This window comes from Cajanus cajan, chromosome 3 (genome assembly GCF_000230855.2).
Source record: "Cajanus cajan strain Asha chromosome 3, NIPB_CcT2T_4, whole genome shotgun sequence".
NCBI lineage: Eukaryota > Viridiplantae > Streptophyta > Magnoliopsida > Fabales > Fabaceae > Cajanus > Cajanus cajan.
In genome coordinates this window covers 1,015,956-1,088,044 of record NC_138519.1, presented here as the reverse complement: position 1 = coordinate 1,088,044, position 72,089 = coordinate 1,015,956, and the positions used below count along the sequence as shown (strand labels likewise).

At 31.1% G+C, this 72,089-nt stretch overlaps 5 protein-coding genes and 1 long non-coding RNA gene across 8 annotated transcripts; 1 reads left to right on the top strand and 5 right to left on the bottom strand.

Annotated features, from left to right (window-relative positions):
- Nucleotides 1-4,382: 4,382 nt before the first annotated feature.
- Nucleotides 4,383-6,440, bottom strand: LOC109818001 (toll/interleukin-1 receptor-like protein). The gene is made up of 2 exons (XM_020383373.3): nucleotides 5,868-6,440; nucleotides 4,383-4,805 (listed from the first exon to the last, which is right to left on the bottom strand). Exons 1-2 carry the CDS (start codon nucleotides 6,347-6,349, stop codon nucleotides 4,595-4,597), a joined length of 693 nt encoding a protein of 230 aa, XP_020238962.1. The 5' UTR covers nucleotides 6,350-6,440; the 3' UTR covers nucleotides 4,383-4,594.
- Nucleotides 6,441-9,696: 3,256 nt separating this feature from the next.
- On the bottom strand, nucleotides 9,697-10,484 carry LOC145956489 (uncharacterized). The gene is made up of 2 exons (XR_014432754.1): nucleotides 10,099-10,484; nucleotides 9,697-9,956 (listed from the first exon to the last, which is right to left on the bottom strand). It is a non-coding gene; the product is annotated as an uncharacterized LOC145956489 (long non-coding RNA).
- Nucleotides 10,485-24,296: 13,812 nt separating this feature from the next.
- On the top strand, nucleotides 24,297-26,697 carry LOC109817996 (uncharacterized). Its single transcript, XM_020383367.3, has 2 exons — nucleotides 24,297-25,081; nucleotides 25,997-26,697. Exons 1-2 carry the CDS (start codon nucleotides 24,684-24,686, stop codon nucleotides 26,445-26,447), a joined length of 849 nt encoding a protein of 282 aa, XP_020238956.1. The 5' UTR covers nucleotides 24,297-24,683; the 3' UTR covers nucleotides 26,448-26,697.
- Nucleotides 26,698-28,611: 1,914 nt separating this feature from the next.
- Nucleotides 28,612-30,782, bottom strand: LOC109817997 (thioredoxin H1). Its single transcript, XM_020383368.3, has 3 exons — nucleotides 30,522-30,782; nucleotides 29,139-29,261; nucleotides 28,612-28,972 (listed from the first exon to the last, which is right to left on the bottom strand). Exons 1-3 carry the CDS (start codon nucleotides 30,681-30,683, stop codon nucleotides 28,841-28,843), a joined length of 417 nt encoding a protein of 138 aa, XP_020238957.1. The 5' UTR covers nucleotides 30,684-30,782; the 3' UTR covers nucleotides 28,612-28,840.
- Nucleotides 30,783-50,805: 20,023 nt separating this feature from the next.
- Nucleotides 50,806-52,678, bottom strand: LOC109817998 (thioredoxin H3). Of its 2 annotated transcripts, XM_020383369.3 has the most exons (4): nucleotides 52,472-52,678; nucleotides 52,253-52,375; nucleotides 51,754-51,885; nucleotides 50,806-51,030 (listed from the first exon to the last, which is right to left on the bottom strand). In XM_020383369.3, exons 1-3 carry the CDS (start codon nucleotides 52,607-52,609, stop codon nucleotides 51,754-51,756), a joined length of 393 nt encoding a protein of 130 aa, XP_020238958.1. In that variant the 5' UTR covers nucleotides 52,610-52,678; the 3' UTR covers nucleotides 50,806-51,030. The 2 variants fall into 2 exon arrangements, with proteins under 2 accessions (XP_020238958.1, XP_020238959.1); XM_020383370.3 differs by lacking the exon at nucleotides 50,806-51,030 and having other exon boundaries at nucleotides 51,577-51,885.
- Nucleotides 52,679-60,121: 7,443 nt separating this feature from the next.
- Nucleotides 60,122-71,433, bottom strand: LOC109817995 (AMP deaminase). 2 transcript variants are annotated; one of them, XM_020383365.3, is made up of 19 exons: nucleotides 70,894-71,433; nucleotides 70,261-70,421; nucleotides 69,624-69,828; nucleotides 69,191-69,348; nucleotides 68,959-69,010; nucleotides 68,722-68,849; nucleotides 68,456-68,635; nucleotides 68,233-68,300; nucleotides 67,976-68,118; nucleotides 67,789-67,850; nucleotides 67,570-67,683; nucleotides 66,103-66,243; nucleotides 62,108-62,260; nucleotides 61,852-61,905; nucleotides 61,659-61,769; nucleotides 61,338-61,511; nucleotides 61,144-61,224; nucleotides 60,612-60,710; nucleotides 60,122-60,494 (listed from the first exon to the last, which is right to left on the bottom strand). In XM_020383365.3, exons 1-19 carry the CDS (start codon nucleotides 71,324-71,326, stop codon nucleotides 60,426-60,428), a joined length of 2,586 nt encoding a protein of 861 aa, XP_020238954.1. In that variant the 5' UTR covers nucleotides 71,327-71,433; the 3' UTR covers nucleotides 60,122-60,425. The 2 variants fall into 2 exon arrangements, with proteins under 2 accessions (XP_020238954.1, XP_082926192.1); XM_083070066.1 differs by lacking the exon at nucleotides 70,894-71,433 and having other exon boundaries at nucleotides 69,624-69,784; nucleotides 70,261-70,400.
- Between the last annotated feature and the right edge of the window lie 656 nt (nucleotides 71,434-72,089).

Here is a 72,089-nt window from a genome sequence, read left to right as displayed (position 1 = left end):
AAGCCTAAACGACCAATTAGTACCGTATTACCTAATTTGGTAAACATCTGATAGGGCCCATCACGCTCAGGCCCATGTCAGATGCTATAAATAGGTCACACGTAACAAGGTATGTCACTGTTCATTTTTAACCTAGATACTCGTGCATATACTAACTTGAGCGTCGAAGTACCTTTTGCAGGTACCTCCCCCCACTTTTGAAGACATCGTTGGAGCTCTTATTCGGTCCCCTTTCACCAGGAAGAACAGGAGTGTGTCCTCAGACAGGTACATCAGGAGTGTGCCCTCAGACAGGTACAAGAGTAAAAAATTAATATAAGAATCGATCCACTCTAAAAATTATTTCATTACGTAACAGCCAGAATAATCAAATTATCGCATTTCGCATGCCAAAGCATAATTTTACATTTTCCGAAAACAATCCTTAATATGAAGACAATGAATGCTTCGGGACATTGAAGCCTTGAAGGGGAAAAAGATTATATTATTTTCGAGTTCTATTAATTTGTCATCTTTACATATATCCTGCAATTTGTTTATTTTTCTTATTTCAAAATAAGGTTTAAATTAGAATAAGGTGTGACTCCATATAAGAAGAGAGTGAACCAACAATTAACATTTTAAAGAATTTTTTAATAAAATTACATATTATAAATTTATATAAAAGAATATTGCAAATCTATATAAAAGAATATAAAGTGTGAATGAAGTCGGATTCACTATAATTTAACAAATCCAAGTTGGAGTAATATTATTTTTAAAATAGTGAAAACCGGAGAAAGTTGTCAATCATAAACATAACTTTGCAAAGATATGTTTTTTTTAGTAAACTCATGAACCTCAAATAATATGTTTTTATCATTTCAACTCTTTTTTCTAATATTAAATCATTTCATCATTGGGCTGTCACACAACTTGGTGCAATTTTTTTTGGAAATGTATATACATCGGGGCGACTTTTTTTTAATATTTTATTTAACTTTTCTAAGACATGGCTACGAGTGAATTTTAGGTAAATCGTAGTTGTCATCTACGACTCCAATAACATAAAATAAACACAAAAAATAGTTTGTAAGGTCAACAATTTTAGTAAATAGACCGTGCATTACATGTGTCGATTTTTATTGGTATGATTTATCATTACAATTTATGAAATAAATGCCGTTTAATTTTTTTTAGGGCAACTAATGTTTATTTTATATATTACAAAATTAAATGACACCAAGGAAAATAGGAGTAAACATAAATGAAGTTCAAATTTACTGTGTGGAAGACATCAATTAATAGAAGGAGAGACGTGGTGAAATTTAAATAGATTTGATTTACTCGTCATCACCAAGGTTGGTTGTTGTTGCATATGAAGATGTTGTTTCCTAATAATTCAATTTACATGCAAGTTAACTTTAAAAATTAAGCAAATTTTGATATAATAGTTAATAAAATGAGCCGGGTCTGGTGACTCAAGTTTTATGTCCAGATTAAATATGGATTTTTTTTTAGTTCGAATCAATAAAGCTTATGCTATAAACACGTTCGGACTGGGTTAGTACTCTAGTCGGACAACAAGTCCTTATTTAATTTTGTTAAGTGACTAATAAAAGTTTAATATATAATTAAAACATACATGTTAAATAAAATTTTATAAACTTATATCCAAACAATTAAATATTATATATATAGGTATTTCTTTGTCCTATAAACTTCACAATTGTCACATTATCAATTTTTAATTTTATTCTTAAATTCATAGTAGAATAAATTAATTATTTATATTTTATTTACTACATTGAAATAAATATGTTAATAAAAATAATTATCTAACTTGAATTTTAAAAAAGAAAATAAAAAACTAACAAAAAAGTTAAAAATGTCAAACTAACCCAAAAGTCTATAATTCGTATAGAGTTGAACTTGAACATTAATTTAGAAGATCAAATTAAATTCGATCATTTCTATCTCAATCGTTGTAATTAACTAATGATTCATATTGATCAACTCGCAAGAATAACTCATTTTGTCAACTCTAATATAATAAAATGTAAATGTTAACTTCTTATTTGGAAGAAATTTTCCCCATCTCAAGATAATATTCATTCAATTTGAAAGGTAAAAGTGAAACAAAGACAACATACTATTATGAATATGACTTATTATTAATACAATTGACCATAATTAGATATAAATTAATTTGAATTATATACATTTGTAATGAAATAAATACACTCATATTGGAATTGAATATAAGAATGATTACTTGTGGAACAGTTTGATTAGCAGCTGCGCCTGAAAAAATGTCATCAACAAAGTAAAAATGAAGAACATGATATAAGGAATTAAATTTAAAACTTTGTTGAAAACTTGACAACGACTATGGCCAAAACATTCTCAATAGTCTAATAATGTTTGGCATGGAGTGTCATATTTATTGCTTTTTTAGTAATAATATTGGTACCGAATATATACCGTGATTAGTTTTTTTTGGGGGATCGTAAGCACAATTAATTAAGATAATTTTTTTTTTGAACATAATTTATTTTATACTCAAGTTCAAGATTTGAATTCTAAACATTTTAGTTAAGTATACAAGTTATTACTATTTGTGTTAACTAATGTTGATAAATGTTACATTTATTAGAAACCAAATAAAGAATAATAATGTTAACTTAATAAGTCAATTTTGGAAAGTTTGAATTATAATTAGAAATGTAAAAAAAAATTGTACTGGTGAATATTCACAATTAATAGTACTCAATACACGTAAAAAAATGAACATTATTAATGAATATTTGCATGTAACGGATACAAATATCTTCTATATTCCTATATTAATGAGGTAAGGACAGATATTATAATATCCATATTGCAAATACCCGTTAATATTAAATTACTTAATTTATGTAATTTTTATTTAGGCTATATGTGTGTGTTAAGGAGTTTTATGTAATTTTCATTATGCAAGCTCTTTTTTATTTATGCAAGCTTTATTTTATACAGATTTTTATCCAACTTGTTTTAAGCAGATTTTTATCTAATTTGTTTTATGCAAATTTTATTTTATGTTGACTTTATGTAAATATATATACTAATTTTTTTTATTATCAAATAACTATGGATATTTATGAATATATATATATATATATATATATATATATATGCAAATATTAAAAAAATTTGGGAGTACCCCTTAATAAATACCCACACAGATATAAAGATGAGTACGAGTCATATTTTTTTATACGGGTAGGGTACAAGTAAACTCGCACTCAAGGATAATGCCCAAACTTATCTCGACTTTGATGGAGAATATTTAATTTGATAATTGAGCACATATACATGTTTAGACAATACTCAATTTATTAAATCAATTATGAGAATAAGAATGAGTATATATTTACCCACTCCTTACCTGTATCATTTTAAATTTCTAGAAACTTATTTTTTTTTTATGAATTACTTAGCATTTATGTAATTTTTACTCTGTTTTAAATTTATGGCAAATGAAACTTAATTAATATAATTTAATAATTGCTACTTTATGTTGAAATTATATTTTTTTATAGTTTTTTTGTAAAGATAAATTATTTAATTAATTTTTGGATAGATATGAGTATATCTAATACTTAATAAATACGAAATGAGACACAAATTTCATATTCGTCAAATATAAAAATAAAAATAAATATAAAATATGAGAATAGAGACAAGAATATTAAAATTCATACCTCCTGATCGTCATTCCTAATAATGGAGACATATTATTCGTGTTCACGTTCATATTAATTATAACTAATGATCCATTTCCTAAATAACTTCTCAATTTGTCCAACTCCTATAATGATCATGAATGTTTAATAATGTTCCATGTTCATTTAAATTAACAGTATTTCTCTTGTTTTAAACGTTGGTGTAGAAACACGGGAGTTTCCTCAATAACTTCTTAGACCAATCTTTAACAGCAATTAAAAGCCGATTATGAATTTTTTTTTAAATAAGTGGAAAAGAACTCGCGACTTGAATAAAAAAATAACATTATTGTGACCTTTAAATAATATATATATATATATATTAATTAATAATTATGTATATAAATATATAATTATAACTAAAGTCGTAAAATAACCTATGACTTGTATTTGTTTTATTATTTTTGGATAATTATTTTGTATATAAATCATAAATCGTGGCTGTGACACGACTCACTCTATTGTAAAATCAATCACCTTTAAATACTTGTGGAATAAAATTATCACTCACAGATAAAAAAAAAAAATAGCAAGCACCTTTCAAAGACTAAATAGATTCAAAACTCATACGAGTGGGTAAGGTTGCGCAACACTTGGAAGCTGGATGACAAAACGAAGACGTATTGTAATAACAAAAAATATAATGGAAAATTTGAAATTCTTTAAGATTAAGAGTACTTGTATGAAATGTTCTAGTTCTGAGAAGACTTAATAACATAGTAATTGAAGTGAAGAACGAAGTAGATCTGGCAACGATTAATAGATAATCAGAGACATACATAGTGAGTTTGAGTTTGATAATAAATTATTTGATGCATGGGGATTTGAAAAGACCATTCAGCCTGATTGCACTAGAGGCGAAGCAAACGGATACCTCTTTCTAACTTAAGTTTCTTGATATGATCTTGTGTTGCATAGCGACCTATATGATCAGAATATTCCGTTTGAAGCTCCACAAGTTGCTCGTACTTGCAAATTTGACGATCAAGGTCGCCAACGTACACGCGATTCAGTTTTTCCAACACGTCCATGCCAATTTCCTCCACTAATTCAGACTCCATGCTGTCATGTGCATACGTACAAAAACATAATGATGCAAAACTTCAACTGTAATATATACCAATATGCTTTATTTTGTTTCAATTTTACTGTATTGGAAGAAATTTTGTGTCATATGTTTTAGTTTACTATGCTGAGGAAGAAAAAATCGTGAATTTATAAGATTATAAAATAAAAATATTGATATATAAACTTGTTCCGGTTTGTCTAAAAAAATCTCACATTGCTTAGGGATTTATAAACATCCCTCTTTTACCCATCGAAATATCTTTTAAAATACAAAATCATAACGGTCCAATAAGTCTTAGAATAATGGATTTGAGTATAACTCAACCTTACAAAACCAACTTGTAAGGTGAGGGTTGCTTTTCACTTATATACTATTTAATTGTCTTATTTCTGGTTGATGTGAGACTTGAATTTTTCTCAATACATCCCCTCACGTCCAGCACTATTGGACTTGATATGTGGATAAATGGTAGATGACCCTTTTTAATGATCTAGAATTAACAGGACTTGAATTTTTTTTTTCTCAATACACCCCCTCATGCCCATGGTGCATGTAATGGTGGGTGACCCATTTTTAAGAATTTAGTATAACTCTGATACCATCCTAGAATAGTGGATTTGAACCTAACTCAACCTTACAAAATCGACTTTGTAAGGTTGAGTTAGATCCAAATCCATTATTCTAAGATGGTATCAGAGTTATCATAGATCCTTAAAAATGGGTCACCTACCATTAATACATGTATCATGGGCATGAAGGGGTGTATTGAGAAAAACTCAAGTCCCGCTAATCTTAGATCATTAAAAAGTGTCACCCACCATTTATTCACGTACCAAGCCCAATAGTACTGAACGTTAGGAAGTGTATTGAGAAAAATACAAGTCTCACATCAACTAGAAATTAGACAATTGAATAATATATAAGTGGAAAACCCTCACCTTACAAGTCATTTTTGTAGGGTTGAGTTAAGTTCAAATCTACTATTTTAAGAATAAGTATCAAAGCGAACAATATCTCGAATGTGATAAAAGAGTCATTTAGGCAATTGAATTTACCTGTTGGGTGAGCATTCCCAGCCAGAGTGATTAGCAACATGTGTCAAAGCCTTTCTCCATTTTTGCACCTTCTCCGTGTTACCTCCAAAACGTTGTTCGTGTTTTGCAAATGCATCTCCATAACTCCCTGTCTGATTTCGCACCATAGATGGATCTACATGGTAGAAAACAGGCACCACAATTTGCCCATTTCTTTCCTTACACTCCAATATTTTCACAACCTCGTCCAAGCACCACTTTGACGTGGCAAAGTTTTCTGAGAAAACAATGACCGAAAGATTCGCTTCCTCGATTGCTCTAAGAAGGGTCTGAGATATTTCATCACCTCTCCTAAGGTCGTGGTCTATGTAGGTTCTGATGCCGCACCTCTTTAACGCAGCATTAAGATGGCCAGTGAAAGTGTTACGCGTGTCCTCTCCTCGAAAGCTAACAAACACTTCATGCTCTTTATTTTGAGAATCATTGGAGGAGGAGTATGCCATTACAACCTTAATAATCAAATGGATTTGGGATTCGGACCTCAAGTTTCTTCTTGCGAATTTTGAACTTTGATGCCCCTGTGATGCATGGTTTGCTAGTATAAATAAATATATGATATAGTTTGACAAAATAAAAAATAAAATATTAGGCAATTGGTGGAAGCTAGCGTTGACATTCATTCGAATTGTATTTCATTCATTCGTTTTGTGGAAGAGGGAATTGAAGATGTATGAATTAGTTGTTATCTAGAACAGATATCCAGATAATTGGATTCAATCTTTTTTTTGTACAATTAATTAATGCAGTCAACTCTATTAAATTGGTCTCAAATACTTCTATCTATTAACATCCACACGGAATTCAACGATTCACCGAGCTAGCTACTTTCTTACTTCTTTTTTTAATTTTTTCCCCTCTGTTTCTTCGGTGGATTTTAATATTAATCTGCCTAGTTGCTTTTGATTGTCTTCTTATATCACGTATTTAAATTCAACTTGAAAGTGTAATATAATAAATTAAAATCATTTGAGCTGGAAGAATTATTATATACAAAGTATTGTGTTAAATGAATATATAATCTAAAATGTTTGTTGAATTATTATACCAAGCATTGACATTCGGAGTGTATTTCGTTGTCCTTTCGTGGAAGGGAGAATTGAAGATGAATTACTTGTTTGTCTATAACACATACACCGTAGGGAGCAGTGGAGCACTACTTACGTCAGACTTTCTACATTGAAATGATGTAAATTAACTCAATGTAAAAAGTGTCAAACATTCTATATTAGTTGCAAATCGCAACTCCTCGAGAGAAGTCAACTAGACTTAGAAAAAAATGAGGGTATCCAAGTTTTTATTAAATTGAGTTATTTTAGTAGTTTATATTTTCTTTTTATATATATATATATATATTTCATAAATATTTTAATTATTTTTTACCTTATATTTTAATAAAATCCTATAAGAATCTTTGTCCTTATATTGATTTTATTGAGAGTGTAATTATTAATTTATGAGAGATGTCACTAGTTAAGATCATGTTAGATTTACTGGATGTCGAAAACCCAAAATTTTTTTGGATCATGGGGTTGGACATCCACTTGTTCAAACAATTGGTTTGGACGCCTAAAACCAAGTCAAATAGGTCATCCAAGTGACCAACTTGTCACATGATTTTTGATAGTAATATTTCTATAATTTGTAGATTAGTAATCATTAGTTTGTTAGGTGTAATGATTTAGGTTTGATAGTTAGAATTAAGTTAATCTAACCCAGGTTATTTTTAATCTAAAATAAGCTTGACTTGTTCCATAAACTTCCATACATATAACTAGAGTTAGTTAGATTAAGTATAAGCTAACTAACCTTAGTCACACTTAACTAAGGTTAGTCTAGCTTGTACATATGTCAACCAAACTCTATATAAGCAAACTCTTTGTATATGATTAAACGCTTTTGGTTTTTAAAGCTTTTTTCATCCATGGAAAAAGATTAGACACAACAAGGAGACTAATGAAGGGAATCACCAACCATTTCTCCAATGATTTTCATCATCCACCATAAGTGTGAGGTAGCCCACATGGGATGCATGAAGTGGAGTCTGATGGATTTCACAAGTGTGGGATTTTTATAGTTAAGATCCCCCTATTTTGCCTTTCATGGAAAAAATTCATGCTAAGCTTGGGGCCTTTAAAGAAGAGATCCCCAAAGCTTTGCCTTTCATGCTAAACATGGCCAAGTAGATGCTTACTGTGGGACCTCCAAAGAGAAGATTGTCAAATTTTACCTTTCACACTAAGTGTGGCCAAGATTCACACTAAGTATGAGACATCTAAAGAGAAACTATAGAAGTATAATACATTGACGCTAATTAAGCTCCCCTAACTCACTAAGCTTGAGATAAATGTTATGGTATGACATTAAGTGTGGATAATATTGGAGTTAATCCTAGTAGTCAATCATTTATTTGTATACTAATTTTGATATATAAATATTTTATTATTTATATGAATATAAAGGCATTTCAAGAAATAATTATGTACCCCTGTCTAGTCCATCCTTTATATAAGAAAGAAATAACTAATTTATCAAAACCAATAAAAGTAGTTAAGATGGTTGAGTTACATTAATAATAATGTGATAGAATTAAATTTCATTTCGAAAATACCATTTCGAAAGTAGTATTAAATAACATTATAGCTAATTCAAGAGATAAATTTTTTCCACTAATTAGTGTAACTTGGATTGTTAATACATCAATAAATACATCCACTTACATAAGGATATAAAATAAAATTAGTTATTAGTACATCTTAAAGTAGGTATTTATTTCTTATAATTAGGACCAAAAAAGTATATCTATTTGTTTCTTATATAAAGGACCACAATAATTATTAATTTATTATGTAACATAGTAATGTCTTTAGAATATTTGATTTGCTTAAAGACATATCTAGTGTGACTTAATTGTGAGATTTTATTGAAAAAGATAATGTTTTTCTTAAAGTATTCATAGTCAAATATTATTGATATTATACCTTAGACTTGTATTTGCAGGTCTTTTTGTTTTCTTTTTCTTAAAAGAGGGGTTAGATGAAATATTTCATAATATTATTATTATGTACTTATTTTTTCTATTGTGATTAGACTTGTTGTCATACATTTTTTGAGTTGGTTTATCTTGCATATACCACATTCGCTTTAGCATACAGGTCTTTAATCTAGTAGTAGCACATTCTCTTCTATTGGTATATTATTTGATGATATGGGAGATGAGGTTAGAAAGTGACATTTGCTTATGTTTGTACTTCAGTTGTTGTTTATAGTCCATCCAGGATTTAGGCAGTCTCTCAATCAGGAGCTCTGATACAAACTCATCTAGTAGGATAGTGTTTTTATCCTTCAAATCTTTAAGTAGCTTGTACAATACTCATTGATTTGAACTTTGATGTCTTTATCTTCAATAATCGTCTACCAGTAGTAATTGTCAATAATGAACCTTTAATTTTCCTTATCACGTCCTTAACAATATATTTGAGGATGAGAGATTCCTAAATATCCTTGTAGAAACAATACACATCTAATAAATTATTAGATAATGCATTGAGCAAAATGTGACCACATTACCTTATTGGCTTGGTTCTAATCATTGATTTGCTTAGTAGTTGCCTTAGAATATAGTTTCAGAGCGGTAAAAATGAACATGACTCCCTGAATATCTTATAAGGTGTGGACACATTTCTACTAACAACGCAAGTTTGACAAGCAAATACTTAGATCTTTGAAATATCAAACAACGACTTGACATATATCAGAGTGATAATAGTAAGAGTTTGTTGGTCAAGTATCATGTTGTCAACTCTTAAACCCTTTAGATTATTATACAAACTATTGAGAACGCGATCAAAATTGACTTCTCAAGGTATTGTTCTAAAGGACTAATATGCAATCTCCTATGCAAGCTTCTCAAGTACATCAAAAACTTCTTAGTGATGTTCATGAGGCTATAGAACAAGCAAACTCTCAAAGTTGAAAACCCATAACAAGAACTAAAAAGATTGGCAAGATGGAGAAGAGAGAAGTTGTGCTCACTTGGTGTGTGTCTTTTCCCTACAACAAGAAAAATATTTATAAGAGAGAAAAGGATAGTTGATATCACACCATTAAATGACAAATAAAGAAAATTAAAGAGAAATAAATCTAAAAATTTGAGAATTTTCAATTTCGAAAAACTTCATGACTTCTGCAATACCTCAATTTTTACGACATGACATGAATATGATTAGGCATGACACGTTCTTGTGATTAAAGGAATACGATTTGCAGTAGTACTTACTTAACAGTGTAGGGTTTTCACATCTCTTACGAGTCAGAAAGCTCCCTTTTGAGCTAATTAAAGATGGTGAAAGTTTAAGAGCATAACCCAAAGTTGGATAAGTGGATATGTCACACCAAAGTGCTGATTAGGAATTGTCCATTAGCATTGAGTTGTAGTGGATATCTTTTGAGGCCAGGGGAAATGAATGCAATAGCTTTTGCTTTTCTTTATTTTCGCTTTTAACCTTTTTTATATGAACTTTAGGCAAAAACATTGAGCCGGGCCTTCTTATTTAAAGTAAAACTTGGAATATCTGTACTTTTAGTAAATTTATAGTTTTCATTATTTTTTAGGAAGGTAAATTTATGGTTGAGATGAAAGTTTTAGAATCCAATTAGTGGTCAATGTTTTTTATTTGCTAATCAATCTTTATACTATAAATATATATATATATATATATATATATATATATATATATATATATATATCAAACATTTTTAAAAATTGACAAAAGTACTTGCCAAGCCTTGTTCTTTCCGATTTCATGCAACTTTCTAGAGAGCCACACTAGTTGATGTGATTTGATCAACTTCACAGGATGGGGCTTTCAACTTCTGTCTTCTCTCCCTCTATTGATTTCCCGTTAAATTTTAAACCAATCCATCTTGGATTCTGTTAAAAAAATTATGAAAAATAAATTATTTTAATAATCTATTATATAAATAATTAATTATTGTTAAATCGATTATAATTATAATAAGATTTGTTTGGATAAATTTAATGAAAATTGATTTTAATATGTTTAATTATTTTAGTATATGGTGAAAATTAAGTTATGTTATCTAAATTAAATATTTGAAATTTAAGAAATTTAAATTAAATTATCTAATTAAAATTTAAAACATCTCTCCTTTTTAACTTTCTCATCTAAACACAACCTAATTAAGTTATATACAATATCAACTTAAATATAATTAGATTATAATATATATATATATAGGGATGACAAATATACCCGTACCCGCGGGTAATACCCGAACCCGTCCCGACTTTGACGGGGAATATCCGGTTTGACCGAGTACGGGTAAAACTCGATATATTAAATCGGGTACGGGTACGGGAATGGGTATGTACTTACCCGCCCCGTACCCGTACCCGTACCTGTCCCCGTTCCCATTTTTAATTTAATACCCACTTTCAATTTAATTATATTAAAGAATTTTAATATTTTTTTATGTGTGATTATTTATTATAATATGAGATAAAGAAATAACTTAATTATAATTCTAATATAATTAAAAAAATAATTTAAAAATATTATATTTTAAAAAAAATAAAAAATAAAAAATTTGACGGGTAAGGGTATACTCGATACCCGACGGGGACGGGGATGGGAATGAAAATCACATACCCGACGGGTACGGGTACGGGGAAGGGGATGATTTGGCTCGCGGGGATGGGGACGGGTATCATGAAACTCGTACCTGCCCCACCCCGTTGCCATCCCTATATATATATAAATAATTCAAAATAATTATTCATTTAATAATTTTACATTTTATTTTGAAAGGAAAAAAATAAAAATAGCATCAGACTAAATATGTCTAGTACCTATTGAGCTTAATTTTTATTTTTTATTGGCTTAGTCTAACTTGATTAGGGATGACAAAAATATCCGCACCCGCAGGTATTTGTGGATAAAATCCGCTACGAATAATAAATGGATAGGCTAATTGGGTACCCGCGCGCGGATAATGGGGACGGATAATTTTTTATCCGTTTATAAATGGGGCGGGGGCGGGTGTAACACCCCATTTTTTATTATTATTATTATGGGTATTTTCGTAAATTTATTAAAAGTTTAGGGGTATTTTTGGTTACCAGAACGGGCCGTTCCAAAGGTGGAACGGGCCGTTCCAAAGGATGTAAATATGTTATTCTGCGTTGCTTCAGAACGGGCTTGGAACGGGCCGTTCTCCAAGTAGAACGGGTCATTCTTCTTCGAGAACGGGACGTTCTCCTTGTAGAACAGGTCGTTCCAGAGGGAGAACAGGTCGTTCTGCTGAGTTTTAGAACGGGCCGTTCCAGTTGAAAAAATTACGTAGGTTTGAAGGGCCCAGAACGGGCCGTTCTGATTCTGGAACGGGCCGTAGTGGTAGGTGGGCGAAAAATCCTATAAATAGGCCTCAAATCCTCTCATTTCTTGACACCTCTCATTCTCACTCTCTCTTCTCTTCTGTTCTCTCTTCCTTTCCTCTTCTTCTCTCTGAAGACCAAGAGGAACTCAGAGGATGAGGTTCTGCCCCAGTTTTAGTTTCCGTTCCTGTTTAAGGAAAGAGAGGTGGAGGTTATGCCCTAGTTCCTATTTATCCAGGTACGGGGGAAAAGAGAATTATTTATATGTAGAGTTGGGTAGAGGAAGAACCCTAATTTTATAATTATTTCTGTTTGGAGAATTCTTGGTTTTATGTGATTCTATATGAACTTAGGATTATGAATGTATGATTTATTTGTAAAAATGATGCTCTGGGAGAGAGAACGAAATTATAGAAAAGTGCCTGTAATCTAGGTTTTGGAAAAATTGGAATATTTCTGTTTGAGAAATTGATGATCCTAGTAGATTTTGTATGTGTTGAGGATTAGAAATACATATTTAATTTGTAAGAATGATGATCTGAGAGGGAGAACGAAACTGTAGAAAAGTGCCTGTGAGTTAGGTTTTGGAACAATTGGGGGTTTCACTGTTGGTGTTAAAATTATATTAATTTATGAATGTTATTATTGTATTGATTGATAAGAATGAATGATGTTGATGTGAATTGCTTGAGGGGTGTGTAAACCCTTATTTTGTTGGGCTTATCTGTTGTGTATGTGAGGTGGAATTGTGTACGTGATGTGAATTTGAATTATGAGATGAGATGTTGTATGGATGTGATTATGATTGTGATTGTGGTGCCTCACATCAGTGACTAGGGATGGCACGGCCCCTGGGTAAGTGGTGCTACAGGGAGGGCGTGACCCTAGCATGGTGTGGGATGAGTAAGACAGTTAACACACACCACTTATGTCAATTATGGCAGCCCTGACATAGGGTTAATTGCAAGAGATTGTGTGGATTGTAATGTGATTGTGGTTCCTCACACTAAAGGATCAAGGATGATACGAACCCCGGTAGTTGATGCTTCAGGGACGAGCGTACTCCTGGATGATCAGGGATGATACGAACCCTGGGTAGTTGATATTTCAGGGACGAGCGTACTCCCGGATGATCAGGGATGATACGAACCCTGGGTAGGTGATGCTTCAGGGACGAGCGTACTCCTTAATGACTAGGGATGGCACGACCCCTAGGTAAGTGATGCTACAGGGAGGGCGTGACCCTGGTTTGGTGTGAGAGGCAATTAACCTGTATCACTTGTGTCAGATGTGGCGAGGTCTTGACATAGTGTTAATTGTAAGATTGGTGTGAGTTATGGATGTGGAAATGATATTGTTAATTGTAAGATTGACATGAATTATGGATATGGAAATTGTATAATTGGTGTGGATTATGATGGATTGAGATATGTATGTGAAATGAGATATGTTAAATGTGAATTGAGATGTGAAGATGATGAATGATTGATATATATATATATATATATATATATATATATATATATATTATTAAATAATGAATTATGATGAGATTATATTGTGATGTGTTTGTATGTACTTTGCATATAGATATTTTCTTTTCTCACCGTATAAACTGTGGATATTTTAGGTGAAGAAGATCCGGCTACGAGTGGCATCTAGAATGCCAACAGTTAAATTATGGGAATGCTCTGATAGTGTGACATCGGGGCAGATGATTTCTAGGACAGAATATTTATATGGATTTGGTATTGTAATAAATGATTTTAAAATTGTAAACTCTTAAATTTTTATCTTTCAAGTTTTATTTTTCAGTCATTTTCTTATATTGAAGAAAGAACAGTTTTGAAGTTTTATGTGAACCCTTTTACGAACCCTTTGAAAGTTTATTCTTCTTAATTAAATTATATTATATATGTGTTGGGGTAGTAAGGGTGTCACATTTAGTGGTATCAGAGCAGGTCGATCCAATCGACCGTGAGTTATGAGTCTACTATGTTTGTTTGGTAGATGAATGATGAAATGAATTGTGAAACTTATTGATATGTTAGTATAATGATTGATTATGTTTGTTGTTATTGTGTACTCTAAATGTTTTGCTTTAGGATGAAGATAATGATATGATGATGATGTTCTCTTATGTTGTTAGTGTCGTACCTATGAATTGTTTTCTCAGAATTTGACTGAAAGACATGATATAGCTTAGTTGATGATTACTCATTGGTTTTGATACTTCTTACTTATGTAAGAAGTAGTGGTTGAATAGTATCGCTCGTGTTGCGAGCACATGTGCCGGTAATAGTGGACGGAGCCTTGTGCAAGCCAACTAGAACTATTAGAACATTAGATGTGAATGATACATTGATTTGTCGAGTGTACTAAGTGTTTGCGATTGGTGGAGTTTCTGACATCTATAGTTGTAGCGGTTGAATCTAAGGTGGTTGTCTCCTTGGTGAGAGATTGAAATGACGGTAATTCCCTTGAGTGTTAGTACTGGCATGTTAACCATTTATGGTTTAGGTAGCATGTGAGTTGTTTTGGTTAGGATTGTAATGAGAGGCTTGAATGGAAATTGAGGTGTGAGTTTGGAAGAGTTGAGGTATTTTTGTGGCATTAGATATATTGATACACTATTGCTATTTGGTGTAGAAGATATTTTCGTTGTAGTTTTGTTGTGACAGTATGAGTATCGTATTGACAGAATTAGATTTTTGTGGTCTTCATGAAGAATGTGACTTTGGATATTATCTTTCCAATGGAACTTGAAAAAGATAAAACGGAGGTCTAGAACTTTAGTTATGACTGCTTTGGTGATCAGAAGTTTAGTTGTAAGCGCTGAATATACTTGAAGTGATTTTTGAATTTTTAGCTAAGAAGATGATATTTTTGAAATCTTATGTCTTCATAAGAGTGGTAGCTTATTCACTTAGCTTTCGTTTGAGGTAGGTCTGAAATCATTTGGATGAGTATAACTCTGTGTCAGGTAGATATATGTTGTCATGATGTTTTTGAGATTTTAGGCATAACAAGGATAAAAATGGATTTGGTGGTTTTGAGGTTTGGTCATTGAAAGGTTGATTAGAATGATATGATTGATTCATGTACATGATATATGGTGTAAACGATGATCATACATGCTTAGGGATGAAGGAGGTATTCTAATATGATTTGATATGCGAATATGTGACCTTATGGATCAATTAGTGGATGTTTGTGAGTTAATGAGATTAACCTTAGGATGTGATATCATCATATTAGAGTTAAGTATGAAGATAAAAGTTGTGCTTAAGTGAGAGATACCTGAGTCAATTAGTAAAATTAGGAGTTTTATTGGATAGTTTATAGGAAAATTTATTGAGTAAATTTTTAAGATAGTTGTTCATGGTTTAAACTGCTATCACTACGAGAATCGCTTTTGCCTTCTTTCCTCTGGTTATTAAGACGTTTCAGTTCACTAGGTTGTCTCTTGCCTACCCTTGGAATCAGTAGTAGTTCGAAAGGTTTATTTATATTTGGAATTCCTGGACCTATGATTATTTTTTTTAAACTACCAAAGCATTTTGTCGGTTACTTCTCTGAGTCACTTACTTTTACCTTTGACTGGATTGACTAGGAAAGAGTTTCCTTTGTATGGGATAACAAATGAGAAGGAAAGATTGACTAACGTTAATACTATTAGATTTTAGTATGTCTTTTGTGATATATAGTTATGCTTCTAAAGATAGGTTTAGGAGGAGTGTTGTGGCAAGAAGGAAAGGTAGTAGGCTATGATTTTAGGCAATTGAAAATTCATGAGAAGAATTTTCTTATCCATGACCTTGAGTTAACAACTTTAATATTTATACTAAGATTTGGAGACACTACGTATATGATTCTAAGCTTAGGTATTTATTGATCGTTAGAGCCTTAATTATCTGTTGACTGAAGGAGTTAATTAGATGACAAAAGAGATGGTTTAATTTCTATAGGATTAATATTTCAAACTTAGTTGTTAATTGAGTAAAGCTATTATGGTGACCGATGTTTTGTGTAGGAAACCTTTATATTTATCTTCCCTTATGATTAGAGAGATGAATCCTTTTGGCTCAAATTAGAGATTTAAGATTGACTTATAAGGTTTCCTTTAGTAGTGTGAGACTAATTATGACTTGAGTAATGAATGGATTGTTGAAGGAAATTGGAGAAGCATAATTTTGGTGACAAGATATGAGACTATGAGATAAGGAGATGAATAAGAGTTTGAATTGGGTATAGATGGAGTAGTAAAATTAGTGATCTGATATGTATATCTAGTTAACTTATGCTTAGGTGCTTGATCTTTATAGATGATCATAAAAGTAAAAACAATATTGTGGCAGATATCTTGATTATGATGATCACCAATTTATTATTATAATTTAAGGATTGAATTTGATTGCAGAATTTAGAAACTTATGCTTGATGTGTAAGATTACCCCTAGGAGCATTGAACTATTTATGTTGAAAGTAACTAGCGGATTAATGGATGAGATTAGAGGAACCAGGAGTTAAGATCCTTTGTTAGTAATCCAAGTGAGCAAGAGATTAGAAAGGACATAAAAGACCCTTGCGAGTGGAGGTTGATGGTGTTTTGGAGTTCAAGAATAAAATCTATATGCTTAGTAAACTCAAATTAAGAAAGATGATATTAGAAAAAGGACGTAAGAGTACTCTTAGCATTCATTTAAGAGCTACTACGATGTATCAGAGTGGCGCAACGGAAGTGTAGCGACCTAAGATGAAGAGAGGAGTAAAGCAATTGTATACTCGTGGTTAGTATGCTAGAAGTCTTTTGGAATTTTGTAGCACTTAGACGCCCCATTTTGGAAGTGAGATAGTAAGTGGATAGACCTTAGTGGTGAGTTTGTATGAGACGCTTAAGAGATAGATTTTATTTGGATTCTAGTGGATAGACTCACCAAGTTTACTTGTCTTATCCTTAGAAATCCTTTGATGAAATTGATAGAGTTGTATATCAGTAAGGTAGTGAGGTTGCATAAGGATTAGAAAGTAAGAAGCGAGGAGTCTACCATTACAAAAATTTCGGGGACGAAATTTCTTAAAGGAGGGGAGTATTGTAACACCCCAATTTTTTTATTATTATTATGGGTATTTTCATAAATTTATTAAAAGTTTAGGGGTATTTTTGGTTACCAGAACGGGCCGTTCCAAAGGTGAAACGGGCCGTTCCAAAGGATGTAAATATGTTATTCTGTGTTGCTTCAGAACGGGCTTGGAACGGGCCGTTCTCCAAGTAGAACGGGTCGTTCTGCTTGGAGAACGGGGCGTTCTCTTTGTAGAACAGGCCGTTCCAGAGGGAGAACAGGTCGTTCTGCTGAGTTTTAGAACGGGCCGTTCCGATTTTGGAACGGGCCGTTCCAGTTGAAAAATTTACGTAGGTTTGAAGGGCCCAGAACGGGCCGTTCTGATTTTGGAACGGGCCGTAGTGGTAGGTGGGCGAAAATCCTATAAATAGGCCTCAAATCCTCTCGTTTCTTGACACCTCTCATTCTCACTCTCTCTTCTCTTCTGTTCTCTCTTCCTTTTCTCTTCTTCTCTCTGAAGACCAAGAGGAACTCAGAGGATGAGGTTCTGTCCCAGTTTTAGTTTCCGTTCCTGTTTAAGGAAAGAGAGGTGGATGTTATGCCCTAGTTCCTATTTATCCAGGTACGGGAGAAAAGGGAATTATTTATATGTAGAGTTGGGTAGAGGAAGAACCCTAATTTTATAATTATTTCTGTTTGGAGAATTCTTGGTTTTATGTGATTTTATATGAATTTAGGATTATGAATGTATGATTTATTTGTAAAAATGATGCTCTAGGAGAGAGAACGAAATTATAGAAAAGTGCCTGTAATCTAGGTTTTGGGAAAATTGGAATATTTCTGTTTGAGAAATTGATGATCCTAGTAGATTTTGTATGTGTTGAGGATTAGAAATACATATTTAATTTGTAAGAATGATGATCTGAGAGGGAGAACGAAACTGTAGAAAAGTGCCTGTGAGTTAGGTTTTGGAACAATTGGGGGTTTCACTGTTGGTGTTAAAATTATATTAATTTATGAATGTTATTATTGTATTGATTGATAAGAACGAATGATGTTGATGTGAATTGCTTGAGGGGTGTGTAAACCCTTATTTTGTTGGGCTTATTTTGTTGGGCTTATCTGTTGTGTATGTGAGGTGGAATTGTGTATGTGATGTGAATTTGAATTATGAGATGAGATGAGATGTTGTATGGATGTGATTATTATTGTGATTGTGGTGCCTCACATCAGTGACTAGGGATGACACGGCCCCTGGGTAAGTGGTGCTACAGGGAGGGCGTGACCCTAGCATGGTGTGGGATGAGTAAGATAGTTAACACACACCACTTATGTCAATTATGGCAGCCCTGGCATAAGGTTAATTGCAAGAGATTGTGTGGATTGTAATGTGATTGTGGTTCCTCACACTAAAGGATCAAGGATGATACGAACCCTGGTAGTTGATGCTTTAGGGACGAGCGTACTCCTGGATGATCAGGGATGATACGAACCCTGTGTAGTTGATGTTTCAGGGACGAGCGTACTCCCGGATGATCAGGGATGATACGAACCCTGGGTAGGTGATGCTTCAGGGACGAGCGTACTCCTTAATGACTAGGGATGGCACGGCCCCTGGGTAAGTGATGCTACAGGGAGGGCGTGACCCTGGTTTGGTGTGAGAGGCAATTAACCTGTATCACTTGTGTCAGATGTGGCGAGGTCTTGGCATAGTGTTAATTGTAAGATTGGTGTGAGTTATGGATGTGGAAATGATATTGTTAATTGTAAGATTGACATGAATTATGGATATGGAAATGATGTTGTAAATTGTATAATTGGTGTGGATTATGATGGATTGAGATATGTATGTGAAATGAGATATGTTAAATGTGAATTGAGATGTGAAGATGATGAATGATTGATATATATATATATATATATATATATATATATTTTTTTATTATTAAATAATGAATTATGATGAGATTATATTGTGATGTGTTTGTATGTACTTTGCATATAGATATTTTCTTTTCTCACCGTATAAACTGTGGATATTTTAGGTGAAGAAGATCCGGCTACGAGTGACATCTAGAATGCCAACAGTTAAATTATGGGAATGCTCTGATAGTGTGATATCGGGGCAGATGATTTCTAGGACAGAATATTTATATGGATTTGGTATTGTAATAAATGATTTTAAAATTGTAAACTCTTAAATTTTATCTTTCAAGTTTTATTTTTCAGTCATTTTCTTATATTGAAGAAAGAACAGTTTTGAAGTTTTATGTGAACCCTTTTACGAACCCTTTGAAAGTTTATTCTTCTTAATTAAATTATATTATATATGTGTTGGGGTAGTAAGGGTGTCACAGCGGGTATGATGATATTCATACTCGCGGGTACCCGTTTAATATTATTTCTTAAATTTCCTAATTATCCTTGTACTACATAACCCTAAAATTACACTCTCATCTTATTTTCTTACAAAAGTGAGGTTGATGAAGTTACCGACATGTATTAAGCATGTTATAAAATTATGTTTGATGTAATTTGATTAATTTTCTAGCTTTGATTGGACTAATAAGATTTATGTATTTTAAGTTGTTTACTTTCATTTGGAATTATGAGATTGAATTATTGTAGCTTTATGATGAGACTTTAACTTACTTGTGAGATTGATGTATTTTATGTTATTGATTATCTTAAATTTTTATTATTATTTCAACAAAATTAACGTTAAATAAAAGTTCAAAATTAACATTGAATTTTTATTTTTAATATTTCAATGACATTAAAATATAAACTTAAAATTATTTGTAATATAATTTTTTTAATTTCTTAAAAATTTTATAAATATCCATGGATATCCGTGGGTATTCAAAAAATTCAGGATACCCACTTAATGGATACCCGCGCGAATATGAGGTGGGTATGAGGCCAATTTTCATTCAGCGGGGCAGGGGCGAGTTTACTATTACCCGCCCCCATGGGGCCCCATTGCCATCCCTAAACTTGATTGATGTGTTTGGCTATGTCAAATTGACGAATTTTTTTTGGACATAAAAGCAAGGAATTCAACCTAACTTGACCTAGCGGGACAACGGACTAACCCACCAATTGGAGTTAATTTCTACTAATTAATGAATATCATAAATTTGAACATTTTGTTCAAATTCAATATAATGAATGAGAAAATGTCAATGCATGAAAACTATATATAGAAAAGATAAGATTTTAAAAATGTTAAATTGTATTTTTAGTCTCTATTTTTATTAACTTGTAATTTTAGTTACTCTATTTTAAAATAAAAACATTTAGTTGATATGAGTTTGATAATACTGAATTTCGATCCCCTACCAAAATGACATTATCTATTAATTTTTAAGTTTTAACATTTATTCCTATTTAAGAGATATTATATATTTAGCAATATGAAATTTATAAATAAAAAACAAATAAAATATAAATATTTTTTTTAATAAAATAAATACCAACTACTCATAAAAATAAATATAAACGAAGATATTTTGTATGTTATTTTTGAATTTCTATTCTTATATGTTACATTATTAAATATTATGTCACTTAAATGATAATAAATTATTATACAATGTCAAAATTTAACAATTAATGAACATCAAAATGAATCATTGAAATTTCATATTTATTAAAATAGGAAACTAAATGTCTATAAAATCACATATAGAAAAAAAATAGAAGGGTCAAAAATGTAATTTAACTTTTTAAAAATCTGTTTAAAAAAATGAATTTAAATAAACACAAAATAAAATAGTTTATTTTATAAAATAAAACATTTTTTTAAAAAGAAAAGCTTAAATAGATCGTCCTAAAATGTTAACTAGGGACATACTAGTAATCTTCACATGGTAGTCTAGGTATATTGAGACTGAACGAGAGCTCCGAGTCAAGAGATAAGGGGAGAGATATATATAAAAGACACTCCGATGCTTAAGTCAGGATAAACACGAATATCTATAATAGTATTAAATCAACAATAGTTTTATCTCGTTTCATATGACTATTTATACCGACCATAATGGACTTGGATTCGGTGGGCCTTGTTCTCTGATTACCAATTAGGTAATGTGATTGCTAATGACGGATAATTCCTTAATCTCACATACTTTCTTCGTTAATCATGTAATCCACCATATAACAAAGTTTAATCATGTCTTCGTCTTGACACACTTGGCCTTCGAGTTTGTCGAGTTGATAGAGGTTATCGTTGAGGACAAGTACCGTGTTTCTCAATGATCAAGATAGTTGAGACAGCTGAAACATAATGGTACCCATATGAGTTGGTTAGATCACACATTATGGAGTCTTGGCTTCTCGGTAGTCGACGTGACCGAGTGAGTCGATAAGTGTGGAAGAACCTTAAGTATTATCAAGGTGTGATGGTTACGTATCTCGGTGACCAAGGTTTAGAGTCTCTACAGTCGATGTGACTAAGTGGACCAATATTAACATGTGGATTCAAAATATGCCTTAATGACCAAGATGACCAAATAGGTCATTGCATGATGACACATAAGATTTTACACGTGGTGTAACACATGACAATCCATTCTTTTCTAGTTTCTTAACTAATTTGTTAAATAGTGTGAATCGTTTTTTTATATTTCAATTTAAAAGAAATAATTATATTAGTTATTTTAGTTATGTCCTTTTGAATAAATTAATTAGCTTAATTTAAAATAATTTTAATTTCAATCTTCTACAAATTTGAATCAAAATATTTTTTATCAATTTGAATTTTTAAATTATGATAATTATAATGATCATAGTTTAATTAATATAATTATATTTATAAAATAAAATAAAAAAATAAATCAAGTACTGTCTTGTACTGTACTGTGTGTCTCCATGACAAATATGATACTAATACTAATACTAATAATTGATGAATTGTGTCATACTATTGTTTGTTTCTGTACCTAAGTACAATTATTTCTAATTTTCAAATGAAACAAACACACCCTTAAAAGAGATTGATAACAATGCAAACTTAGAATACATGATCTTTCCAAGTTGTTTCTCTTTGAGAAGATCCCCTTGGACTAACGTCCACATTCCGACGGAGACCCTCTTGTTTTGGAAGGAAACTCTTGGTAGAGAAATATACGTCATGATTGGTGGTGCTACGTCTCTTTCTTATCACTCCAGCTATTCGCAACCACCGACTCCATTGCACGTTTGCATTATAATACTTTTCTTTCTCATAGTATTTTTAGTTTATGATCTGGCCAATTTTTTTATATGATAAAGATCCAACATAAATTTTCTATTAAATAAATCATTCTTACCAAGAACTAAGTGTGTAATGACTATGTTACTATCTAATGTTTTTTGTTTTTTAAATTATTATTATATATTGTGACTTCAATTCCTCCCATAACCTAACTTCCAGATATTTCTCGCCTGTAATTCTCCATTTTTTTTTCTTAACTTGTCAACTTCATCAATGCGGTTAAATAAATGTTCAATGCATCAGAAAAAGAAGATGTTACATGTACTATTTAAAAAGATGTTTCCAGAGTGGCAGTGTAGAGCAAAACCGTGTCAACAAACGGGGTTTAAGTTAACCCTGCTTAGCTTAAGGTCAAAATTGATTTTTTATGATTCATGACGGTACACTCCTTTGGTGAATATAATTTGAACACAATGTAATGGTTCAAAATTAATTTTATTAAGTTCCCAATCAAATGGTACTTAAATTTCAAATCTGGATAACTAATTGTGCATCATTTCCATATCTTGGGAACAATTTTTCTCGAAAATATAATGTCAATGTCAACGTCAATATAATCCTGATCTCCTATTTTTGTACCTTTTTTACAAAGAATCTCTAGGTTAGTTGATGGAGATAAATTGTTGCTTCTGGTAGATATCATGATTATTAAAAGAAAAAATTAAGATCAATACAATGGTGAAAAAATGGTAATAATGTGCAGAATTTTAAATTTGAATTATGATATCATGGGTGTAATTTTAATGAAAGAAAAATAATTAAAAAAATACATTTTACAAAGTTAATCTTCATTATTTCAAATTTGTAGTTTTATTAATAAAAAAAGTGCATTATTAATAAAAAAAAGTGTAGTCTTTTTTATTTATTAATTAACTATACATTTAGTTATTTAAAAAAAAACTAGACATTTATAGCAAATTTAGATATACGTTATAATTTACATGCACACATCTCAATGCTCCCTTTATTGAGAAATAACAAATTGAGATTTTCAAATGAACCTGAATTTGGGTCTCCAAAACAAAAAATATAAATATGGTACAAAAGCTTTACAACACTTGTACCTCAACCAACAACCAATTAAACTAATTTCTTTTTGTAGACTTTTACACTGTGTTCGATAAAGATAAAAAGAAATAAAGAAAAAGAAAAGAAAAGGTGTAGAAAAATATAAAAGAATAAAATAAAAATAAGTTATTTGATAAGAGAAAAAAAAAGTAGAATGAAAGTCGATTATTTTTATCGTGGATAATTTTGTTTAAAAATAAATAAATAAATTATTAGTATTATTATTATTTAAATAAATAAATGTATATTTTATAAATAATTTTATTTAAACATAATAAATATTTTTATTATATTTAATTATTATAGATATATTGTTTAAAATAAATAAATAAATATAATATTCATACACCTAAAATTACACATTTAAGAGAATAAAATATCAAATTCACAAAAGAATGAAATTAAACTTACCAAATACACAAAATAACTATGAAGAACAAAAATACAATTAAAATTACCAAAAGAGTGAAAGATCAAATTTACAAAACAAAGAAATTGAAGTTCCCAAATACACAAAATAATGAAACTATGAAAACCAAAAATACAGTTAACCCTTCAAAATTTTCTCCATACTATTTGCCATTATATATTAGATCTTGTTGAACATTTTTGTCCACACGGTACAACTACTATTAGAACACTCACTAGCCACTATCTTCTCCCAAAAATTTCAAAAATCAAAATACAATATTGAGATTTTATCTCTTAGCCATCAGCACCCAAGTCAAGTGTCCAAGTCCAACCTTAAACTCTAATCTATCTCTCTGTTTCATTTCAGTGTTTCTCTCCCCTGTTATCTCTAAACTGAACGTGATTTCTGCCACTTTTGCGCGTCTGCATTTAGCATTTTCTTCCCTTCACAGCTACCACTAGAGGACTCATTACTCACATACCCTTCTGCACAGAGTCAAACCATAACCTTGTTTTTCCTCTCTAAACCCAAGAAACCACATAAAAAAACAAACTTTTTTGACACACAATTGTGCTGAATTTTGATGGGTGCAGGGGACTACTACAAGATCCTCAAGGTGAACCGAAATGCTACCGATGAGGAACTGAAGAGGGCGTATAAGAGGTTGGCCATGAAGTGGCACCCAGATAAAAGTCACCAACAGCACCAAATTACCAAAGAAGAAGCTGAAGCAAAGTTCAAGCAGGTTTCTGAGGCTTATGATGTTCTCAGCGACCCCAAGAAGCGCCAGATCTATGATTTCTATGGCCACTATCCCCTCAATTCTACGAAGGTGACTGAGAAAAGTGATGTGGGTGTTAGGGTCCCCAAGGATGAGAAAGTTGGGGTGGTTGAGACCAAGTTGGTGTGTACCCTTGAGGAGCTTTACAGAGGTTGCAAAAGGAAGTTGAGGATCTCAAGGACTGTTCCTCATGAATTTGGGTAATTTGTTTCTTCCTTTTCAACTTCTTGTATTGATTAATCCTTGCATTACCGGTGAAATTTGAATTTAGATGAGTAATTTTGTAATTTTGTTAGTTCTGCTGGTGAACATGTCTGGTTGTAGATTTGTTTCAACATTAATTGCTCTGTATAAATTAATTTTATTTTATAAAAAAAAGTTCATTTGGATGTTATTGAAATGCTAATAATTCTGAAAGTATCAGAACAAAACTGGACGATATTAATTGGGATTATACCGTATTTCAATGGATGAATTCTTGCCCAATCTTTTGGCTCATGAATCTTTTCATTGTAGAAAAAAAATCCACAGCTCAGTTTCCAAGAAATTTGACTGTATTATTGTCAAAATTATATTGATAGTGTCTTCAAAAGAGTGTGATAGAGATTGTTCCCGTTTTTTAGATTTTAATTGATATTCTGTCTTATTTGATTTATTAGCATTTTTTCTTCTCATTTGATACTGTCTCTTGTTTGATTTATTAGCCTACTTTTCTTCTATTTGGGTATTACACTTCTGGTTTGGTTGTTTTCTATTTTTGCCTTTTCAGTGATTAGGCTTGATCACACACACCTGTTCAGGCACGCATGTTTACATGCATACATGTGGAGAAAGAGGAGATCCTTTGTTATTTTTTTTATTCTTTTGGGATTTGCGTTGGCCATCTTAATGTTTATTTTAGTTATATAAAACAAAGTAAACTCTTACTTAGTAAGTTCCATAAAATATGTTGTTTTGTAAAGATTCGAGTTTCAGGTTTGTTTTCTGGTGGATTTGGCTAGGTGAATCAAAACTGTGTCAAATCTGTCCTTTTTTTTTTTTTTTTTTTTTCTATTCCCAATTACTTAGGAACATGTACTTTGGGCTTCACAAAATACCTCTTTTGGTTTTTGCAGCAAGTTGAAGACTGTGGAAGAGGTCTTGAAAATAGACATCAAACCTGGTTGGAAGAAAGGCACAAAAATAACATTTCCAGGGAAAGGAAACCAACAAGCAGAAAACACTGCTCCTGATGATTTAATCTTTGTGGTGGATGAGAAACCACATGCATTTTTCAAAAGAGATGGAAATGATTTGGTAGTCACACAGAAAATCCTACTTCTAGAGGCTCTAGTGGGAAAGACACTGAACATGACAACCTTGGATGGAAGAGAACTCACAATTGAAGTAACAAAAGTTGTGAAACATGGTTATGTGTTGGTGGTCCCAAATGAAGGAATGCCAATTTCAAAGGAACCTGGAAAGAAAGGAAACTTGAGAATCAAGTTTGATGTTATGTTCCCATCAAGGCTTACCGCTCAACAGAAGCATGAGCTGAAAAGGATTTTGTGCAACACTCATGACTAATTTACTCTTGTTGTATGTCTGTTGGCCTTTTCCCTATTAACAAGCTTGAGAGGTCAGTTTACAGTGTAAATATCTAAATACACCTTTAGTCTTAGACATGAAAAAGTGTGCATAATACAAATAAACCAAGCATGTTACTACCATGTCTGCAGTATGGTGTAGTTTTTGAATAAAGTGTTTTCAGCTGCAAAAATGGTCTTGAATTGTGTTTGTCAGTATTATAATGCATTATTGGTTGGAAGTATTCACACTTGCATATGTTTGACCTTTTGCTTTTGCTCTTATTTAAATTTTGACTTAAATAACTTGTGGTCCATATTACTATGTTTCATTTGCATGTCTTTAATATTAATGTTTCGATCTATAAAATTGTAAAGTTTTGATATGAATATTTCTTATATTATATATATATATATATATATATATATATATATATATATATTTTAGTTCCTAGTATTTGAAACATTAAATATATTTTTCATTAGCTATATATGTCACTGCTTAGCAAAGACATGGACTATAATAAAATAAATATTACAAGTAAAACAAAACCAAAAAAAATATAGGAATCAAAATAATAGCAATCTTGTTGTAGAATCAAAAAGTTATTTAAGTCTTAAAATTTTATTTAAGAAAACAGATTAGTATTTATAATTTTTTATAACTCGCCTATGTTTATTTTTTTTTTTTCACACTGCTTGAAATACTTAAAAAAAAACAAATGATAAAAAAAACACATTTAATTTATATTTTCTTGAATTTTTTTTACTTTTGATGAAATGATTTGAATGATAAAGTTATTTTAATAACTAGTATTTTAGCAATATATTATGTTTATTTTGAATGAAATTTAATTTTTTTTAATACAATTAAAAGTCAAAATTCACCATGTTATTATTATTTTAAATAAAAAAAGAGAAGAAATGAATGATAACCCTCTTTTTTCATTTTTCATTTTTGATTTTTTAAAACATTTAATAATTTAATAAATAAACTAAATATATTTTTTTTCAAATGTAGGTTTTGTTTAATAATAATTAAGTATAATATTTATTCATTAACAATGTTAAAATTTTTCATCAACTCAATAATGCTATGATATTTATAAAAAAAAAACTTATTTTATATATTTATATATAATTTATGTTTGCATTTTCTATTTTATTTTTTATTTTTCAACTACATATATTTTTATACATGTATGTTATATTATGGAAATTAACTTCAAATAATTTTTAATAAAGTTCAGTTTAGAAAATAGAATAAAAGTAAAAAAAAAAAGATATATTCAAATATATATTCAACTATTTCATATATATGCTTAACATTGTGAATGAAAAAAAAATGATCTATTCAAAATACTTAGTGATATTCTTGATAAAGATTAATTATAAATAAAATTAGATAAATACTTTATATTAATAATATATATATATATATATATATATGAAGAGGGTTCAAACGACACCGGTGTAATCAAAGTATTCATATTTTAGTATATTTTGAAATGTATATATTATGTCAATTTTGTTTTATGAGAATGAAATATCAAATCATCTTAGATTAATATAAAATTTGACATATATGATTTAAGAGATATGAACTTTCAATCTAACGGTTGGATTTACAAAATTCACATTTAATATAAAGTTATTGAGCGGTATAACACTTCATAAAAGTTACACCGGTATCGTTTGAACCCTCCTCTATATATATATATAACTGCGCTCTCTTTTTTTTTATAATATTTTTACTCCGTGTCAGGTTGTAGAAGAGAGAAAAATATTCATCCTCTGTGCATTTATGATATAATTATAAGTTTCGGTTAAATAGGACGTGTTCTTTATTATTTGTTATATATGCTTAGTATATGAAAATGACTAGCCTCGTGATATTTCCTCATAATCTAGGGTCCATCCATTTGGTCCCATGATTTCTCTATCTATTTCTGTCTTCTATTTTATAAAATCTTTTTTTTTTTTTTTTAAAGAGCACTGTCTCTTTAGGCTAATAATTTTGATAGCAAATGATATTGATGAGCCGTGTCAAATATCACTAAATAATCTGATGGATGTGACCTTTTAATTCATATATTATATAGAGATTGGATGCATCACTACCCTTTTTATGTCGTTTTTCATGGCTTAAAATCAGCACCGACACATTACAAATAGGTCGAAATATTAAATTGTGATGGTGAGTATTAAACAATCATGACACTTGTCTTTAGTTGAAAATAATGGTAATGGTACCAACTTATTCAGATCTCATAAAAAAAAAAAAAAACAGCATCTTATGGTTTTTCTTCCTCATTAATTTCCTTGCAATGGACAAGGTAAAATATACTGAAGAGCCTTGCTGATTTTATTATTTTATAGTGCATGATTGAACACTTAATTTCTGTGTTGCTCAATCACCCTTTGTAGCTCCTCCTTTTTTACTCCCACCACTTTATCAGCAACTTTGCCTTTCTTAATCAGCATGAAAGTTGGCATTGTCTGTACCTCGAAATATTGAGATACGTCCTGTTTTCATTTATTAAATCCAAATCAGTATCCAACTTTTGAAAATTATTTGTTACCATAATAAAATAAAATAAAATAATATATATATATATATATATAACGTATATTTTTTTTTATAATTAGGAACAAATTAGTTAAACTGAAAAGGAAATGAGTGATATATTACCATTAGTTCATCCACATCAATCTTGACAAACTCAACATCTTTGTATTTTGCAGCATAATCTTGGATTACTGGGTCCATGAGTTTGCAAGGCCCACACCATGAAGCAGTGAAATCAATCACCATCTGTAGCAAACAGAAATTTATCTCAGTAAAATCAATTCTTTCTTTGGGGTGAAAAGTAAAACAATTTTTTTACCAGTTCATTATATATAATGCACTAATTTAAATTGAACATGTAGTTTCCAAACTTGATCAACACGATAATATAAACCAAACTAATTAAATTAATTTAAATTTATTTAATTAATTAGTTGTTTTCAATTCATATATAAATTGAATCAATTGTAATTAGTTCAATTCTCCAATAAACTCAAACTAAATGACTTGATCAACTATATTTTCATTTTATGTTAATGTTTTTTATTTAGACTTTGGTAATTCTTTTTTCTTTTCATTTTATTCTTCCTGTGAACTTATCTAATGTTGTTATGTATCTTAATTTGGTTATTTTTATTATGTAAATTTTCTTTATCATGTTTTGGTAAATAAATTAATGTGATGTTTAAAGTAATAACTAGAGAAAAATTAAATATATCAAATAAAGAGCAAACTATTTGATTTCATCCCTTGTGAATGGTTTTCAAAATAAGAAATAATAATAATAATAAGTAGTAGTAGTAGTTCTTCAAGTACTTACAAATCCATCAAATTAATTTTTGAATGTTAGTCAAATATATCAATTGAGGAACTTCGAACTAAATCGATGGATATTCAATAATTAAATAATTATTTATATAATTTTATTATTTTTGAAAACTAAATGAGAGAATGATATTTGAGAGCTAAATTGATGGTTTATTCATTAAAAAAATAAAATAAAAAATCATTAAAGAAAAGTAAATATTTTATACCTTCTATTAATAAAAAAATTAAAAACTTATGTAAAAAAAGTGAAGAAATTTTTTAAAAACAAATGTAATTATTAATTTTATAACATGACTCAATAATCTAAACGAAATCAACATAATTTTAATTGAAATGATTTGATTCAAATTGACTAAAAATAATTTCTTCAACTCTCAAATCAAATTAACTCAATAAAATATAATAATTTTAAATTTGATTTATCCTAAATTCTAAAACTATTCAATCATATCAACAAATGGTTGATTTGAATAGAACTAAACTTAGTTATCTTAATTAATATTTCATGTTTAAATTTTATGGATAAATTAAAAAAAATAGAATGAATATCCTATTAAAAGTTGTTAATCAAATTTTTCAATAAAAATTAATCTTTAACCAACCATGATACTTCACAACAATATTATATTAAAAAAAACACAAAATAAAACCAATTCAACCTTGAATATTCCTACATACCAACTTGTTTGTTTGTTTCAGTGCATCAAAGTAAGCATTCCATTTAGCAGCGGTATGGATGGTAAGGACTTGAGATGACTCGGATGATCTACCACCATAGGCCATGCCAAAGCCAAAGCCAAAGCCAAAGTGGTTGGATCCAACCCTGGTCAATGGTTCCATCTTCTATGAATGATAAACAAAAATTGCTTATGAGCCTCTATGAATGAGAGTTAAGTCGAAAGGAGAAGAGGCTCTATGATTTGGATGATAGAAAACTTGAGATAGAGCTTCATATATAGGAGTAACAAAGTGGTGGGAAACTATTAAATGATTTCTTTTGAAACGAATCAGGTTCTTGTGTGGCAAGCTGTAAATAGGACACTCAAAGCTAGCCTAAGGGGCACAATTGAGAGCATAAGTACCTGCTAACGATCAATGGTCCCGACATCATTCTCGTCCCATGATGTTAATATGAAAGTACAGTTACCTATCAAATTCCCATTCTGGGTTATTAAGGTTTCTCCTTCCTTAGACAAGAGTGTAATCTTGTCTACAATGAGCTTCCCAAAGTACAAAGACGTGTATTTCGTATGATTCGCTAAACCGGGAAAATTTTGAAGGGAAATGAACAGATCAATTTTGAGCTGAAAAATCAAGTTAATCACCATTTTTATTTTGCTTTATTTTTTCATGAACATAGTTCACAGTTTACATAATATCTCAAAATTGACAACTAAAAACTAATATACATTTATAGGATGTGATTATCTTTAATCAAATATTATTTTAACATAAATGAAAATTAAATTTGAGAATATCAAGTCAATCTTTCATATCTTATAATAGACTCTATAATCATTGGACTAAGATTTAGTTTGAACAAAAATGTCTACTTTAATATCATATTGTGTAATTGAGTTATGTTTTAGTTTTATCACTCAAATTTTCACTTTTATACCAATTTCACCCAATCCTAGAAGAGTTACTGACTGTAACTACCGTCTATGTACGATCCATACTAGATATGATTAATTGCCCATCCTACCTCCTCTACGTTCTTAACAACCCAGTTTTATCTTACTAGAATCTTTTATTCGGTCCTCTTTCACATTACTTAGAAAAAATGAGCCGTAAGCTCAGCTATGTATTTGTATTGTCAAGTTAATATACTAAATTCATATACCAAGTTGATATGTCAACCTGTTATTAGATTAATTATCTTAATCTATACATATGAATCAAATTGATATATGAACTTGGCTATATTTATATACCAACATGAAAATACCAATATACAATCTTAGATTATTTTTCTCGCATAATAATCTTGACAATTACAAAATTTAAAAAAAATTGACGAATAATAGCGTGTTTGTTTTAGCGTTTTTCAACAAATTTTCACGTCCATTCTACTTGAAACGCGGAAGTAAAAACTATTTACTTTCGATTTGACGTGAAAAATCACGTTATTGACGCGGAAGCAAACACACTATAAGATTAATCGACAAAAAGGTACGTAATATATAATAAGAAAGAGGGAATAAAATAATCTAAATTAATTTGATCATCAAAATCTTTTTTTACAAGCATCTCCGCTAATTGGAAAAAAAAATAGAATTTACTCCAACATCTACACACAAAAAAGGAAAAAAGGATCTTATCGGATAACTACTTCACTTAAGTTTGTACCAATAACAACAACTTTAGTTTTAACTTTATAAAATATCATCCTTTTCTTTGTTTTTTTTCCATTAAGTCTTCGGATTGAAACTTGAATTTAATTGAAATATATTAATAGTGAAAGTTTTTATATCATTGGTATATGTATTCTGAAAGCAATTTTCAGTATTCATAGACACTCACAGCCACCGGTATAAGTTTTAAAAATTGAAATTTAACGAAACCCAACACAGTGATGACGTACAACACAGTGTTGACATTTCCAAACAAAATTTAATGAAATTCAATGGAGTCGCATACTACGTACAATGTAAACCAAAGCATAATATCATATATGTTGCTGTACCTTTCTGATGGGTACACTAAGTCTTCTAGTAGTCCAAAGGTCGAACGAGAATTCCGATACGATACGCTAGTGAAAAGGTTGGTATCTGCAAAAAGCACTCCAACGCTCAAGTTAGGACAAACACGAATATCTAGGGTAATTAATGAACAATGACGTTACCCAGGGACGGAGCCAGGATTTCAATACTGGGGGGCCGAGAATTGGAATGATCAAATGAGGCGCTACATTTTTAAAAAAAAAAAAAAATTCCAAAGTGATACCACATAGCAGGCCGTACCAGAAGTCCAAAAGTTGAATAAAAAAATAAATTTGGGTTATTCATTTAATTATACATATGAGTTTATATTAAAAATAGGGGGTGCCATATAGTAATATATATGTATATAAAAAAAAATTAAAATTGTTGGGGGGGCCGTGGCACCCGTAGGTCCCCCCTTGGCTCCGTCCTTGACGTTACCTTTTGACCTGAGCTATTTATATTGACAATCGTGGGCCCTGGACCTTATGGATCCTATAAAAACTTACCGTATCAGGTAATACTTCTTAATCAGCTAATTAATCTTTAATGGTTTATTAAAGATAACTAATAGAGATAAGCCGAACCAGGTGACCGATTGGCAATCGGCCACCTGATTCGGTCCCTTGGTAACCGATAAGAGGGTGGCTAAACGCCCCTACCCGTACAGTTGCTATTCATGAAACAATGGGAGTGCACCTGAGAGATCCACAATCTCTTAATTGTTTATTTATATATTTTATAAAAATCTCAGTGTCATATATATATATATATATATATATATACCTTGAAATTAACGAAATGTTTAAATATGTGGACAATGAGTGCACCTTACATGCATAGAAGGAAATTTACATTATCATGTATTTTTTTTAAAAAAATCCATCTCTTTCATGGAAACTTAGTATTACGCAGTTTATTTTAAGAGTTCAAAATTATTATTTTTAATAAATAATATGAAGGTGTAAAGATAGAATTTAGAATATAATAAACATGATGTGAATAAATAGAAATTAATTATAAAGGTATATTTGATAATAAAATAAATACAAAAGGAAGGACATATTTAGTAAATAGGGAATGTAAATAGCAAAAGACAATAGTGAATTAGGTCATTGAAGGTTAAAACATTCTAGAAACATATGACTAAACTATATTCGTTTATATTTTTTTTTTTTTGTTAGATATTGATATGTGTCTGTCGCTAGGTTCAATTTCTAGCTGTCAGAATCCGGATCTAAGATTAAATTTGGAGAAGATGTTGGATTTTTTTAGCAAGATTAGTAAAGAGGATGTCTTTGGGAGAGGAAACTTGTCATCTCTCAAGAATGAAGCTTATTTTTGGGGAACCTTTGAGACATATCCTCCAAAGCAGAGTTACAGGATACAATTAATTAACCATCTCAAAGAAGTGAAGATCCAAAAGGGGAGCCAAGACGAAGCCAGCTCATCACACAGTCGTCTAATCCCTTCTCAGACAAGTCATCAAAGAATCAATGCTTTCATGAGCAGAACTGAATATTACGTACCCGATGAACAGTTTCAGACAGCTAATGACCTAGGAGAAAACAACGAAGATCTCTACTATGCTGAATTGATGAATAGAATAGAATATTTCCTTTACATTGATTGTTTTTAATCTGTAATTTTCTCTTGAATTTTAGCATTAAAAAAAATAGAGACATGGACTATTAATATTATTTAAACTATAAAATTCGTCCTTGTTAAAACAGGGCACATCAAATTATGTGAGCATGATTATATCGCCGCAGATAGCAAGCAGGGAAGGTTGAGATTGAAGTCTTGTAGAATCTGAACTTTGATGTCATATGAATTCGTCATATAGTTTCTGTTTAAACCAAATTTTTGAGCTGGTACACAATTGGATTCAGCTCAAAGGGGCATCTACTTTATGACAACGGTCTCAGTTTCATGTTGTAAAAGAATACAAACAGAAACATATAACAAGTACAAAAAGAAAAAGAAAAAATATGCATATATATACATGGTCCCAAATATTTGTATCTAGGCAACTTCAGCAAACAAAGGAATCAGCCAGCATTAGCAATGTGGTGTCATGTATGGAATAAAATGTTTCCATCAATTTGTATATAGTATACGTAGATTATGGGTGAAGACAAAGGCCAAAGCAATTTGCCCTTGGATAATGCACTTGCACACAACATTATTGGTTTGAAGTCCTGAATTGACTCCCACCATGGTTGCTTGTTTTTAACGTGGATTTTTAATTATGTCTTCCTAGAACTTTGTTGTAATTTTTAGTTTTCTTTTTCATTAACTAATAAGATACCCAATAAGATAACCGTGTATTTAGGCCAGCCCAAACATAAAGTTAGACAACCTTGTTTTAGGTTCTCAAAGGTAATTTGTTCCTTTCTGAAAGACTTTATTTATTTACTTAAAAATTGACTGGTCATTAATTTTAACCTAATAAATTATCTTTTAACATATAAATAGATTATGTATTAATATATCATTTCTCACCTATTTATAATTAAAGATAAAATATATTTTTATCCCTTATCATATTAAAAACAATATTTTTGTCTTTTATCTTTTAAAAAAGATTCATTTTAATCCTTTAACATTTAAATTTGAGTTAATGTTATCCTTTTAAAACAATGTTTTTTTTTTAAATTTTGACTCGTTTTTTTACTAACTAATTCAAAATGTGAAATTTTTCTCATGAAATTTATTTACATGAAAGTTATAAAATTAAATTAATCTTTGAACCAAAAAGGACCATAAACTATTATGGAAAATTAAGCACAATGAAGATCAAAATGACAGATACAAACACAAATATAAATAATAAATATATGGATTTAACATGGTTGAACACTTCTTGTCAATGTCCTCAACAACAACTATTTAATCTCAAATCACATTACAAGTTTTCTAAACAAACTTGAGAAACTCTTTTCATTATAAAACCCCCCTTTCACATAGGGTGATGATGGAATCATGCTTTGGAGTGCAAGAGGTGACATACTCAAAGAACCAAGAGGAGTTGGCTAGACATGAAGGTTTGGGCCAGTCAGGGCCTAATGGGCCTGATGGGTCTAGGAAGGCCCAAGTTGAACTTTTCATGGGCCATATTTTGTTATAGCTATTTTCATATGTTTTGTATACATCATGTTAGTATAGGTATCATATATTTTGGTCTTGTATTTTGGACCACATAGAGTAGCATTTTAGGTTTTAGGCTAGTTGGGCCTAGTTTTGGGCTTCATGGGCCTTTGGGCTTTTGGTACCCAATATTGGGCTCATTTTTATTCTTGTAATTTTTCCTTTCCATTGTAATTGTTTGACCAATGTAATTAGGTCATTAGAATAGGAAAATACAAAGAATACTAAAGTATGCTAATTAGGTTAAATTAGGTTTAATTTGGAAGTCATTTAAGTTACATTTGAGTCACATGTTTAGCACCATGGGTGGCTGAACATGTGCCACTCAAATTAACCCTAAATGACTCTCAAATCACACCTAAATGCACCTTGGTACCTAAATTTTCGGACTTACACATGTGCACCAAAGTTTGAATTCAAAATTCAAATTTGAATTCAAACTTTAGGCGCCATTTTGTGAGGCTTTAGTTTAGGCACCTATGGGTCACAATTCCGTGCATACTTAAGCCATTCTTTCACCTTTTGTATTCACTTTTGATCATAATTGAAATTTGTGAGCCATTGGCCGAGTTTCCTCTCTCAAAAGTCCCTTAGAGTTCATCTTCAAAACCTTAGGATTTCACCTTAGAATCCTCCTCTTTGAAGTGTGCTCTCCATTGATGCTTGAGCTTGGATGCTTCCCTCCTAGATCTAGGTTGAGTTCATCCGTGAGTTCTTAGCTTCCAAGTGTTCTTGAGTTGAAGAATCAAGTCTCCATTGAAGAAGATCCGGCCTAAGCAAATCCGTGGAGAAGATCATTCATCACTTCTCCTAAGTTTGCTATCATTTTTGGTATCAAGAGCAAGGTCTTCAAGGAGATAAGTTCTTCATCTTGTTTTTGTGTCCGTGCTTGTGTTCTTGTATTTCTCCTTGTCTTGTTTGAGTTTCTCTTCGGATCTATATGTTTTAATTCATATTTTGTGTTCATAGATCCATGGTTGATTGTTCTTGATTTTCTTCCACAATCAATGTTTAGGAACTATTAGCTTGTGCTTGTTTTTGATTTTAATTTTGAGTCTCTCCATCCCTAATATGTGTCCGTGATTGGACTGCATACATTGCATTTAGATTTTGGTTTTTAATCCATGTTTTGTCTTAGTATGTTTGTGTAGTCTTTATATGTCTTAAAATTCCTTGAATAGCATGTTGACCTAAATTTCTTTGTGTCTTGTTCATCAATTTGTTGCTCTCGGTTTGCTTATTGTTCTTGCCTCCTATATGTGCTTTTTCTTTTACCTTATTGTGTTCATAACTTGCTATTAGTTCTAGTAAGTTTCTTTAGAGTTAGGTTTCCATTGTGTCTTAAGTTTTCAAATCACATTTCCATTGAAAAATCTTATAAAAATTTTTGTGACTCAAAATTTCAAGTGCTTAATCTTGCTTCTAGTGCACTATCTTTTGGATTCAAATTTTAAAAAGTAAATAGGCTGAAAACAGAGACAAAAACAGAGCCTAAATCAAAAGAAAAGTACAAAGATTCAAAGAAGAAAAGTGTACAAAAGAATCCAAAACAAAACCTAAAAACTAGTGCACTAGTTTCCTTGTTTTCATTTGATTTTTTTTGTCTAATTTGTAGTCACGGTTTCTATAGCTTGGAATCTTAGAAAAATTTGAAACAAAAGGCAAATATACTCTCTGGACTCTTAACTTGAATATAGAAAAAGAAAGAATTAAAAAAAAATTAGAGAAAGCATTTTAAAGTGAAAAAGCCGAGAGGTGTACATTGGTGAAAAATCACTTGATTCCTTGTTATTGTTTTGACTACTACTTGTGCTATACTTATCCAATTGCTTTCAATTTTGTTTTGTTTTGTTCATCTACTCTAGTACCTATCTAGGAACATTCCTAACTGAGTGCTAGCTTTATTTGGAGTCTTATTTTCCAGTTTTACTTGTTGAACCTCTTTGAGTCTTGTCATATATACATATTACTCTTAACTTTTGGTATAAGCTTTCCAAATTGTGCTTTATTGCTTGTCTAGTTTTCTTTCAATAATTTCCCTTGCTGGAAGTGGCCTCAAATCCTTGCTCAAGGATCAAGCATTGCTCAACAAAGAGTAGGAAAATTTTGGACACTAAGACCTAAAAATTTGACCTAATTTAGTGACCAAAACTTCTCCTAAACTTCCTTCACTTGAGTGACCATTCCTTTCACCTTGTGAGGCAGCCACCATTAACCTCTTTGTTGTGTTTCTTTTGCAGGTCCAGTAGCATCATATTGAAGGATTAGTGGCGGATTAAACACTTGATTAAGTGTTGGAAAATTTGCACAACAATCCGTCACTAAATTGGTCACCAAAACTGCCATTTATTGCTTTCTAGGCTAGTTTAAGTTTTGCAATCTCTCTTGTATTTTAAAATCAATTTGTAAAGCTTGGAGGGAGTATTAAGAAGCTGGTCAGGTATATCTAACTCCTTGTTAGCTTTCTCACGTGTAGTACTAGTGGAAGTGGCTTGAAAATTTCATATGTTTCAAGCTTCCACCTAGGGCAAACCGACTAGTTGATTATCCTTGCTTCTTTCAAGTGTTTGAACTTTAATTTTGTTTATTTGCTGCCTTAAAACGACTAGACTTGTGTAGTTTTACTTGCTCACGTTTAGTGTGGTCTAAAAAAAAAACAAACAAATTGGAAAAAGCATTCAAAATTTTTGTGAAAAGTTTTGGGGAATTGGAAGTACCACAAAGGAGTTTAGTGATTTCCACTTGAAAAGGCTTGGTTATTAAGTGGCTCTTTGTAGCTCACCTCCCTTGATAGTGCAACTTGTACACTTAGACTTCCAAGTGTTATTTTCATTCCTAGAAAATACCAAAAACATTTTATAACTTTTTGCATAGCATATAAAATCTTATTGTTTAATCATGAGTCAACATTCTCAAAGTAGTAGTGACTTTGAATCTCCTAAAAGTTTTAAAAGAATTGTCAAGGAGGTTGAGGCACTAAAACTTTGGAAGCATGATGAAATACTTCAAAAACAAAAAGAAAAACTTGAAAAGGAAGTACAAATCATGGCTTTAGAACAAGAGATTCAAAAGATTAAGCAACGAGAAGAAAAACTTTTGAAAAGATTGAATAAAAATAAAAGTCCAAAAGGTTCTTCTAGGAGCTCAACCAAGAGCTCCAATGATTCTCAAAGCCAAGAATATGATGGTAGTTTGAACATGGATGCATACTACCAACCTCATCCTAGGAGAGTCATTAAAGAACACAAAGTGAGGGAATCAATGGTTGATCTCCCTTACTTTCATGGAAAAGAAGATGTGGATGCCTACTTGGATTGGGAAATGAAAGTGGAGCAAATCTTCACTTGTCACCAAGTAGGTGAAGAAAGAAAAGTTCCCTTGGCCACCTTAGCTTTCCAAGGACAAGCTATGTATTGGTGGACATCCTTAGAGAGAGAGAGAAGACTTCACAATGACCCTCCAATCACTTATTGGAATGAGTTGAGGAGTGCTATGAGAAGAAGGCACATACCTTCTTATTATAGTAGGGAGCTTATGGATAAGCTCCAAAGACTCCAACAAAAGAATATGAGTGTTGAAGAGTATAGAAAAAAGATGGAGTTGTATCTCATGAGGGCTGGCATAAGGGAAGAGGAAAGATTGACCATTGCTAGGTTTTTGAGTGGTCTAAATTTTGACATAAGAGATAGAGTTGAGTTACTCCCTTATAGGGACCTTGATGATTTGGTCCAACTTTGTATAAGGGTGGAACAACAAAATTTAAGGAAAAATTCTTTAAAAGGAAAAACTCAAGCTAACTCTTATATCAAGAATGACTACAAGAAGGAGGGTCAATATGACTCTTCTAAAAGCTCTAGTAAAAGTCAAGAAAAAGAAAAAGAAAATGATAAAAATGTTGTCACTTCTAGTAGTAAAACTAGTGACATCAAATGCTTTAAATGTCTTGGGAGAGGCCATATAGCTTCTCAATGTCCAACTAAAAAGGTCATGATTTTGAGAGGACAAGACATTTATAGTAGTCTTGATGAATCTAGTTCTACCACTTCAAGTGGTAGTGAGACTAGTAAGGAAGATCCTAAAATTGAAAAGTTATATCCTGTGGATGGTGATCTTCTTATGATCAAAAGGCTTCTTGGAAGCCAACCTTGTCCCACTTCACTATCTCAAAGAGAGAACTTCATACAAGATGTTTGGTTTCTAAAAGAACTTGTTCTCTCATTGTTGATAGTGGATCATGTTCTAATTGTTGTAGTACAAGGTTGGTTAACAAGTTAGCCCTTACCACCATTCCTCACCCTCACCCTTATAAACTTCATTGGCTCAATGAAGGTGAGGAATTGGAGGTGAATCAACAAGTGAAGGTCAAGTTTTCTATAGGGAATTATAAAGACAAAGTTTTATGTGATGTGATCCCTATGGAAGCTTGTCATATTTTGCTTGGTAGGCCATGGCAATTTGATAAACAAACTATACATGATGGCCTCACTAACAAAATATCATTCACTCATAAAAATAAGGAAATTGTTTTTAATCCTTTAACACCATCCCAAGTGTTTGAGGATCAAAAGCAAATGAAAAAGAAAAGAAACAAAGAAAAGAAAGAAGGAAAGAGTGTGGATAAAGGGGACTCCACTAAGACCTTTATGACAAAAGAGAGTTATTTTATGACCAAACAAGACTGGAAAAGAACTCTCTTTATTCACAAAAGTCTTGACTCTTATCCTAATGCTGCCACTTATCTTAAAGTTGAGAATGAGGAACAAAATGAATTTCAAGTAAAGAATTCTTCTCAACTTCGAGATATAGTGAAGAAGGAGTGGACTATACCTAGTGTTACTCCTTATACTACTTCCTTGAAGGTGCACAAGGAAGGAAGTATTTCTTTAGATTTCATAAAGCACCCAATTTTCGGTTTACATTGTTTAGTAGATATAACTTGTAATAATCTATATTCTATGTTTGATCTTATGGGAAGTTCTTATTTTTTTGAACTTAATATGTTTCCTTCCCTACAAGACAAAAATAGATTATATGACTATGAGTATCTAATAAACAATCAAATCCAAAATTGTTTAGGACGTTTTTTAGTAGTATTTTCTTTATATTTTAGGAAAAGCCTAGGATACCATTTAGGGTACTTTAGGCAAGATATTGTAGTGTTTAAAAATCAGTCTTTTCATTGTCTTAGTCATAGTGTTCTTACATTTTTAGGTTTTACTTCTAGGTTATGCTTAGAAGAGGAGCCTATTTCTAGAGAGTCTAATATTTTATCTTTCTTTGTTAGGTTAGATACTAGGACTCCTCTTAGGATCCATGATCTTTTATCTTATCATGTTACTTCTTATTCCTTACATGTTTTATATGTAGGTGTTAATTTTTCTTCTTCCATTCATCCTCGAGATTTGAGGACAAATCCTTTTCAAGAGGGAGGGGATGATGGAATCATGCTTTGGAGTGCAAGAGGTGACATACTCAAAGAACCAAGAGGAGTTGGCTAGACATGAAGGTTTGGGCCAGTCAGGGCCCAATGGGCCTGATGGGCCTAGGGAGGCCCAAGTTGAACTTTTCATGGGCCATATTTTGTTATAGCTATTTTCATATGTTTTGTATACATCATGTTAGTATAGGTATCATATATTTTGGTCTTGTATTTTGGACCACATAGAGTAGCATTTTAGGTTTTAGGCTAGTTGGGCCTAGTTTTGGGCTTCATGGGCCTTTGGGCTTTTGGTACCCAATATTGGGCTCATTTTCATTCTTGTAATTTTTCCTTTCCATTGTAATTGTTTGACCAATGTAATTAGGTCATTAGAATAGGAAAATACAGAATATTAAAGTATGCTAATTAGGTTAAATTAGGTTTAATTTGGAAGTCATTTAAGTTACATTTGAGTCACATGTTTAGCACCATGGGTGGCTGAACATGTGCCACTCAAATTAACCCTAAATGACTCTCAAATCACACCTAAATGCACCTTGGTACCTAAATTTTCGGACTTACACATGTGCACCAAAGTTTGAATTCAAAATTCAAATTTGAATTCAAACTTTAGGCGCCATTTTGTGAGGCTTTAGTTTAGGCACCTATGGGTCACAATTCCGTGCATACTTAAGCCATTCTTTCACCTTTTGTATTCACTTTTGATCATAATTGAAATTTGTGAGCCATTGGCCGAGTTTCCTCTCTCAAAAGTCCCTTAGAGTTCATCTTCAAAACCTTAGGATTTCACCTTAGAATCCTCCTCTTTGAAGTGTGCTCTCCATTGATGCTTGAGCTTGGATGCTTCCCTCCTAGATCTAGGTTGAGTTCATCCGTGAGTTCTTAGCTTCCAAGTGTTCTTGAGTTGAAGAATCAAGTCTCCATTGAAGAAGATCCGGCCTAAGCAAATCCGTGGAGAAGATCATCCATCACTTCTCCTAAGTTTGCTATCAGGTAATGACTCCCTCCTCCTTCTTAGTGGGTGGTTTCTTTTCAACTATCACCACATGAACCCCTTTTATAATAGAGGCCGAAGACTACATTCATAAGTATGCCACCTCTTCACTTATATCTCATTAATATGATAGTGACTTTCTCTAAGAATCAAGCCTCTTGAATCTACCAGTTGACTTTTCATATACATGCACTAGTGATTAGAAATTTAGATTGATTTCCCAACAATTTTCCTCTCAATTAAAATTTTCAAATATCCATCTTTACAAATTTTTTAGATCATGCTCCTCAAACTTTGTTGTGCACCATGTCATACCTCTAAGCTCAATATTCCTCCATGACTATTTGGTGATGACATTTTCTTGTACTAACTTGTACCGTTGTTATCTTGTAGAATACATTGCTTGACTAGCTCGCTAAGAAAACTTTCTACATAAGATCTACCATGATCAGCTTCATCAAATTTCAATACTCATCAGATTGGTCACTAGATCACACAATAAGCTCTAATATACTATTCACTAATGGGAACAAATTCCACTTAACACAATGAAGATAAAAGGATATAGACTTACACAAATATAAATAGCAAAAACATGGATTTAATGTGGTTTGACACTTCTTGCTTACGTCTACAGGAGCATTTCATCAAATATTCATTATCTCAAACCACATTAATTACAAGTTTTCTAGGCAAACTTGAGATATTGTCCCCATTAAAAGCCACCTCTCACATAAGGTGGTGACCCCTATCTCTTAGTGAGTGGTATCTACTCTCATCACAAGATATCCTTTCTCTTAGTGAATAGTATACTTTCATCACAAGATCCCTTTTTTAGTTGAGGTCAAAGAAATGTTCCACCTCTACACTTACATCCCATTGTGATAGTGTGACTTTACAAGTCAAATATATTGAAATTACCTCTTGACTTTTCACATACATGCTTTAACGATATAAATTTGGATTGATTTTTCAACATAAACATTGTAGAAAAATTTGTGACCACAAGCAACTAATTTTTTTTTTTTTTTTTTTATATTAGATGTTTCAATTTTTAGGTTACTTAGGACCAATTTTTCACATAATCGATTTTCACCATATTTGTGGGCTTTCTATTTCTTCAAACATTAGATTGATTTCATAATTTTCATACATATGAATTTAATGGTATATATTTCACGTCTTTTGAACAAATAAAAAAAACTGGTCATTGTTTCAAAAGGATAACGTTAACTCAAATTTGAAAATTAAAAAATCACAATAAATCTTTCAAAAAGTAGAAGAGTATGTTGATATTTTTCCAATAAAATAAAGGACAAAAACATATTTTAATTTAAAATCAATTAATTATTAATTTTAATTAAATAAATTGTCTCTTAATATATTAATTCTCATCAAATTTAGTATGTGCTTTTGAATTAACAAGGTTTTATCTCAAATATTTGCTTTAGGCCTACAATTATATTTCGTTGCCCTGCATGAATTCACATAGGTCATTTTTTTTGTTTTCACGCATGCATGTTCAAAGTACACCAATTAGTAAAATTAAATTTTTCATTGAGATAAACATTATTTATTGTTTTATGACCATTATATTAATGGAACTAGTTTTAGATAATCTTAACAATTGTATCTAAAATTTTCTTTTTAATCTGAATAACATTTGTATGTTCTAATATTTATAACTAATAAATCTAAATCACAAATTGATTAAAATAATAGTTCTTTATGATCCTTACACTAAACGATATAGCTATTAATAAAAAAAATAACTAACTTAAGATTATAGACCTACAAATATGAGAAACATGTATTATATGACATAATATAAAGATAAACAACTACATAAATATGCATAATATAAATATAGTAATATGGTATATATAAAATATATAACTTAAGTTGTCAGTCAAATATGTTTATACAAATCTACCATTAGTAGGTAGTCAATAAAATATCCAACTCCAGTGCCATTGTATGACCTCTATAGCTACACCCCAGCCTTGTTCACATACCATATATGATCATTGTAATTCAAATCACATGAAAACATGCAAAAGTAAACTAGAATAAAAAGAAGCAAAATATATACAACACAGGAACATCACATCATCATCATCTCATCTTCAACATTGACAACACAAGACATCACAATATAAAACACATATCGGTACAACTCAATTTAGAATGACATAACATCAACTCAACATTACAACATTCTCAACACATGTTAATCATCACAACAACATATATAGTAACTACATGCATTGTCACGTATTTCAAAGTGGAGGTCTCCTACAACATGGAGTGAGTAGTTTAAGTGACTTGACCTCATTGAACCGACAATATAAGGTGATCTTTTTGGGTTTGCTAGATCAAAAACAAATTGGGTATAAATCTACAACACAACAACTTAATTTCTCGAATGTCGTCACTTAAACAAGAAAGTCTAGTACTGTCAAGATAAAATAGTTGGATATGAGTCTACCATGACATTAGCTAGCTTAACCATGCCTCTTATGAGATTAGCCCATCAATTACCTTCCAAATACTATGTTCTTCCGATGCTCGATTAGGAACTAATTAAGTTCCTAATTTCATAATTTACTCAGTTGGTCACTTGTAATTAGTATAACTCAACCTGACCTTTATACTGTGATCGTTTTATATATATGTGTGTCTCGATCTTGTCCAACACGGTATCAATAACAAAATCCTAGAGGAGAAACAACACAACTATCCACTTCAATGGTCAACTTCTCAAGAAGGATTTTCAACAAATTGGACTCTTAAAGTACCACCACAAAATATCCGCACAATAAGATATACAACTTTTGAAAACCTCTCCTCTAGTCCTAAGTGGTCAACATATGGCTTAACAACATGACAACTTTTTACATATTTAACATGCAACTCTACATCTCACAACTCAATCATTATTAATATTCAATTTCTTAGTCATCACACATCCCAACAACACAATAACATCATGCTTATACAAATCTCAACACAATTACACAATCCACTACTCTTCTCATCTTTCAACTAACAACTCAAACAACAAGTTGCAACAGTTCATCAAATCAAACAACACATACAACTATTTGCAACTCATTCATCATTTATTCATTCAACAACTAATTCAACAAATATTCAACACTTCATCAAATATATCAACATATCTTTCTTCAACAACTAACACTTGATGCCACACATCCAACACCCGACGTTATCCAAGCAGGGAACTCTTTATCTCGTCCATGCCCGATGCTACACAACCTGTGCTCGATGTGGCTAAGGTAGAGGTCCCTAATAAGAACTCACGTCTGGTGTTGTCATACTAGCACCCAACAAAATTTAGATAGAGAGCTTTGTCTTGACCACGTTGGGTGTCACTCAACTTTGGACTTGATGTCACCAAGTCAGAGAGCTCTCAAGGTCCTCACGCTCGACACCATTCAAACCATGCACAAAGTCATGTTAACCCAAGACGAGTCTCTCTTCTCATACCCAATGCCATCGATCTTACGTCTGGTCTGATCGAGTCAAAGAGCTTCAAGTTAGAACAACACCCAACACCACGAAGGTGCGTCTGACGTGACATATAAAATCTGATTTTGAGCCACAACCTGAAATTTAGCAAAAATCCAACACATGCAACAATAAATGATGTCTCTACTTAACATAAATGACTCTTTACAATTTTTTAAACAATTTTATTCTAATTAATCTATGTAATCAATAGTAATTAAAAACTACTATATTTACGAAATTTATGAGAAGCATATATCTCTCAAAATAACATTAAAGATAAATATAAAGCAAATAAAAAATGATTTAGGTAGAAAAAATATTAAAGCATCAAACCATGCCCGTTTACACTTTCACATAATTTGTTTGGAGCAAAAATATTGAAATATAAAATGATTAGGTATCTTCTTTTTTCAAATTATTAAAGGAAATATGTTCAAATTTGTGTGGCTTGTAAATATTTTGAGGTCACCATCTCATAGTTCTCTCTTTCTCAGTTGCATGGGTTGAATTGTGATATGTCGACCAATCAACTTTTGTAAACCACAAGATTTGAATATGATTTTTATAATTTCAAAAAATAAGATATCTACTTCTAAATTGCCTCAATTTTTACTGAGATCCAAATATATCACGTGACGAGGTATGTATAAGACAAGCTTTTTAAATTTCTATATATGAAAAATGACACGGGACATATTTTCTTTTTTCGTTGACGCCAAACAAATTGATATATATGCATGTCAGCATGTGAATGGAAATTCGTCCTTTATCAGAAGTAAATATCATAATACCTCCAAAATTCGTTAAAGTTATTGGACACTTATATATGATCAGAGTTTAATCCTACTTTATATCATTTTATCTTCATAAAAACCGATACAGTAAGGAGATATCATGCTTCTTTATGAAGAAAAAAAAATCTGATAAAAAAACAAAATATCATAATACCAATGACTATTTCACACTCTTTGATAACCTTTATCAATGAAATCATTTTCGACACATATTATCTTATTTTACTTATAATAAAGTCAACAAGTTCATCATAAACATGTAATAATTATATAATAATTTTTACAATAATTATAATATAGCTAACTCACTCATAATATTTTTTTCTAACTTTTTTAAGTTATTAATTATTTTGTAATTGACTATAATTATAGAATAGATCCGGCCTTTCATAAATAAATATTTATAATTATGCACCCTTCTCAATTCTCAAAATTCTTGTAACATAAAATATTTGTAAAATAAATATTTATAATTATGTATTGTTTTCAACTCCCAAAATTTTTGCTTTTATTTTTTCAATAAGCTCATGTCATATTTCTTCCTCTTTTCATATCACAATACTGACTATTAAATATATTTGCAATGAAGAATGAAAGAATCTCTCTCATGCGTGTTTCAATGTTATAATTCTTTCTCTTTTTTCATTTGCCTCTACCAAATCAGAAATTAACTTCATCAAAATATATATTTTTTCTTCTCTTTTATGTCATTCTTTGATTCTATCTCAGTCTCAATCACTTCATAAGTCTTGAGATTTGTTATAATAATGAAAAAATAGATTTTTTTTTAGTTACTTTTCCTGATTTGTGTTTGTTTCTATTTTTAAAATTTTGAATAATTAAGATGCTTATATTTATGTTATCTTCTTTCATTCCTCCTTTCCTTTGAACGAGGTTCTTTTGTTATGATTTTGTTACTTTTACATGCATAGAAGTTACACCTCAGCAACAAAATAATACGCCTACTGTTATTGTAATGTTTTTATTATCAAATACAATACTATTACATGTTTGGAGATCTTGATAATTTTGATAGATGAAAAATAACGAGTGACTACTTAATACTTAATACTGCTAATATTACTAAATAAGACATTAATTACATATTAGAGTTGTTGGCAAAAGCTCACATAGAAGATTTTACTATTATTATTAAATAAATATACGTCATTTTACAAATAAATCATTTAATAAAATAAAAATTAATTAAAAATTATCATAATTTAAATATAATTTTAATGAGTTATATAATATAAAAATTAATCTAATTTATATAATAAAAGAAGTTAGATATTATATATCACAATTTATGAAAATAAACCCGAATCTAGTTATATAATGTTTATACAAATATCCAGTTCAATTTGGTTGCCAAACACAAGATAAAATGCAAGATGAACGTGAGTGAACATTAATTAAAGGATTTTGTTTTAGACATTAATTTAGAAGGTTCCTATTTATTTAGGCTATTAGATTTATCTTGTCGGTAGAACATATTCTGGGGTTTACTGTGTAGCATCATGATCCATACATATCCACCAAAGAAGCTTCACTTCCCCTTTTGTTTTCAATACTCTTTCTTATTAGCCTTTGTTTAAACTTTTAACCATCTGTTTTATGGTCTATAAGATAGCTTGTTCGAGAAGATCTTGATGAAAGGTGTGCAAATTTTCTCTCCTAATTATATGTTTTTTAAAAGATATATAATCTTACTTTTTGGAAGCAGTGCATAGATCTGTTTAAATTTTAGAAGTATTTTTTTTTTCATTCTTTAAGATATTGATTTGTTTTGGTTACACCCCATAGTAGGAAGAAAAAAAAAAGCCCTAATCAAAAGAATAAATTAAATTAAAATGAACTTTATAATATTTTCAAAATAAAAATTAAGAGTACGTTTAACAAACATGTATGATGTATCCTTAAAAAAAATACCCTAATTAGGAATCAATGAATAAAAATAAATTTTTTTAAAATCACACTAAAAATTTGCTAGAAATTATGATAGAAACGTATTGATACTACTTTTTTTCTTTTTACAACATGCATTAATAATACTCAAAAAAAACTTTTCACTTTTTATTCTTTAGTGAGCAGCCATAGAGTATTAATTAACATTTACATTTATAAAAATTCAAAGGGTGTTTGGCAAATTAGAAATTCAATCGGTTTGAAACTATCTTAACATTAAATATTAATTCTCTCTCTCTCTTCCTCCGTCCCTCCCTCTATATATAAAGAATATTTATCATAGGTAAAAGATTTTTATTTTTTTTTTAAATTAAGGTATGCCTTGTCAGTTGAAATGTTAAATACAAATTTTTTGATATACTGATATTTATGAGTTGATCTTTTCTAATAAATATTTTTACTATTTATGAATTAGAAATTTAATTAATAACTCGCATGTTATCTATAAATTATGTCATATTTTATTATTATAGGTAAGGAATATAATAATATTTTATATATTTTTAATCCCTAAATTACTTATAAAAATAAATATCTACATTAATAACACTCCTATAAATTATTTATCCTAATATATTTTTTTGACTTAAATATGTTTTTGTCCTTTAAATTTTAAACTAATCTTTTTAATTTCTGTAATTTTTAAAAATCCTGTTATGCAATATCATCTAGGTTTAATATAATATTTTTACTAATAAAGACACTAGTAAGTAAATTTTATGCAATAATTTTTGACAAATTTTTTAACAAAATTTGATTATAATGATTAAAACAAGATTTTTAAAAATTACATAGATTAAAAATAATAATTTTAAATTTGAGAGACGAAAAAAAATTTATCCTGAATTTGAGGGACTAAAAACATATTTAAGTTTTTTTATTTTTCTAATTTTAAAAAAATATATTAATTAGCTATTATTTAAAATTAAAAATTATTTTATAATGTATTCCATTTGTTATGATCTCTACAATTAACAATTTAACTACAAGAAATAGAGTAAAAAAGAAAAAAACTATCTAGGATTCACATACTTACAAACCTAATATATATATACTTGCCATAATATATATACAATAAAAGTTTATCAACTACTAAACCATATAACAAGTATGTATATATCCTAGCTTTAATATGGAAATGAATTCTAGTTGTCGATCTAACAACACTACTACAAACTAGCTTCTCCAGGGTAACTCAAAAGATCTACATTGCCATCATGGTTGTAAAAGCTCAATTTCTAATCTATCTCTATTCTACCCTAACACTAAATATGATCATCGTAATTCAACTACATGAAAAACATGAAAGGATAAAATAGAATTAAAAAAAATCAACAGAGTGAGTACAAAAATAAAAGCAACTATACTATTAACATAAACAACTCAAATTGTTTCAACACATTATCAACTTACATCTTTTTAACACAATACAACATGTTCTTCAACTTGAACAACACAACAACACCTCAATATAATTCTACAATTTAGCATAGCATATGAATAACACATATGGCATATAGCCATACTCTGCGCCACTTGATCTTGGGTTCGACGTCGCCAAGTTAGTGACGTTCCTCTCTCTTCACATCTAGTGTCATTCGACCCACATCCAGAGTGATCAAGTCAAAGCTTTTCCTTAATCTCATGCCCTGCGTAACCAATCTTGTGCTCGACGTGAGTGAAACACAAAGCCTTTAACATGTGTCAAGTTAAGCACCTTGAAGCTAGGCCTGACACGATGTGAATTATGCACTTAGCAAATTCACATTTTTTGCTCAATCCACTTGAAACTTAAAAACCTCCAACATGCAACACAAGATATTATTCACATATATCATCAACAACTTGAATCAACTCAGAATACCAACATGCATTTACATATTATTACAAATCAAAACACATTCAAGAAAACATTGAAACCCAAATATGAACATCCAATCTACACAAAATCCCCTTACCTCCAATTCTCAAAATCTGAGAGAAAAAAGGAAGAAGAAGATAATGTTTTCGAGCTGCTTTACTCTAACACAAATCTTTAGCTTTAGCAGTTTTGAATCACAACTCAATTGATCAACAAAGATCTTCTAAGCCCTTGGGGATTGAAGTTTAGAAGGAAGAAAAGAAGAATTAGAACTCCTAAGTTCTTCTCTCTAGTTTATCTCTTTAAGTTTTCTGATAAATGAATTTATGAGACTCAATTCTTAAAAGAAATCTTATATACTTCTTTTCTCAAGGTCAAATTAGACTTCTACTCAGAAAAATCTTCTAAAACATACACTTGAAAACTTCTCGAGAGTTCCTTAATTTTCAGTATTTTAATACCATACCTTAAAATACTTTAACACATAATTATTATTAAATGATAATAATTAACAAAAACTTACTTTAACACATAATTATTATTAAATGATAATAATTAACAAAAACTTATCGTATTAGACAATACAACTTTATTAATTAAAACTATAACAAAACGTATTGTTAATTATACGGTGAAAATCTCCTATTACAACGAAGGTTTCGTCGCTGACGTCCACTTGCACATGTTTCTTTGTTCCATCTCAAGTTGTTCACGATCCATGCGCATTTGTACATAAGTGAATCTCTGAAGAAAAAAAAAAGTCATCCATTGAGATGTGATCATTGTAAGTCACACACTTATACAAAGAAAAAATGTTCCCAACGTGTTCCAGTTCAAGGCAACATGAGTAACTATTTTTAATTCTTCTTTGAATATTTTTTAATGTTTTAAATAATTTTTTCCAATTTTTTATAATTTTCTTTTTCTGTTAGTTAATGTTTGAAGTTTCAATTATTTAGCATTAATTAACTTGTAAATTAATTTAAATTATTGCATTAATTAATCATTAAATTAATCTGTGTATACGTTTTATGTTTATCAAATTTTAATTTAACTAGAATATTAATTTATTATTAATTAACTAATAAAATATTAGAATAATTAATAAATTAATTTTTAAATTTTTATTAATTAATATTTTTTATTTTAATTTTAAAATCAGAAGGGAAAAAAACGTTTTAGAAAAAAAAATCTCATTAAGTTAGATTAGAGACCCGACTTCTTCTTTTTTTTTTTTTTTTGAAAAATATATAAGTACTAATTAAACATAATAATCCAACACATAAAGCGAGTCATTAATAATAGTTTCGTCGTACTCAATATTAAACATATACATATCTAGTTGATTTACATAATACACCATCATGTTCTTGCAAATATATATGTACACCTATATAGTTGGCCTTAGTTTCCCTGGCACTAGTATATATATTTGCAGGGAGCCATGCGCATGATCAGAAGACATACTCATTTCCTGTGTTTCTCAATCAATTTCTGCAATTCCTCCTTTCTTGCTCCTACCACGCTGTCAACAACTTCCCCTTTCTTAATCAAGATGAATGTTGGCATTGCTTGCACATTGAATTCTTGGGACACCCCCTGTTTCCATTTATTGAACACAACATAAGCGTTCAAATAATGTTCCTTAATTTTAAACAAATTAAATCTCTAAGAAGACCTTTTTGTAAATTCTTATTAAAAAAAAAAGTCAACAAAGTTTAAGTACGAAAAGGGATGAAAAGTAAGGAGACAAGAAAAAAAAAACAGTACTTGAAGCTAAGAGGAGAAAGGGAAAAGTCGATCAACTTTAAAATGTTACTTTGTTAGTATTTTTTTTTATTTAAGTTTTTCAGATAACGTATTTGGTTTATGTTTTGCTTTGAAAGAAAAAGTACAAAAAATAGATCTAGGTTAAATATTACTTGAAATCATGTATTGTGATTTTGAGAGGGATTTATATTCGTACCTTTAACTCATCCACATCAATTTTAATGAACTCAACCTCTGTGTACTTGGCAGCAAATTCTTCGATAATTGGCTCCATGAATTTGCACGGTCCACACCATGTAGCAGTGAAGTCAATCACCATCTTAAAGTAAAGAAAAAAAAAGGTTAATTATCACATGAATCCCATAATTTTAGTATGATGATACTGATTGGAAAGTAATTAGGTTATCAAACTCACCAGCTTGTTTGTTTCTTTGGATGCTTCAAAGTGAGCCTTCCATTTATCAGGAGAATGGAAAGCAAGTATTTGGTTCTGGGATGATGTTGGTTTTGGTGATTTTTCAACATATTTCAAATGGGAAAATTTGATTCCCATAATATTGCTGCCTCTTTATGGGGACTGTGATTTGAGGCAGTTTGGATTTCAACTGGTTTGAATGATAATTGTTTGGTGGCAAAGCCTTATATAGACATGCAAGTGACCATGACTAAGAAAACGGATAAGATTCTTTGAGTCACAAACTAATTACCATTAAGAGAGAGTGCTTTCAATAAAATAATAAAATATTTAATGAAGTGATATCTCTTGTGGACTTCACGCTCAAACTAAAAATTAAACCCTAATTCTTAATTTTGAAGTACAAATACACTTGTGCTAACAACTTAGTTATGTTTTATTTAAATGAAATAAAAATAATACAACTGTATGTAAAGAATGAATCAAGTTTCACAAGTTGTGTAATTTAAATATTCAACTCTTACCAGTTGAGTAAATGAAAATTTTAATAATGATATGATGTTTAAAGGAAAAAAAAAATTATTGAGAAAATGGTTATATAAAAGGTAGACAACCCTTAAGACTTGCGTAATAATAGAAGTTCAAAGAGAGCCATCTATCCCCCTCCATGATATGGTTTTATAATCATTGTTGAAAATAAAATCGAATCGACCGATCAAATTAATTCCACCGGAAACTAATCCTCAATCGATTTACTTCAATCAGAAAATCATTTTATATTGAATTGATAAAAAATCAGTTGAACTATTTTAAAATTAGTCAAAATTAGTAAAATCGATAAAAAAAAAAATTAATCAAATTAGTTTAAATAAGTCTAATTAATTTTTTTTATTTGTCAAATTTAATTTAGAATAATTTTAATGAAAATCATATTTAATAAAAAAATTATAAATTAGAATAACTTATTTTTAATACTTGTCTCATAAATATAATTTAATAATTTATGTTAATATATATTTTTAATATTTTTATTTTTTATAGTTTATATTATATTAATTTGATACTTTTTATTCAAGATGTAAACTTGTTATTATTAGTGGACATTATTATATTTTACTATAAAACTTAAACCTCAAATATTATATTTTATATAATTTAAAATTTTGAGTGTATATTAAATATTGAGAATCTATAAATAATATTTTATTTTAATATTTAGTATCATATAAGATTATAATATCATATTTATTTATTAATATTATTATATTGATAATAATTATTATTATTGTATTATTTATATTGTTTTGGTCACAGTTCAACGACGGTTGAATCATTGAACCTTGAATCAATGTCTGTATCAGTTCAATAACGATTCGATTTTGAAAACACTGTTTATAATCTATCTGAAACGTTGAAGAAAATAGACCATGATGTCATTGACTTCCTTTTGATCTTTTGGACGATATGGTGGAGGAGAGTGATGGTTGTGATGGGAAAGTCTAACACAATAACATCAATTCAATAAAAAGTAATAGCATAATGGAAATTAAATCTTTTACTTGTAAGAACCAACAAGGAACACCAACATAATAGATCAAAAATAGATATCACAAGTGCATAATAGACACAAAAGCCCTCAATGTAGGGTAAAAAACTATGAGTCATTTAAACTAAAAAAAAACTCAACTATAATCAACAAAAAGTACACGATGAACACATCAAATAATGCTTACAATCAATCAAAGTAAACTAAGCACAATTGCTTACAAATGAGAAATAAAATGAAAAGCCCCAAAAAATAGAGTTATTACTATGAAACATTTTTCTCTCACTACAAGTCTCCTTTTAACAATCCAATCATTGAAAACTAAGAAACATGTCCGACAAACCTATTATCCAAAACTTAGTTTGATACAATAGTGAACTAATCTTCAATTTCAAATTGAAAACTGTTGCTTAGTGGATATGTGAACTCAATAAAGAAATTTTCTCTCTTCTCTTCTCTTTATATTTTGTTGTTGTTTTGTTTCAAAATGAGTCATTCTCTCTTACCTGACCTGACCCCTCTCCACTTGGTTAAGTGAGATATAATTGACTTACACATTTGGGTCTATTATCCACATAGGAAGGGAACCTAAAACCCAACAAGTTGGTGTAGTAGGAGATGCGACATGTGAAGAGAAGAGGGGAATCACCACTAAACCATATCCAACAAGTGTCAATTTTGGCTTTGATTTTATTCTTTTTTATAGGAATGCCTGTTACTCATCAAGTTTAAGGATGTTGGGCTTGATGTGACCATAACTACTAACGACATCAAAGAAAGGTGAGATCAATGAGTTAAACGTGTGATGTTTTGATGGAAGAGGCATGGCCAAGGGTTCGATACTAGGGCCATGGCTAGGAGGATACAAGATAATTGAATTTGTTGTGAGGTTAGTGGGCCTAAGCTTATCTTGAGTTATAGGCTACTACATGACTAAGCCTAATACCTTTTATTTTCATTTCTTGTACTTATTTTCTTTTGGGCCTTATATTTTGGGCCTCGTAGTATAGTTGTTTTAGGCCTTGTATTTTGAGCCAAATAGTATAGGATTTCTTGTATTTTTGGGCCTTGGGGTTGTAAATGTATTTGGGTCATCCAAGTTACAATATTTAGGTTTGAGTTTGGCACCATGTGATCGACCATGTGGGGGTGCACAAGGCTTGGTCCAATTCAAACTCAAATGCATCTCAAGGGACATTTAAATGCATTTTTTTTAACTCATTAGATCTAGAAGCACATAGGTGCACATGAGTTTCCTTAACTCACGTCCAAATTTGAATTTGAATTTGAATTTAAATTTGGAGCCTAAGCTAAACCTACCTTAGGCTACCATGGTTCAACTTGAACCTTAGTTATCATAGCTTGCTCCAAAAGCTTTCTAGTTCTATAAAAGGTCTTCTCTCTTGTATATGTAAAACTTTTGAGTGTATTTCAAATTTATATTCTAGAATTCTCTCTTCAAACTCTCTTAAGTCACTTAAGAGAAATTCTTTTCTTAAGCACTTCCATCAAGGAAATCTTCCTTGTGGCTAGTGCGCACTGTTTCTTGCTTCTCTCTTCCTTGGAGAGTAAGTGCACCAATTCACTTGTTCTACCTCATCTTTGATGTGTCTTCATTTGATAATCATGATCATGGAAGCACAAGAAGGGAGCTAGGAGCTACATAAAGGAATTTGGCTACCATTCCTCCATGGAGTTCCATCATTTTGGTATCTAGAGCCTTCGTTGTCTTCCATGAAGCTATGCGTTTCTTTTCATTATTTTGTCTTGTCTAAATCAATTATTGATTGTCTTGATGTGTATAGGGTTGTCTAGATCTAATTTTTGCATGAAATTGATAGATCTACATTTTTTAAAAAATAATTGGTTCACAAAACTTTTGATCTTGTATTCTTGAACCAATCTTTTGTTGAAACTTTTAGGATCCATGCTTTATTTTTGTTTGATTGAGCCTTGATTCATGATAGTATGATTTGAATTCAACCATTATGATAATTTGTGGCATGATAGTCCTTATATGTTAATACTTCTAGTAGTATTTGTTTTTGTTTGAATCTTTACTTTGATCTTGAATTAACCAAACCTTTGAATGTTTTCAAATGCATTGTTCTAACTCCTTAGATCTAAGAGTTCATGGGTTTCCTTAGTTCACGGCCAAATTTGAATTTGAATTCAAATTAGGCACCTAAGCTAAACCTATGTTAGGCTACCATGGTTCAACTTGAACTTTAGTTATCCTAACTTTCTTCACAAGCTTCCTAGTTCTATAAAGATCATCTCCCTTGTATATGCAACACTTTTGAGATTCATATTTTTTATTTCTCTCTTCAAACTCTCTTGAGTCACTTAGGAGAAATTCTCTCATTAAGCATTTTCATTAAGGAAACCTTCCTTATGGCTAGTGATCATTGTTTCTTGCTTCTCTCTTCCTTAGAGAGTAGGTGTGCCAATTCACTTGTTCTACCTCATCTTTGATGTGTCTTCATTGGAGAATCATGATCATGGGAGCACAAGAAGGGAGCTAGGAGTTACATAAAGGAATTTTTTTTACCATTCATCTGTGAAGTTCCATCATGTTTATAGAGCCAAAAATGTTGGTGGTGTCACGAGTAATTTGGAGGATGATCATGACAGACTTGTTGGAGGAAAAAACTAAGTTCTCGTTTAGAACAAAGGAAGGGAAAGAAGGGGGGAGCTGCAAGATTTGTTTGGTTGAGACTTGAGATGAAGGGAGAGGACTAGTGGAAGTAGTTCTTTTCTTGTTTTTTTCACTAGGAGAAGAAAGAGATTTTAAAAATTAATTTTCTTTTGTATTATTATAATTTTAAATTTAATAACATAAATAAAGATACTTTAGATATTATACTAAAAATGTTTTAAAATTCTTTCTCTCTCCTCCAAATTAAATCCCTCTAACATTGGAGAGAAGTTAAAATTGGATTAAGAGGGATTTTGCTCTCTCTTCTTTCCCCTCCTCTCTCCTTCAAAAAGTTGAACAAAACTATAAAAGTTTTTAAGAATTTCTCTTTTCTCCTAATTCATCTTTATTTCCTTCCAACCAAACATTATGTAAGGAAGGAAGTAGTGATAGTGAATGATTAAGGGCACAGAGGAAGGTGGTGGCAAATGAGGTATTTAGTGATAAAAGAGAAACATTATACAAGGACAAATTGGGAAAAAAAAAATAAAAAGAAAAAGTAAAGTATAGAAAGATGTAACCCATTAATTCAAAATAAATGAAATTTAATGGCCTTAAAAGAGTTTTTATAGTGAGAGACATCCCTTAATCTCTCACCCTAACCTTCACCATTCTTATTACTATATATATTAGAATCGAAATATGTTTATATGGCACATCATCATCTACAAAATTAAATATATCAATGTCATGTAAATTTAATAAGTTTAAGTCACTTATACAAAAATAATATTACAATAAAATTAATGATAATGACCGAAAAAGATTAAAAAATATAATTAAACAAACTAAAAATATCTATTTTAAATTATAAAAAATTAAAAGATAAAATTAATAATTTTATAATAAACTAAAAAATATATTTTAACCTAGATTAAAAAAAGTGAATTTTGTCATCTATAAAGTGGACTAAGTAGTCCATAATGTAGGTTAATCTACTCGATGAACTAACCTAATTAATAATAAAAAATGGTTCAAGTTTTTTAAATTTAAGGCATATGAAAAAGTGAAGGATAGAAAAGTTCAACACACAAAAGTTTGATGCCATGCTCACACTAAATACACCAATATAATAAAAGTTTTCGTAGGCGAATCCTACTTTTGAAAAATAAACGATGCAAATATACAATTACAATAAAATGAACAAATTTATTATTCCAATAATTACATAATTTAGCATTGGTCAAGCTGACGCTAAAAGAAAGCATTAGGATATAGGATATCATGGTTAATGGTAACTCTGTCCAATTTATAAAGTCTAAACTTAACTTATTTATAGTCCAAGTATAGTATTATTTATTTATTAAACTATATTAATCAAACTTTTAACCAGTGGAACTCGAAAAATTCGAGAACACGAGACTATCCAAAAGGAATATATTATTCGTGGGCCACGAAATTTAATAATAAATATTGACCTAGAATGGTGTTTTTATAGTATAGCATATATGCTCACCGACATAAAAGGATAAGGCAGTTAAATCAAATGTGTGAGCTGTTACACCAATTGAATTGAGGCCTCGTAAATGGAGCATATGCTTTTTATTTTGAAAAATGCACGACTTATTCTAGAGGAGGGGAAATATTCAAAGTTAAAATTTATCTGTGAACAAAATTTAAAGAATGAGCCCATTATAGATTCGCCATTAACATTTACTTTCCGGTCACTAAATTTTTCTGTCATATGCATTATATTACTTAAAAATGTTATGAATCAATAAATGAAGATTTGTGAGACCTAAATTTAAAACTTAAGAATCGGAGAATCCCAAGACAACCAATAACTTATCCACTGCACATAACAAAAGTGCCTATTTCTGGAAGTAATATCATTGTTATATACATTAGTGGACAAAAACTTCAAGCGTGATTTAGTGATAGGGGTTGATCCATGTTTAAGCAAGGTCAAGAGTTTCAATCCTACCTTTTGTATGCAGTCGCATTAAATCTTGGGACCAGCTATCACACTCTTTGAAGTGTCTTCAATATAGTGAATATTCCAGGAACGAAAAAAAAAAATATTAATAGACAAAAAAAAACATTTCATATCTCAACATTTTTTTTTATAAAAATTAATAAGAGAAAGATAAAGATAAAAGAAGTGTGTGATTAAATAGAGTGCGAGAAATTTTAAAAATAAATATATAGAAAAGTAAAGAAGAGAAAATAAAAATAAAAGAAAGATGATAGAGAGAGAAAGAGTGAGTTGGAAGTGGTTACCTGAACAAAATGGTCTTAAAAATGTTTTCAGAAAATAGATATATCCTTGACTAATAGAATAGATATATGTGAAGGATACGACATACGTAAGTAATAAAAGAAGAAAGAAAGAAGGCAAATACATCAAACTAGAGAAGACGAGAGGATTGAGTTAAATACTGTTAGTATAACTCCTAAACATTTATGTCGATTTACATACTATATTCAACCCACCAAGCCATAATCCCAAGTTCCTAATCTAATGCATAACTATAACCAATAGCATAGTTATATTGTATTGAGAGTATACAAATGTATTCACTTTAAAAATTTATAAGATTTAAATATATTTTTAATTACTCAAATATGAAAGTAATTTATTTTTGATGTTTCATATTCAAAATTATTCTGTAATCTTATAATTTATTTTTTTAAATAATCTTATTTTAATCTTTCTCCTTAAATATCATAAACAAATCTATCATATACTATTATATAAAATTTATAATATGTTTTTTTAAAACATCACATAAAACTCAACTAATATAACATAATTGTTACAATTTGTCATTATCAATTATACTATTAGTCACCTAAAATATTAAAAGAATATAATTTCTTTTTCAAATTACAAGATTACGAAGATTAATTTCAAATTTAAGAAGAAAAAAAATAACCATAAATTTAAAAGACTAAAAACACATTAAAACCAATGTCTAGAATTTTTACATTTTGCTATTTTTACCTATTTGAATCCACCAACTCAATTTGCCACTCCATTGTTAAATTTTTCCTTTCCCCAACTAACATCTTTCTTACGTTTTGTTCCATTTTGATTTCTCTAAATACTTTACTCTATATTCAACTAGATATTTTAGTTTACTTCATATCTCATTTCTTTCCATGATAATAGGTATTTTTTAAAATAGATTGCCCTCGTCTTATATCTGCTAGACTTCGACAACAATAAAAAGTACAACACATCGATACTACATCATGGATATATCATGTTACATCATCTACGGTTAGCGAGGTTAACTTTTCTTTTTTTAACGTCATTGATCAAAAGTGCTTATATAAAAACCAAAACAAACCTGTACAACTAGGATCAAATTTGTAATTAAACTCTTAATAATTTTGAACTAAAAAAATTAGTCTATGTGAAAAAGTGTCGTGTAAGTTACTTTCGTATCTCTGTGAAGACGAATTGTATTATAATAACTACTAATTACTTCTAATAAATAACTAGCATTAGTGTCCCCTACCATGTAAAAATGCCAGGGTTTGGTGACATTATCTGTTCATTATTATGAGGCAAATAGGAACTAAGAGTGCTAAGATAGCATATCACTAGATAGTTCGCAATTACGTTAAGATATAACCGTTGCTTAGCTTCAAGATTACGATAACTTGTCACTACCAAAGCTGCTGCTGCTAAGAACATTGATCAAAGTACCGATGTTATTGTTAGCGCTATCACGGTGTGAATGGTGAATTTCACTAGGCTTGCTTCATGGGTCTACATCTTCAGGAAAGATGGCTTGACCTGCGTAAATATATTGCATTTCCTCTTTCCATGTCTGCATAAACACCAAGAATTGTAAGCAAGAAAGAATAAACATAAAAATGGTAATCATGAAAGAATGAATACAAATCAAAATGTACGTATATATGATTTGTCTTTAGTTTTTTTTCACCTCATATCGGAAAGAAAGCCTCAAATTGGGAACATTTGTCTTATGAATATCATTTCCTTTAGAACCTCTGAAGAAATATTGATTCCCAAGCCAGTGTGCCTGTGATAGGAGGGAGAAAACGTTATGATAATAATGTAAACAAAAAAATACATTCTTAAATAAGAAAAAACCTAAGTAAACAAGAACTTAGAGAAGACCAAGTGTAATTACTTAACTGATATACTAAAAATCTGTTTGGATACAAACTTAGAAGTGTTTTTGAAAGTTTCTCTACTACAAAATACTTTTTTTTTTCAGTAAAGAAGCTCACAAAAGCGTCTCTAACTTGTATTTAAAATTTCAAATAGACTCTAAACCTAACTTAAGAAAATCAACTTTCCATACTACAGTTGGTTTCTAGGCGAGTTCACACCAACAAACTCAATTTAATTTCTCCCGCAGTGCTTGCAAGTTTAAGAATATGCATACATCTGTAAAGCTTTTAGTGCAGATGAGCAAAATCATAAAATTCCTACGTTGTCTTATAGTTTACCTTTGCTTGGTGTGAAAATCCAGATTGGTAGACCGAATTTCTAGCTATCTCACACAGGTCACAGGCAGAAAGCTTCCATACCTGCAATGCGCATGTTCAAGTCATATATGTGATCTCTAGTAAAACTGTAAAAGACAGCAGAATATTTAACCAACTTATATTTAAGGTGTCTAGGAGTTTAGGAGAAACTAAACCTTTGCTGCAACACTATATTCTTCTAGCAGTGGCTCCTTTGTCAAATGAATTTGCAAAGGATCATCGGTAGAGAGAGAAACATTTAGACCTCGCTGGAAAAACATGGGCAATGGATTGCGATGGTAGTCCAAGAAAAGGGAATTATTGCTAAGTGGTGACATGGCTAATCCAACCTAAAGTGAGAACAGAATGGTATTAATATATTGTCAAATTATCAGGTTAAAGAGAAATAAGTATTGGTAAAGAATACGATTTCTACTTCAATTTTCAACTACATTACAGTTGACCAAAAGAATATTCCTGAGGGCTAACCAGCTAACCTGTGCAAGATAATACAAGTACTGCAAAACTGGAGTTTTACGTAGATTTATCCCATGAGAAATGTTATGGCATAGGAGGAAGGCAGCAGCCAAATGATCACTATCACCTGCCTGCATGAGTTGATTGATTATAACTACCATATTGAACATAAAGAATTAAACCATACTGCTAAGCTAATATATTGAAAACAACCTCTCCACAATGAGGCCGCAACTTTATTGTGGTCATTCCTTTTGATTCACGCAGCTGAAACCGACAGTGAGATATTAATATTGTTGATAACCAGGAAGTCTTCTGTAAATCTATTCTTGCTCCATCTTTTCCTGTTTGTTTTTTTTTTTTATTATTATTATTTTCATTGATGTGCTTGAACTTGGAAACCAAACATAAAAAACAAAAGCATAATTGGCCTTAGAATTAGAAGGGAATTAAAAAGGCAACGGTAAACCTTGTTGAGCGTATACAAATTTGCATAGCAGTAATAAAGGTAATAAGAGTATGCTGGATTGAATTCATTTGTCCACTCAGCTGGAGTAGGCATGTGCTTAGTTGGACGCCTTTCTGGTTTACTTTCATCATCTACAAGATCAAATCCCACCACCTGTATGCAGAAGAAGCTCAACATATTAACCTAATACATTAAGAAAAAAGAAAGCAACTCTAGAAAGAACATAATTGCTTCTTTTGTTCATGATCTTTCATCTGTCAGTTTTAATAATCAGCAACAATCAAAGTTGACACATCCAGAGAATACTTGCAATAACATTGTTGAGATGAGAAACAAATTTGATTGTGAATGTGTCTTAGAACTCGACTTCATTCTCTACTACTGAAAAAGGCTTATGAACTGTGATACAAAAATCTATGTATAGTAAATGCATCCCTTTGTTACAATAAAGCAGTTCATAGAATTTTTTAAAAAGTGCTTTGCAATTGTTGTGCATCAAGGGGGATTACCACACATATACACATGTCTCCACATTGGTGAGATATTGTCCGCTTTGGGCCCAAGCCTTCACGGTTTTGCTTTTGGACATCACCCAAAAGACCTCTCAACCAATGGAGATAACTGTGTATATATAAACCCATGTTCATCCTCTTGTTTGAATGCCACAGAGCTCACTCACGCTCAGAGTGCTTGCACCGCCGCCTGCCAGCCATCATACTCGTCGAGCCGGTCACTTGATCAGACCATCGGCTCTGATACCACTTGTTGTGAACGGGAGATTACTATACATATACACATGTCTCCACATTGGTGAGATATTGTCCGCTTTGGACCCAAGCCCTCACGGTTTTGCTTTTGGACATCACCCAAAAGGCCTCTCAACCAATGGAGATATCTGTGTGTATATAAACTCATGTCCATCCTCTTGTTTGAACGATGTGGGACTTTGCTTGCATCTTAACAAGGGACACGCCTCCTAACCCTCCATGTTACCAGGAAGCCTCTCTTCCACATGGACCCACCGTTAGGAAGACTTTCGACACAAGGGATCTCAAACTTGGATCTACCTGCCAACCATCATACTCGTCGAGCCGGTCACCTCAGACCATCGGCTCTGATACCACTTGTTGTGCATCAAGGGGGGGTTACCACACATATACACATGTCTCAACATTGGTGAGATATTGTCCGCTTTGGGTCCAAACCCTCACGGTTTTGCTTTTGGACATCACCCAAAAGGCCTCTCAACCAATGGAGACAAGTGTGTATATAAACCCATGTCCATCCTCTTGTTTGAACGATATGGGACTTTGCTTGCATTCCAACAGCAACAAAAGCAGAAAATCAGTTTGATTTGACAAATATGGGTTTGGTTCAGTGATAATTTAAATTCAATATTAGGAATTAGTAACAGGAGCAAAAGGGCATCATAGCAAATCAAACTTATAGAACTTGGAATTTACATAGTTGAAAAATTTCTGAAAACACAATAACCCTAATAATAGTTGTATCTCACTAGGTTAAATTGGTTACATAGATCACGCATCACTGAGCCTGGTTAAAAACCAAACTATTATTTACCTTGAAATCTCTTTTATTGATTTTCTCTAATATCCTTCTTTGTCTCCTTCTACCCCTTTATACATGGGTAAAAATCATACAATATACTATCCTCACTGATGCTTCCAATGGCCTTTGCAGGTATCTAAATCACCTGAACCATTCTTTTGCCTCGTTTTCCTTGATAAGTATCACTAATGCTTCCTTGTACACAATCATTTGTATCTTGTCCTTTGTAGTGTGGTCATCAACCCATTTTAACATCTTGTCCTTTCTAGTATAGTTGTGCCATAGAACTTTTGCTTTAAGTTTGATAGGTGTTTAGCAATCACAAATAACTCTCAGTGTCTTTCTCCATTTTAACCACGCAACTTATATCCTATGTGTGACATTCTTCATTGATTTCCCTACCATTTTGTAACATTGATTACAGATGTTTAAACTTTAAACTTAAAAACCTATGGCATAACATTTTCTCTAATTTATACCTCCAAGTCACTTTCCCCTTGTTTCTCATTAAATTTGCAATGCATATAGTGCTACTCCTCTCCTACTCAAGTTAAAACCATTTGATTCAAATGTTTGTCTCCAAAGCTCAAGTTTGGAGTTAACATCTTCCCTTATTCCTCAATCAAAACTAAGCATATATTTAGGGGTAATCTTTTATATCTTCTTGGTAAGTCCTAAGCATGTCGAGACTAGATTAAATATTAAGTTTAACCCTGATGGTGTAAGTCTATCCTCATAAGAAAGTCCTAGTCTCGCTTCCAGGAGTTCTCAAAGTAATAATTACCCCATCATACATGTCTTGTATAGTCTAGATGTAAGTCACACAAATACCTTTCTTTTCAACAGTGTTCACGTTTTGGAATATCTTTGCTTCCAAGTAAATCAATACCATATATGCAAGTCTCTTTCTATCCTTCAGTACTTTACATCAACTCCCGTAGAAGATAACATTGGTTGTAGACCTTCTTGTCATAAATCTAAATTGAGCTTTTGCAATCCTAATTTTTTAATCTATAATCAATCACCCTTTCCAATAATTTCATAGTTTATCTCATAGACTCATAGGTTTTATCCCTATGTAACTAAAACAGTTCTTTACATCTCCATAGTTCTTATATAATAAAGTAACCAAACAGCTCCTCCAATTGTCAAACATTTTCTTAGATCTCAAGGCCTCATTAAATGGCTTAGCAAGGTAAATGATACCCTACTGTCCCACACATTGCCAAACTTCGATAGGAATACCACCAAAGACAACTTCTTCACTCTTATTCATGGTCCTAATGGTTTCTTTAGCATCAACTCAAATTTTATGATAATAAGGCAAATTTTGTTTGTCTCCTTGGATTTCTGATCCATATTAGAGGTCAATCATTGAAAAACTTTTATAAATAGTTCTCCTATGTTCTTCATTCTTTGTCTCAAGATCTCTGTAAAACTCCTTTAAAGTTTTGGATCCTATCTCACTCGCAGTTTTCCTCATCTCATTTCTTGCCTTTCTAATATTTTGTTTCTAAATTTTCTTGAACACTTCCATTCCACCGCCACAATTCCTTATCTATTAGTCCAAAACCTGTTGATTCACCCAACATTACTTTAGCAACCTTTTTAACATTCTTAGACATTTCACCCAAATAAGGTTAATACTCACTACTACATTGTGATTCCCAATTACCTTCCTCCAATAATTTCTTCATAAAAGTCAAATGTTTATCACTCTTCAGTTGCCAGCACTTGATTGCTGGATTCGTAACTTTAACATGTTTTCTATTTATGACAACCCTAAGATGGCCTAGACTATGATACGCAAACTCTAGTCCCACAATATTTCCAGTAACTGAATTGTTTTCCTCCTCTTTATTCTCATCTCCCTACTCTCTCTCCATTCATCCCCAAGTTTTCCACTGTTCCATCCCATTCAAACCAAATCCTGACTACCTTCCCTCTTTCCATTCACACCTAAATCTTCATCCTCAATAGTTCATGTCAGCTGTGTACTTTGTTACACCCTCATTTTTATCCATTTAACCCTGATCAATTCCTAATCATCCAAACACCCTCAACTCCCCTTTTCCTACTATAATCTTGGTTATCATGCAAAAACCAAAAAGAAGCTCAAGAAAATTTTAGCTTCAGGATTATTAATTAAACCTTGTAACTAGTGGCATAGACATAACCAAATCCATCCAATTAAGAGACTGTTCAGTAATGAAACAATAGTGACAGCAAATTTACATATAGTGGCACAGGCAAAGTATTACCTAACAGTTGTCTCATGTAATATTGGCACAGCATAACAGCTACACCAGGAAATACATAATGTTACATATGGAAAATTATGTAACTATACAACTAGATACATATACAAGCACACAGAAGTAGGGTATGCATTCACACACAACCAAAAAAAACACAGGTTGACTAACCTGCATCAAAAACAAATGTAATTGAGGATGAGAATTTGGATCCACTGTGACTTCAAATAGAGGAATGAACACATTATCCAGAATATTCTGAAAGGAGGTAACAATTCCCATATTCTTGTACACATTGTATAACCGTGGTAACTGTGCCAATAAAAGTTCAGAAAACAAGATCAAAGTCAATGAACAAAATAATAATTCCAAAATTCCAAATTAAAAGACAGCCCAAGGGAAAGCAGTCAAAGCACCAATCAAAATTCTAAACAAACTCTACCAGATATGGAACATTATATCAAATCAAACAGAGTACACATAAATTCCAATTAATTCTCAAGACCCAGTCTGAACCAAGTACTAACTTCATCTATTTGTAAAACAAGTTGCACTACATGTTCCACTATATACATTAGAATCTGTATCATATAAATGTGAAGTTGCCTGCATGTAGTTCCAAAGACACAAATAGTCTGAACCAAGTACTAACTTCATCTATTTGTAAAACAAATTGCACATGTTCCACTATATATATTAGAATCTATATCATATGAATGTGAACTTGCCTGCATGTAGTTAAAAGACACAAATAATATTAACTAGCTTCCCTTTTTTGCATTTCCTTTTTTTTTTCTTTTCATTTTGTTGGTGTTAGGGTGGTTTAGGAGACTAGGTTAGTTCTTAAACTAAATGTTTAAAGGAAAAATTAAGACAAAACATCTCCTGTGATGGGAAAGGGATATCTGTCTCCCTCGGTCCTTGAAAGGGTAGTTTCAACCTCCAGTAAAGAGAGGTTGTATGACATGGTGTGGTTTGGGGAGACTAGGTTAGTTCTTAAACTAAATGTCAATCCCACTCAGTACTCAATACAGTTCTCAATAAGCACGCAGCATTTTCTAGTGACAACAATCACTACTCTCAATAAATAAAAGTATAGTATAAGTTGAGGCGGAAGACCCCTACAAAAAGGTAGAAAAAAAAAACTTATGGCAAAAGGACAACAAAGAAAATACTGTTCATTTGTTTGCAATAATGATATGGTTGCTGCTGATGCAATTAAACATCATACATTTCAGAAAATGTTTAATAGGATTACAGTGCACTTCTTGAGATAATGACATAAGTTAATCTTATAATTAAGAGGAAGAGAAAGAAGCTGAAAAGGCTCAATTTTTAAAGCATGCGCTATCATAAGCACACAAATGTTAGAGGCCCCATGTTAAGTTGGAAGTGATTTTGATCAATTTCCCAAGTGCATTTGTCAAGATTCTGTCTTAACACTGTACCACTGCCAATGTCATTAGGCTAAAAAATGAAACGGTCCTAAACTCAAAGATAAGGAAGACCTACTCAAGTAGTAATCCTTTAAGAATTCACTAGGAAAATGGAGGTTAGTGTCATCACGGGAACAAATTTTACCATAAATGCACTGGAAACTAGTGTAAACCAATCCAATAGATGCCTTAATAACACTACCTGGATTAGCCATACAGCATTCTTACTGTGAAGAGCATTGTTAACAAACCAACTAGCCAGCTGATCCCACTCACTCTGCTTTCTTCCATAAACAGAGATCCTGTACTCAGCCATCTGAAAATTTTATTTATACATAAAAATGAATCAAGATATGAATATCAAAATAAAAAAAAATAAAGTAAAATACAATAAAATAAAAACATATCAAGTATAAATAACCTGATATTTGCTTGCTTCAAGATCTGTCAAAACTTCCTTTGTTACTTCAGCCAGATACCTTCCTGTCAATTTTGGTGGCTTTAAGCTAATTATCAATTTAAGAAGCATAAACTAACACTTCTAATATTTGATTGGAATTCATAATATACAAGTAAATAATAGGGAACATTCTTATTTTGAAACCAACCCTGGATAAGATTATCCTGCTTTAAAAATATCTCTCTTAGTCTGCTCTGTCCACAAGGATTATACTTAAGGTTGAATTTGTCAAATCTATGGAATGTGCTCTTATCTGCATGGACGTCCAACAAATCAACATTCAGATCATATCTGCATCATAATTTTCCATTAATTAGAAAAGGTGATGACACACAAGAACATAAATATATTCCAAACTCATTTTCCAAATAGCTAGATGAAAAATATCAGTGAACAAATGCATACCCGGTCAAATCTAAACTCTCAAAAACCTCCTTAAGTGTCATATATTTCCCATCTCTAAAGATAACAACCTGTTAACACAGGTTAATACTGATAGAAAAATTAAGAAAAACTGGTAATCTGGAAAATAAAAGGGCAACATGGAAGGGGAAGACAGGTAACAGCATTATGCTCTCAGAAAAAAAAAAAAAAAAAAAAAAACTAGAACCCAAAAGTACATTTTCACCTCATCAGGTTCTTTTTTTAATTTTGACTTGATGAAGCGCACAAGATGCTTCTGATTCATGCAAGCAGAATGATGAATATGAGTATCTACTTTTCTGATATTGTAAAAATCCCGGTGTGGTGCACCCTTCTGTGCCAGAAACTCCCTATCCGCATTTAACAATAGATGAAGGCGGAATTTCTGTATAATGACAAGATGCGTGTTACAAACAAATTCAACAGGCAAGCACAAATAGATCATATAGATACAAGTTTGTGGAAACATACTTCCTCAAGAAAGCGTAGCCTATGGTAGCATGCAGAACGAACATTCCCAATAGACATAACTTTTAGAATGTAATGCATATCAGTAAAAAATCTAGTTGAGCTTGCAACAGGGAAGAGCTCTTCAGTGTCTGCACAGTTTCACAGAAAGCTCAGTTCTTTCATCTTTAACAAACTAAATACTGTATAAAATTAAGATATTTGTAAGTCATTGATATCATGTTAACGCTCCAAGCTTACCAGTTTTACTTGCAAAAACACGTATGACTCCATCTTCCATCCTAAAATGGTGCTGTTTATAACACCAAAAGTCAGTTATAACAATATTAACCAAACACTTCAGAGCAATATAACAATATCAACAAAAAAACTTCAGAACAAAATTGAGTGTTAATAACTCAATCAGATTCCACATGTAGCAGCATATATCTGAACTAATCAATATGTAATAACAGAGAAGCAGCAAACTTACTGCTGTTGCTTCAACTGGTTCAAAGTGATACGGGTCAGGGTTAGTTTCCACTGGTTCAATCTTCCATGGAACTGTTTCCTTGTAAACATATTTCTTACGCAAATCTAAGCATTCTCGAATCATTTTGCATACTTCCTCCTCTTCTATATTTGTTGTCTCTGAACATATTTTGCAGAGTAAAACAAAGATGCATTAAACACTAGCTTTTTCAATCTTGCTTCATTTATACAAATCATACAATGACCAAAAAAAAATCAAAAGAATTATATTGCTTGATATGGTTTGGGGAGGGGGGGGAGCAAATGTAGATTAGCAAAAAGAGGGTAAAAGTATGTAAATATCATGCAGGGATAATAATATAATTATTTAACATGAAAAAAATATACAAGCAATCAGAAGAATAGTACATATTATGATTGCGATGTGAAAGTACCATGCACAAAGTTTCTTGCAGGCAAGACATTAGTGACATCCCCAGCTACATGTACTGAAGGTGAATCTGTTATTGCATCACCATTCATATGAGCGCCAGTTTTCCCTTCCTCTGAAGCCTCTCCATACATCTGATTATTTGCACAGTTTGCATCCTCAACTCTGAATGGAACAGCAGACAAATTGCACACGTTTGAATTTAGTCCCTGCAACATCATGAATCACTAAAAGGACAAGGATAGAAATAATTGTACAATGAACAATAACACACCAAAAATGAGCAAGGATTCGGAACTAGGAAGCCAAAAGATTTATGATCATGCACCACACAACACCAATACTATCTACATTCCAGATTATCAAATAAAAAAAGCAGCCTCTCAAGTTTATATCCCATGAATAACCATCAAAGTACTACGTTGACAAACAAAAAGCAATAACTCTAGACCTCAAGTTAAATAATATCCCATCATTTGAATCCCGATATAATGGCAAGTTTGTAACTAAAAATAGTGAAAACACGAAAGCATGTTTCTCAACTTGCCCCCTGATTAACAATCAACAACAGACCATAGTTTATTCAACAAAGTTTTAAACAGCATTCAGCAACCCAACAAATAAGAAATCATCATTCTCACGTAGGTATTTGGGAAAGGAATACGACTGTCATCGACAAGCTGAGTTTCCTCCTCGTCAGAATCATCAGCACTTTCAAACGTGTGCCCCGGTGATCTCGGGGTCATAATCCTACCAACAGAAGCTATCCTCTTATAGGAACACGAAATCTGAGCACTCTCTCCTACACAAACCAAAACCACAGAAACACTATTTAGGCAAACAAAAAAACAAAGTACATTTTAACCAAAGAAAAAAATAGTTTAATTACTATGCATTGTTGGTATAAAAAAAAAACTAGGTTTAATTAACTTTTTAACCCTTATAGTTTCATGAATTTTACCTTTTAATATCTATAATCAAAAGTATTCCTTTTTAATCTTTATTCAAATGATTTTTATTCTTTTACTCCCTATAGTTACATAAATTTTTCTTATTAGTGTCTTTAGAAACAGACAATAGGTACTAAAAGAGAATAAGAATGGTATGTATAGGGATTCAAATGGAACATTTTTAACTAAAAGATAAAGTTTTATGATACAGGAAGGTGACACTAAACAAGTCAGGCATCATACATAAAATCCCTTTAACTCTGACTCTATGAGTGCATACACTATTTGTCGTACTGAACAAGTACAAAGTTGACGCATTCACACCGTTTGTCGAACCCGTTCGAAGAGACGGGAGCCCCGACGGAACGAATTGCAGATTCTCGAGCGACGAAGCGCGATTCGTAGGGTCCTCTTGGAACCAATCCATTGTGGAAGCGACGTTGGGCATGGAGGAGGAAATCCTATAGCTCCGAAGCACGTTGGAGTTGCAGTCGTCGATGGACCTGGACAAGTTTCGGCGATAGTTTCTGAAATCGGTGTCCGCCTCCGTTTCTCCGTCGTCGGCGTGATCAGCGTGGTCGGAGCCTTCGTCGTCGTCGGAGGTGAGGGGAGGCGCGCGGCGGAGCTCGACGAGGCGGTGGAGGACGTGGTCGACGGTGCGGCGGTGGATGTAGAAGGCGGAGATGGCCATGAAGGAGGCTCCGAGCAGCGCGGCCATGGCGAGGTGCAGAGAGGGAGGGAGCGAGGAGGGATCCATTGGAGGAAGCGAATGCGAATGCGAATGGTAATGAGAATGCTTTGAGCTTCGAACTCTGTTGCGTGAAGGACTGAAGAGTGGAAAAAGAAGGGAAGTGGGAAATCAGAAACATGGCTTCAGCTCGACCTAACTAATGCTTTCGCTTTTCCTAACGTGGGACCCGTGAAGTACAGTACACGTGGCCAGTTGTTATTTTTGGACCATGATTTTTCGGAAAATATCTACTAATAAATAAATCAAGAGAAATGTGACACGTAACTCTATCGCCCACTCTTTTATATACATATACTTTTTAATTAGTTGAAAATTTTCATTATTTTTAATGATTTTTAATCAATGAAGTGAATATATTAAAATAAGTGTGTTAGAAACTTTGTTATTAATATTTATTAACAATTGGATAAAATTTATCACTATTTTAAAAGTAATTTTTGTTTAAATTATGTTACTTAATTATTGTATTTTAAAAGTAATTTTTGTTTAAATTATGTTACTTAATTATTGAATTTTGATAATAAGACTATAATTTTAAAAAAAATTGTTATTATACACATTATGTTAGTGTAGTATGATGATATTAAATTTTTTAAAATTTTGAATTTTTTTTAATATTTATGTTATTAATTTAAATTAACAATAATTTTAAAAATATTTTATATGTTAATTTGAATCTATATAATAAAATGTTATATAATTTTTATATTTTTTAAAATTTATAAATTTAATTTATATATTAAAAAATTTATTTAATGATTAGATCATT

Bases quoted from the DNA above. Each gene is read 5' to 3' on its own strand.
- LOC109818001 (XM_020383373.3), bottom strand. From the start codon at position 6,349: ATGGCATACTCCTCCTCCAATGATTCTCAAAATAAAGAGCATGAAGTG. The intron at 4,806-5,867 runs GTAAATTCAATT...TGCACATGACAG, and splicing joins TGGGAATGCTCACCCAACAG to CATGGAGTCTGAATTAGTGG.
- LOC109817998 (XM_020383369.3), bottom strand. From the start codon at position 52,609: ATGGGAATCAAATTTTCCCATTTGAAATATGTTGAAAAATCACCAAAA. The intron at 52,376-52,471 runs GTGAGTTTGATA...CTTTACTTTAAG, and splicing joins CCAAAGAAACAAACAAGCTG to ATGGTGATTGACTTCACTGC. The intron at 51,886-52,252 runs GTACGAATATAA...AAATGGAAACAG, and splicing joins TTGATGTGGATGAGTTAAAG to GGGGTGTCCCAAGAATTCAA.
- LOC109817997 (XM_020383368.3), bottom strand. From the start codon at position 30,683: ATGGAACCATTGACCAGGGTTGGATCCAACCACTTTGGCTTTGGCTTT. The intron at 29,262-30,521 runs GTATGTAGGAAT...TGTTTGCTACAG, and splicing joins TGAAACAAACAAACAAGTTG to ATGGTGATTGATTTCACTGC. The intron at 28,973-29,138 runs GTAATATATCAC...AAATGAAAACAG, and splicing joins TTGATGTGGATGAACTAATG to GACGTATCTCAATATTTCGA.
- LOC109817996 (XM_020383367.3), top strand. From the start codon at position 24,684: ATGGGTGCAGGGGACTACTACAAGATCCTCAAGGTGAACCGAAATGCT. The intron at 25,082-25,996 runs GTAATTTGTTTC...TGGTTTTTGCAG, and splicing joins ACTGTTCCTCATGAATTTGG to CAAGTTGAAGACTGTGGAAG.
- LOC109817995 (XM_020383365.3), bottom strand. From the start codon at position 71,326: ATGGATCCCTCCTCGCTCCCTCCCTCTCTGCACCTCGCCATGGCCGCG. The intron at 68,850-68,958 runs GTAAGCTTGGAG...GAAACTGTGCAG, and splicing joins TGTTTTTGCAAGTAAAACTG to ACACTGAAGAGCTCTTCCCT. The intron at 67,851-67,975 runs GTTGGTTTCAAA...CAAAATTGACAG, and splicing joins GCAGGATAATCTTATCCAGG to GAAGGTATCTGGCTGAAGTA.